This window comes from Vespula vulgaris, chromosome 5 (genome assembly GCF_905475345.1).
Source record: "Vespula vulgaris chromosome 5, iyVesVulg1.1, whole genome shotgun sequence".
Classification (NCBI taxonomy): Eukaryota; Metazoa; Arthropoda; class Insecta; order Hymenoptera; family Vespidae; genus Vespula; species Vespula vulgaris.
Genome location: NC_066590.1, coordinates 6,450,925 through 6,510,000, shown reverse-complemented (window position 1 = coordinate 6,510,000; position 59,076 = coordinate 6,450,925). Strand labels below are relative to the sequence as shown.

The 59,076-nt window shown below is 36.6% G+C and overlaps 4 protein-coding genes and 2 long non-coding RNA genes across 6 annotated transcripts; 3 read left to right on the top strand and 3 right to left on the bottom strand.

Annotated features, from left to right (window-relative positions):
• The first annotated feature begins 22,049 nt into the window (after positions 1-22,049).
• On the top strand, positions 22,050-27,927 carry LOC127063683 (uncharacterized). Its single transcript, XM_050993726.1, has 11 exons — positions 22,050-22,081; positions 22,149-22,236; positions 22,436-22,705; positions 25,230-25,835; positions 25,914-26,033; positions 26,121-26,296; positions 26,453-26,726; positions 26,818-26,899; positions 26,968-27,112; positions 27,237-27,426; positions 27,520-27,927. The coding sequence occupies exons 1-11, from the start codon at positions 22,073-22,075 to the stop codon at positions 27,669-27,671; spliced, it is 2,112 nt and encodes a 703-aa protein (XP_050849683.1). The 5' UTR covers positions 22,050-22,072; the 3' UTR covers positions 27,672-27,927.
• LOC127063697 (uncharacterized) lies at positions 26,297-27,312 on the bottom strand. The gene is made up of 4 exons (XR_007781455.1): positions 27,174-27,312; positions 26,821-27,122; positions 26,543-26,675; positions 26,297-26,460 (listed from the first exon to the last, which is right to left on the bottom strand). It is a non-coding gene; the product is annotated as an uncharacterized LOC127063697 (long non-coding RNA).
• A 3,739-nt stretch (positions 27,928-31,666) lies between the features above and the next one.
• Positions 31,667-49,941, top strand: LOC127063694 (uncharacterized). The gene is made up of 4 exons (XR_007781450.1): positions 31,667-31,887; positions 46,160-46,322; positions 48,974-49,064; positions 49,884-49,941. It is a non-coding gene; the product is annotated as an uncharacterized LOC127063694 (long non-coding RNA).
• LOC127063682 (ubiquitin carboxyl-terminal hydrolase 36-like) lies at positions 37,411-46,123 on the top strand. Its single transcript, XM_050993725.1, has one exon. The coding sequence runs from the start codon at positions 38,136-38,138 to the stop codon at positions 40,944-40,946; it is 2,811 nt and encodes a 936-aa protein (XP_050849682.1). The 5' UTR covers positions 37,411-38,135; the 3' UTR covers positions 40,947-46,123.
• Positions 49,942-50,076: 135 nt separating the features above from the next.
• LOC127063688 (autophagy protein 5) lies at positions 50,077-52,246 on the bottom strand. The gene is made up of 4 exons (XM_050993735.1): positions 51,748-52,246; positions 51,459-51,664; positions 51,062-51,387; positions 50,077-50,992 (listed from the first exon to the last, which is right to left on the bottom strand). The coding sequence occupies exons 1-4, from the start codon at positions 51,901-51,903 to the stop codon at positions 50,880-50,882; spliced, it is 801 nt and encodes a 266-aa protein (XP_050849692.1). The 5' UTR covers positions 51,904-52,246; the 3' UTR covers positions 50,077-50,879.
• A 1,304-nt stretch (positions 52,247-53,550) lies between these two features.
• LOC127063684 (tudor domain-containing protein 3-like) lies at positions 53,551-57,534 on the bottom strand. Its single transcript, XM_050993728.1, has 12 exons — positions 57,391-57,534; positions 56,780-57,284; positions 56,532-56,616; positions 56,235-56,434; positions 56,014-56,161; positions 55,702-55,935; positions 55,489-55,622; positions 55,193-55,417; positions 54,467-55,121; positions 54,270-54,392; positions 54,103-54,181; positions 53,551-54,037 (listed from the first exon to the last, which is right to left on the bottom strand). The coding sequence occupies exons 2-12, from the start codon at positions 56,803-56,805 to the stop codon at positions 53,874-53,876; spliced, it is 2,073 nt and encodes a 690-aa protein (XP_050849685.1). The 5' UTR covers positions 56,806-57,284; positions 57,391-57,534; the 3' UTR covers positions 53,551-53,873.
• Between the last annotated feature and the right edge of the window lie 1,542 nt (positions 57,535-59,076).

The following is a 59,076-nucleotide window of genomic DNA, read 5'->3' as shown; positions in this document are numbered from 1 at the left end:
TAGGGATTGAAAAAATTGAGAATTCAGTGGGCAATTACAAGCGAGGAACTTGCTAGCTAAACGTTGTAATCTGCTATCGAACACGAAGACACAGAGGAAGAGAGAAAAAGGAAGAGAAAAAGAGAGAGAGAGAGAGAGAAAAGTGTATGTATTCCTTGTATGTAAAGGCATGTATGCATGTATTCATGCATATATAGAAAGGTATATATGTGGATATGTACATCCTAGTGTTCAGTGTACTCTAATCTCAGATGCTCGTTGGAAGCGGATATCAGATCGGTCTGACGTTCGAGTACCCTTCGTCTTAGGTAGTAGCTCTGTGTAAAGGATAAGAGTAATGATAGAAAGGAGATAGAATAGAGAACCCACACGTTTGACTTCGTGTTACTGTTTCATCAGAACACCAGGATGTCTACTTCTCTTTCTCTCTTTCTCTCTCTCTCTCTCTCTCTCTCTCTCTCTCTCTCTCTCTCTCTGTCTCTCTCTTTCTCTCTCTTTCTCTTTCTCAATGCACGCTTCTATTAGTTTATTGATCATCTCAATGAAAATCATTGAAATATCATTTTAATTTCTAAATCTTGGTTTAAATTACATACCAACGATTGGTATGTTCAAACTACGTATATGTATGTACTAAAAATAAGTCGATCTACAAGGACGACGATAAATGTTAAGTAATCTTAAACTTATACATATACCATAATTTATATTGAAATAGCATACTGCTTCTAATATAATAAATATTGTTTCTCCTCCTTCTCTTCTTCATATTATCGAACGGTATTTTCGCATATTTGAACGTTTCAAAAGAAAGAGAAAAGACTCACGTAACAATAAATTTAAATTGATCTTAAACTTATCTGGTATATCTACCATAATTTATGTTGAGATAGCATACTGCTCCTAATATAATAAATATTGCTTCTCCTTATTTTCCTCATATTATCCTAGGGTATTTTCGCATATTTGAACGTTTCAAAAGAAAGAGAAAAGGCTCACGCAACAATAAATGTAAATTGATCTTAAACTTATCTGGTATACCTACCATAATTTATATTGAAATAGCATACTGCTCTAATATAATAAACATTGCTTCATATTTCTCTTCCTCGTACTATCCAACGGTACAATCAAATTATTTGCAAATTCCAAAAGAAGTGGAAAAGTATCACATAATACTGATAACGGTACTCTCTTCGATCTCGCTAAAATCGATACGCGGAAAGTTCAAACGATATGGTGACATTAGGTACTTTCGTCCAACTGACCCCTGCACGTACCACGTTCGCGTGCATTTCTTCATTATACGTATTTACGAAGGATAACGGTAAAAGCGATTTCATCGTGCTACAGATGTTGAACCGACACAGTTTGCAATAATTTTCACCATCGTTCTATGACGATTCGATAATTCCTTTCAATTATTATTTACAAGAACGATATTATATATACCGATGGCCATTTGGCTTGAATTGAAAATGATTTATTGCTTCCGACGATAATCATAAAATTAGAGAGATGACATAAGTAGGATAAAAAAGGACGAAGTTAGAGGCAAGAGATAGAGGAAAATAAAAGAGAGATAGAAGAAAATAAAAGAGAGAAAGAGAAAGAGAGAGATATTGCGATGTACTCGATTCACTAAAAGAGGATATCGGCTAGTCGGAGTTTGTGGACCGCGCAACGGTAACCGTACCTCTTTGGCTCTCACCATTGCGTTCGAACACCGTTACACTTATGGCCGTCCATGTTGTGGAATCCATAAAACGCTCGAGTTTATACCGTCGGTGGTCTTGCTCTTGAGCAAGCGCTAACGATGGACCTCCACCTTCAAGAGTTACTTAAGGCCTTGGGCAATTTTCCGGTTACTGTAGATCTTCCTACCATTCTCTTTTCTTCTTTTTAAATGATAAGAAACGAATGAATATATAAGTATCGATAAAACATTCTTATTGATAATTTTTCAAAAAAAGAAGAAAACGAATATACTATCGTAACGAAATTTTCAACTACGTTTCCTTCCAAGCCGACTTCGCGTGAAAACGATTTCGATCTCCTCGAGTTCGTTCGAAACGATTTGCTTAGAAAAGGATGAAAAAAGAGTCACGAAATACGACGTAGGTACGAACGTTGACCGTATGTGGATGAAAGAGAGAAGCTTATCGCTCTTAATCCGATTCAATTATTGCCGAGAAGCTAGAAATACACACGGAGATTTAGAATGCCATTTACCGGCTCAACGTTCTCGACCAATACGATTCTCTCTCTTTCTCTCTTTTTCTCTCTAATATCGGTCCTGTGAATTCCACGAGATCGTTCCTAGCACGCGATCCACCTTATCCGGAATGGCATCATTTCCTTTGGTTGGCAATTTAACGCGAATCTGTCGTTAAAAGAAAAAAAAAGAAAAAGAAATCCTATTTAGTAGCTAGTCTTTAATGATCCGTTAAAATGGGAAACTCAGCTTGGAAGGATGTTTGCATGTCTCTTTGTCCTGCTTATCGTACATTAGATCGTCGAACGAAAAGATAAATGCAGCATCCGTCGGGTGGTCCATTCGAGATTAATTCCATTCGAGACGTTGCACGAACGAGAGATAAAATACGATCGAGAAGATACGAATCTTTTAGTACATACATGTACACGTTTGTGTATGCGCCTGTGTATAAAATATTTTTTACGTAAAGTGTTATAAACAGTTCTTACTAACAAGTAAGAAAAAATTTGTATTTTATTTTATCGAATATATATCAAACAAGATTATTCTTCATTAATCATTATACATTTTAATTATTATATTATTAATTATATTTTATTAATATATTATTAACTTATACTTGAAAACTATCAAATTTTATATAATTCTATTTTCTATTTATTCTTTTCTTCTTTTTTTATTTTACATTGAACATTGATCGATTTTTATTATTACCTATTTATATCTAGACAAATGAGATTTTTATGAGAACTATTTGTAACACTTCACTTAAGATACCCATATAGAAATAAGCATACATTTTCTACTAAACGTTTCCTTAATGCCTCGTAAAGATAATCGTAAAGCCAGAGTCATCTCTTACGAGATTAAATCGTAAAATTAATGCGCCATCTTCGAGCTCGCATTCTTTCTACATAAAAAAGGAAAAAAAGGAAAAAGAAGAAAGAATATCTAAAGGATAAGAGAATAAACGGAGAAAAAGATCGTTGATTTAATAGTCTGTACGCGTTGACGGTCCGCTGATTGTCAACGGGAAATCTCCCTCAAGATCCGTGATTATTTACCGCTGACATTCGCGTGTACGATCTTCCTGGCGCGCGCTCTTTTAACGGAAACTTAACTTCCTATTTTATCATACAATATGCAGATATATACTTAAATAACGTCCCTTTATGTTCCTTCTTCTTCCTCTTCTTCTGTTGTTCGATGGCTATGCGACGAACCATACGATTATTATTATTATTATTATTATTATTATTATTATTATTATTATTATTATTATTATTATTATTAAAATTATTACTAATCATAATGAATTATTTATCTTATTTTATTAGCTTTCTCTCTTTTGTATAATCTTATTCCTTTTTATTCGAACGATTTGTTTCCTCTAAAACGAGTTTGTAAAAAATTTCAAATCATTTCTTATTGTTCCTGTTTGTGGAGTGAACAGATTATACTACATGTCTTTAAAATGATATTTTTAAATGTGTTCGCTTATATTCGTACCGAGCCGAGGGCAGTTGTTTAATATGCTTTATGAACGATTTAGATGTAATACCGGTTGTGAAGATAATCAGTAGAATTATTACAGTTTGTTTTTCTTTCCATATCCTTTCTATTTCTCTTGCTAATGGTATGTATTTGTATAATCTTTTCACTCTACTTTGATATTATATTTGCATCTAATGGTACATCTAATGTCTCTATGATGTATGTGAGCCTTTTCTTTTTTTATCTTCTAATGTTACATCTGATTTATTGTATGATACGGTTTTTATTTGCACGTATTGTTATATCTCAATATAATTTGTATCGATCATTTTCAAGTACTATCATCGGTCTATTATCTTCAATTTAGTTCGTAATTATTTGTCATTGTTTAATGCGTATTATTTTTACGACATAATTGTGTCTAATAATATTATTCAATACTTATACTCATTATTATTATTATTATTAATATCATTATAATCGCTATCATTATACTATTCGATTACTAAAATTTTATTCCCTCGAAATAATGTCCTCAAAAGAAAAAATCGATTCCATTAACACTAATGAGTTTATTATAACTCAATATGATCGATCATGATTTAAAAGGTTGACGATCTTTTTGCTATATCTTTCTCTCTCGCGCTCGTTCGCTCGTTGTACGCGTTAGCGCCGTTTCCGGGACGAATAACAGACACGTAATCTATGATTTAAGGCTTGGATTAGACGAATCATTCCCGTGAATTTCGCACAATGTAAAATCACCGTAATCATGACGTAAGTATATCTGGATCGTTACCATCGTTCTCGTTGGTGTGATTTTAACTGCCAACGGGGAGATGCACCGTTATAACTGCAGATGCGAGACGAGATAGGTAACTTCCTCTTGAAATCACTATAATATATCATGCATCTCCCTCAACTCGATCAAATAATTTCTATTCGAATGTTTTATTATTATATTTACCTTTTCTCTTTCGCGCGATATTCCGCTCGACTTCGTACGAATTTTTGACAAATTTCTATTTGCATAAAAAAAAAAATTGAACGAAAAAGAAAGAGAAAGAGAGAGAGAGAAGAAAACACATTATCGTATATTCATTCTGTGGATATTATCGAAGAATTTATTACACTCTGATGAGTTCATTCATCCCATGATACGTGTCACGCCGCGAGATATTTACAAAGACGATCTACACATAATCGAGTCGTTAGAATAAAAATCTAACTCGAGCAAAGAAATTCTAGCCTGGAAATTATGCAGCTGATAAATTCTATGGGAAGAATACATGTGTAAGTATCGCACACGTGCGGTATGAATTTCTTTCAGAATGCACGATAAACGTGACGTATTGTGAAGGGTGCTATTGAAAAATGAAAAAAGAAAAAAACAAAACGAAAGAAAAGAATAATCTTGGGAAGAAGGAAACGAAAAAAGAAAATAATAATTACTAAAAAATGTGTCAAGAAGAGCGTCGTTTAATAATGAAAAGAAAAAAAAGAAAAAAAAAACTAAAAAAGAAGAATAAAAAAAGAAACAGAATTCCATTAAAACAGTGTCACGAAAGGATGTCATTTAAAAATAACAAAGGGAAGAAGGAATTTTCTGAAGAAGAAAAATAAATTGAAAAGAGGAAAGAAGAATATGTGCTACGAAAGGTGGAATGAAACAATAAAGAAGAAAAAATAATTTTCGTAAAAAAGAAAACAAAAAATATACAAGGAGAAACGAGGGAACGGGTTAACGCTGGGAGTCGTTAATAAATTGCGTGTGATCGTTACAACGACAGAAACGAGTCGACGACGAATGACGAAGTTTAATCCCGTTATAAGATTAGGTTCGAAACAATGCGTTGTCCTCGATATCTCGTACTCTTTCTATTCGACGATGACCGATTTTTTGTTCCTTTTCTCTCTCTCTCTCTTTCTTTCTTTCTTTCTTTCTTACGAAGACTCCTAAGTCATTCTCCTACTAACCAGTATTTTATTCAACTCTTGTACTCAATTTTTTTTCTATTTCTTTTTTCTCTTTCTATCTTTCAATTTCTTTACCCTTTCGGAATACGATTAAAAGTTCCTTTTTAAAACGAGACGAGTTCCCTTTTCATTTAACTTATTCCTTTTCTTTTTTTCCATTTTTCTTTCTTTTTCCATTTTTTCTCCCCTATCTTTTCTTTTTTTCCTTTCTCTCTCTTTCTCATTACATCGATTAAAATTACTCGGAATATAGCGACACGCTAATTGCATCCGTATAATTTAGCACGATTATCGATGTTGCTAAGGCCTTGCTATAAATTGGCGAGACTCTTGAATTACTTCGTTGTTATACGTTCAATGTATTCTCGCGTGCTAGATTTATTCCACATTAAAAATAACAATTTAAATCGTGATACCTTCCCGCACGCAAATCCCAATTCTTTACGATCTTCATTCATGACTTCGTTCTTTCTTACCCTCGTGTTACGTCTCGTTCGCGAACCGGCTGTTTCTTATTCGAACGGAAAAAAGAAAAGAACATAAAAGAAGGAATTTAGAACGAAGAGATATAATCGACCTCCTTAGAAATCACTTGAAACTCACTCGACATTCTCAATTTTTGTTTTTTTCGACGTTAATCCTCTTGGTGCTTTTTTAACTTCGAGGTCATTGAAAACGTGATCTTCAAAATTTGGGTTGGGCCTAATTTCGTGAATAGGATACAAATCGTATTTTAAAAAAAATGTTTGAGACCTTGAAAAATTATTTTTTAATCTCTTTTTCTTTCTTACCGATGTATCTTAATAATAATAATGTTTTATTGATATCGATTTATTATTCTCATCGTCATTAAATCTTTTTTACTGTAATATCACTACTTGAGTAATAATATTATTTATTTATATAACTGTTTAATCGTTTCTGATGTGACATTTCATTCAGATCATAAAATAAATAGTTCTATTGAAAAATTTGATTGATCGTGAAAGTAATTAGAAAAATAACTATAACGCAATAAATGAAATCGTCGTCGTTAAGTAAAAAGCAATATCGATAAAAAACATTATTTAATCGATATCAATTTACACTGTCATTCTTAAAAAAAAAAAAAACAAATAGATAAACAGATACGCAAGAATTTATAACTTTACATGCTTGAAGTGATACATCGAAACCAGTTTCGGATGACCGAACAAAGAGTTACATATTATTCATCTAATCTATTACAATCGATCTCTTAACAATCGTTACACGAAAAAAAGAATCACTTTTCGATTGTTGACCTCGCTATTTTATCTCGTTATTATTGTTTTTATTATTTTATTATTATTATTATTGTTGTTGTTGCTATTACTATTATTATTTTAACAAATATAAAAATCCTGGTAATCGATGATCACAATACAAGAGGGAACGTGTTAAATCCAACGTTAAATCGAGAGTAAACGATTACGAAGAGAACGATACCGTTCGGTGACTCAATAAAAAGCTCAATGCCAAGAGTAACTTCCTGCTTCCATCTTCCTGCGAGAGATCAAAGGTGCACGCGCTCTTACGAGCTTCTCTTCTCCCCACTTCTCTTTTCTTTCAACGTGATCTCCTTCACGAGAAAGAAGATTTCTATCGCGGTTGAGAGCGCGATACATTCGCCGTTCACGTTATTGCTTTTTCTCGCAGTACGGGATGCCTTCGGACTAACGTGACTCGTTAGAACGGTACACTGGTTGATGTTTCGAACGTTAGAATTTCTTTTTTTTTTCTATCACCTAACATGTGATATCTACGAAGGATCACACAGCATCCGCGTTAATTCGATTAAAAGACGATCCTATAATTATCTTCGAAACTCTCATTAAATCCCTAATGAATTCGTGCTAATATTCAAGTCATTTATAAAATTATTATTATTATTATTATTATTATTACTATTACTATCATTATTATTAAAATGAAATGAGTGATGAAATTATCATACTATTACAAATTATTATACATATTTATCTTGTTAATAGTATAAGAGTACCAACCGACATAGTTCAATTTTTCTTTTACACTTGTCACTTTCTATGTTTTATCACAATGAGAAATAATAGTCACGATGTAAAAATTATTTAATTCTCTAAAGAGTCAATAATTTTTTCACATTTGAGAACAAAATTGTACAAATATAATATAAAACTTATGATAGATATAACTTATATTAAACTATAATATGTATAACTTATATTTAAAGAATATTAATCTTTTTAAATATAAACTAATTATTAATTTTGTAGGGAGAAAAAAGAATGAAATAAGACTTAACTTAAAACTATAAGATATTATAAGTTATAAACGTTTGACAAAAAAATCAAGATAAAAAAGCAAACTGCATCGATATCATTTAAGATCAAGATTAATATTACTAATAGATCTCATAGGTTTTTTTCTCATACTAAAGATAATCGATATTATTAGGTGTTAAATCCGGCTAAAAATAAAATTTATGATTATTCGGAAAGAAGAATTATTTAATTGGTATTCAATTTTTTACAGATAGTTCTTTTTCGAATTCTTCAGTATGAGAATACCGTTAGACAGTAGATATCCATAAAAATCAGACGGAGGTGGAAGTTCTAAAAGAAAAAATAGTACGTCGGTTGGAACGGGTCTCTTTTTCTATTTTTTTCCATTTTCTTTATATATTCCATTTTACTTTACCTTTTTATACTGTTTTTCTGTATTCGCGGTTACGGAAAACGGTTATCGCTGGACGATTTTTAATGCCTACCGTTCGATATTCCATAGCTTCTAAGAAAAAGAGAGAGAGAGAGAGAGAGAGAGAGAGAGAGAAAGAACGAAAAAACAATTTGACCACCAGCAGAGTTATCCCTCTAACCATAGATTGTGGCAGCTACGAAACCACTTCTTTTTTCCCTTCTTCTTCTTCTTCATCTTCACCTTTTTCTTCTTCTCTTTCTTCTTCCGTCTCCTAAGTAATAGCATTTTCAAATTCAATTGTGATTGATAACGTTCTTGAGAATTATAAGAAAAAATATTTCAATCGTTTTCATTACATTTTTCTCAAGACATTGAAACAATGAAATAGTTTTCTTAAAGGATGATTATTAAGTCGGTGTCAAACAATTTTTTAATAAAACGTAATTTTTTAACTTTGAACATCTCCAAAGAATCAAATTGTATTTAGAAAATATAAAGTATCTAGAAAATGAACAAGAAAAAGATATAAAAAGATAGATAGATAGAGAGAGAGAAAGAAAGAGAATAAGATACAATGACCAATCATCATCGGTCAATCAACAACGACAGCGTATCATTAGTCGTCCTTGAGAGCGACTACGAATAAAAAAAAAAGCGAAAGATCACGAAACGAGCGCCTGGAGATTGATTAACGGCTATGCAGGCGTGCAGGCGTGCCGCTGCACGCTGTACACTCCCTTCTGTGATCACTCGAAAGAAAATAAATGAGAAGAGAATCGTTCGAGAAGCTTGCGAAGAGAAAGAGCCATGCGATTGCTCTGCGGAATGTTTATTTAAAACTTTTTCATTGGCTAAATCCGGTCCTGCGGGTCTCTTATTGCAATATCTTTCTCTCTTCCTCTTTATCTTTTTCTCTTTCTCTCTTTCTCTCTTTCTCTCTCTTTCTTGTCTACATTTCTCATTCTCTACAGCGTGTAATTCCGCGGCTGATATCAAAGATTATGAACCATTAGTCCCTTTCAATTTTTTTTTCCAACCAACTAAAAGAACGAATAATCGTTTAGGGTCGACAGGGCAAACGTTAAATCGAGAAACTTATGCGAATGGAGTTCGTCGATATTGTGCAACAACGGTCGATTTTAATTAATTATTCGCTTCGTTAAAGATCACATAAATTAATTAATTAATTACCTTTTAGATAGACTATATCTTTAGATAAACTAATTTGATTCTTAAATTTAAATGAACGGTTTTACGTCCGATAAGAGAGAATCTTTCAAATGGAAATAAACGTGCACGTTTCTTTGCACCTTCTCACGGAGAGTATACAACTTTTATATCTTTTTCTCATCATCGTAATGGATTATCATAAATTTAATTTTACAACGAGTATTTCTCACTCTCATATCGTATGTATGTATTTGTGTGCACGCGTGTTTTTATTTATTTTCATCTTAAATTACTAACCACTACGAAATCGATTTTCATCGAGATCTCAACAACGATCGTCTTAGTCGATCATCGATCTGTGGTTTCAATATTACATAAATCCAACATGGATTACCTCAAAGCGAAGAAAGCGGTGAAAGTTCCTTTACCTTTCTCGACACTGACCCTCTTTTTTACGCGACCGTGAAAATAAAACACGAGAGTTTACACAAGAAATACAAGCATTCTCTTATGCAATCGTTCCCTACGATAATCTTGAAAGCGATCGTATTATTTCTTTAGCTTCAAATGTTACATTGACTCTAAATCGATTTTGAATAAATCCCGATATCCATCTAATTTAAAATTAATACATAATTCATGTCGTATTTCTACATAAAATTCAAATCGAGATAATTACGAAAAAGGATTTACGCATTTAACGATGCTTATATCGATTATTATTATTATTTCTTCACTTAATAGGCAACTTGATAATTCCCATTCACGGAAATTGTCATCTCCGTGACGTTCGAACAAAAATTATGATGTAATTTAACGAAATACGACATATTATATATGCAGAAATTAAAACTCTACATTAGTAAAACTAATACTTATTTTATACGATAATATTAATACTTATACTTATTTTATTACAAAATTATTGATACTTATTTAATGATAATATTTTTTTATCGAATCTTACTTTTAATATTGATGTGATCGTGCTAAAAAGATATGATAAAAATAAAACAAGAGGTGTATTTCATTTATCGAAGAAATGGTCCATTTACATAAATGCAAATGGCGGACACGAAACTTAAGCGATTCGGGATGTCGTAGACACAGAAAAGGAAAACGAGGATACTCGTGCTCCAGGAATATGGCGACGTTAAATCTATAATTATCCTCGTGTATGTGCGTATCCGAAGAGGGTTGGAATTTGAATAGGAAGGAAAGCTGGTACTGCTGTTGCCGCTGTTGCTAACATAAGTCTTCTTGATAGTTGCCTAGAGGCGCATAAACGCAAAAGCTGAAAAGCAATTACCGATAATCATCCCAGCACCTTAACGTTACATCGCATTCCTAGAAACGAAAACATTGTACGCGTTACCCATAATTTCGTAGAATATACGAACGAAGTAATACAATAACGACGACAACTACGAACCGACAAAGGAAAAAAAAAGAAAAAAAAAGAAAGAAAAGAAATATGAAGAACGAGAGGAGCAACAATAAAACGATATTATCATAATATTTTCTAATCTCTGAAATGAAAGGACACACGTTGAATTCTTATAAAACGTGACACGAATCTTTCTTTCACGTGATTACAAGATGCAAACTTGAACGCCATTTTTCCTCTTGTAACCATTATAATGTTAAAATACCATGGATCGTAATATATGTAAAGTGATGTTTCTTAAGAATACAAAAAATTGGAAAGTTTAAACGATTCCCGTTGTTAAATATAGTCCCATGGTAAAGGATCGAACTAACGAATAGAAAGACTAAGAGTATTAATGGTGAAATTAGCATATACTCAAGTTTTCCATGCGGATTACGTCTTTCCAAGTCCTTAATTTATCGAGCACGTAGCAAAGAGACAAAGGAATCTTCGTCGTCGTCGTCGTCGTCGTCGTCGTCTTCTTCTTCTTCTTCTTCTTCCTCTTCTTCAGCCATCCCTTCTTTCGATATCCCACGACGTTTCTTCAGCACGATCGTTGGATTCAAAAGTACCACGATATCGTCGAGATCAACGTAAAAAGAGATCGCGAGCGTTGGTTTAATGTAAACACGAACTCGCGCCAGGATCCAATCCCTTCGTCTTCTTCTTCGTCTTCGTCTTCCTCTGCTGCTGCTGCCGTAGCTGTGGCTTCTTTTTTGACTTCTTTTTCGATTATTTCTTCTTCTTTTCCTTTTTTTTCTTCTTTTTCGTTCCTCGTCCGGCCACTTCTACCCTCCTTCTTCTCTCTCGGTATACATCCTCGTCACAAGACTGGCCGTTGAGGTAGATCGTGTCCTTGAGCGGTACATCCAGTTCCTCTTCGATGTTTTTTTCTTTTTCTTTTTCTTCTTCTTCTTCTTCTTCTTCTTCTTCATCTTTCCTTCTCCTCCGCCTCCTGCCGTTAACTCTCCCTATCTCCTCCTCTCCTCTTTCTCCTCCTCCTCTTTCTTCTCTTCCTCCTCTCTATTCCTGGCCACTCCATTTGCATCGACCGACAAGAAGCGAGAGGAGAAAAAGAGGACTCCTCCTCTTCGACGGAGGAGGAGGAGGAGGAGGAGGAAAGAGAACTGAGATCCGCTTAGAACGAGTCTTGGAAAAATTGCGAACACGGAGGAAGAGGCAGCCACTCGTGGCAGAAGAGGGCAATAGCGAGAAGGCAAAATGTCGTGTAAGATAATTTTACGTGCTGTTACGGCTATAACGTAACATCCATGCTGCGAGAAGTGCGTTCTCTATGGTGAATTAACAACGACTGCCGAGTTACACCTTTGATCTCTTCGAATGTAAACACTCCCGCTGTGAAGACGTTACTTCAAATATCTCGAATTATTTACAAAATTTCCTTACCTCTTAGTATATAAATATTACGAAGAGATTCTTATTTCTTATATCTATTACGCTTAATCGATAAGAATTATATATATATATATATATATATACATACATACATACATATATATATATGTATGTATACGGAAAGATAACGCAGTAGTTTCTCCTAAAAAATTTAATAACGAAATGATAAAGTATCGCATTAACTTATTTTACGTATTATTACTCCTATAACGCAATATCGTAGCTGTAAGAATCCTAACAGTGCGTTCACTATGGTAGATTAACAACGTATACTGCGTCATTCCTTTGATCTCTTCGAATGTAAACACTCCCGCTGTGGAGACGTTAGTTCAAGTACCTAGAATTATTTACAAAATTTCTTTCACTTCTTAGAACCTAAATACTTCGGAGAAAATCTTATTCAATGTCTATTATATTTATTCGACAAAATTATATATACGAGGAGAGAACGCAATAACTTGTCGTAAAAGATATAATAACGAAATGACGAAGTGTCGTGTTAACTTATTTTACGTGTTACTGCTCATATAACGTAATATTCTCGCAGCGAGAATCCTAATAGTGCGTTCACTACGGTAAATTAACAATGACTGCCGCCGAGTTACACCTTTGATCTCGTCGAATGTAAACATTCACACTGTGAAGACATTAGTTCAAGTACATCTTTACAATATTTACAAAAGTTTCTTTACTTCTTAGAATCTAAATACTAAGAATTTAAATTCTAATATTATGTCTATCTACTATTATATTTATTCGTTTATATTATGCGTTGAGAGAATAGAATAGCTTCGTGTAAGAGATGTAAAAGAAATGATAAAGTATCGAGTAAAGATTTAATATCGTCTCTAAGAGAATACAAACGATACGTTCGCTACGGCGAACTAACAACGACTGCCGTGTTAAATCTCCGTTCTCGTACGATGTAAACATTCACGATATGTTTATGTGTATTCACCTTCTACAGTGTTTACAAATTTTCATTTCATCTGAAAATCAATATAAAAATCAATACATCGAGCTTTAACTACTTCCTAATTGCGATGATAACAAATAAAACGAAATGTAATTACGTTGATAACGTGATACGAAAAATACAATTATGCAAAATGCAAGAGTAAAGCTATGCAACGGACAGCTGCATAGATACATATTTAATTAATGGTTCTCATGCGAAATAAAAAAGGAAAAAAGGTAAAATAAATTGAATTAATTGTGTTACCTTCTCTCGTTTTTATCTCGATTATCGAGTGTAACACGTTTACCGCTAAGATGCGATAAACGAGAAATCGTACATCGATGTAACTGTAAACGACAGGATTCCTCTGTTCTTTCTTCGTGAACTTTTTTTCTTTCTTGATTTTCGAACTAAACGTTTCACATCATTATAATATAAAATAACGGAATCTTCGTCGATTGTTAGAACGAATTACGATATACTATTTATCGATATATACATCGTCTATCGATCTTGAGTTTTTAATAAAAAAAAGAAACTGTCATCAAGATATAATATTAATTCTTAAGAATTATATCACAGAAATCAATGATATTATCAGTCGTCAAGTTTTTAAACATTAGAATAAAATTTCAATTAATACAAAATAATATTTTTCTTATTACTACTCTCGATCGACTTCTTCCTTTTTATTAAAGATTATTATTAATAAATTTTCTACGTGATATATTATCATTTATTTTAGAAAACAATAAGAAAAAGAAACTCGATTAAAAGAATATCCATTATTTATCCAATATTAAATGAAAATAATGAAAAATTCATTTTTGCGATGATTCATTCAGCTCCATGTTTTTCATCTTCCTAGAACAAGATAGTTCTCTTAATGATTGATCCAAATTTGGAATTTCAAGGATTAATCCAAAACGTCAGAATAATTAACGATCGTTCGTTCCAATGAATGAACACACATCATCTTCTTTCTTCCTCGATCTATTTAACATACCTAATCATTTCTCGTTCGAACGAGCCTACGTTTTTCTTTTGGATCATTTCACATAGCTCATCTCGAAAAATATCATCTTCGTTCCGATCGCTGAACTTCTTCCTTTAACGTTCTCTCCCAATGTTCTTATCAAGGGTTCTTTTTATTTTTCAAAAAAATAAAAAAATAATAAAAAAAGAAACGAGGGAAAGAAAAGAAAAGAAATGATCTTCGTTCCTATGGACTTCTCACGGACTTTCTTGTCACCTGCTAGAAAGGAATCGATTTGACGATTCACGACGCTCCTGTTACACAGAATTCGTAACGCTTCAGCAACTTGAACGGTTATCGTTCGTCGAAGAAGCGCACATTTCGCCTCGGTAAATTCCTTCGCATTAGCATTCGTACGTTCATATATACATACATACATATATATATATAAATATATGTATATATAAATGTACATATACACTCATGTTTATATAGATAGTAGATACATACGCCCGGAGCCACGCGTCGTCTATGCATCCAATTTCCGGTATATCCTCCAACGTAAGTTTCTTCTTCGCCTTCATCCATTATCGTTCGCTTATCGTTTCACGGATGCCTCCTCTTCGCTCGAAGTAAGAAGAGAAAGAGGAGAAGGACTACGGCGACTATCTCACGCGAATCAAGAGACGGGAGTGGCCGCGAGCCACTTTGCTTTACCCCAACGAATAACCACTGGCTCGTTGAGCAAGGTGCAACTATTCTTCTTCTTCTTCTTCTTCTTCTTTTTCTTTTTCTTCTTCTTCTCCTTCTTCTTTTTCTTCTTCTTCTTCTTCTTCTTCTTCTTCTTCTTCTTCTTCTTCTTCTTCTTCTTCTTCTTCTTCTTCTTCTTCTTCTCTCTTTTGCTTTTTTGTTTTCTATTGTTATTTTTTTTGGTTTTATTGCGTTTTTTCCCTCGTTTCGTTTTCCTTTTTAACTTAACTCGTTCTATCTCAATTTTTGTCTTTTTTTTCTACCTCTTCATCCTTCTTTGGATTGTTATCTTTTTTCTCCATTTTATCTGTTAAATAAATGATGCAATTCTCTTTTGACGTAATATCGATGTTCTTTTTGGATCATCGATAACGAATATTTATACATACGCATGTGTATATATATGTACTTATCTATTTAAAGTGGAATTATATGTATATATAAAAGCGAATATTATATATACATACATATATCTATATATAACAACTCGTTTATAACTCTTCTTTTTTCCTTCCCTTCCGGTATTTTTTTCTCTCTTCATCATCCTTGACTTTTATTTTATTCCTTTTATTATCTCTCTTTTAAAATAACACCGACGCGTTTTTCCTACATCGTATCTACATATATACATATATACGTAGGCTAAATAGCGCGTTATATGAATAAGCGATGAGATAATTAAAGCACGAAGGAAGATCGTCCTTCGATAATACTTTTCGCGAAATAAAGCGGAAAATATAATTGGAGAGAATTTCCGATCTCAATAACTCTATTCGTGACCGATGTAATTCAAGAGATTTTTTCTCTTTTTGTCTCTTCCCTTCTCTCTCTCTCTCCCTCTGGATATCTTATCTCATTGTCAGATTTTATAGTTTTCCTTCGCACGCGAGTCTTTCTTTCCTTTCCGTTTGTTCTTCCTTCTCTCACGAGTACCGGACAAAACTGCCACTTTGTCGAACTACCTGACAACTTCCTTGCATTATCCGGTGTTTGATCTCTTGCTGGGTTAAAGTACTACGATTCGAGACTCGAGCATTCTCTCTAGTGATGATGACGATTATCAGGTTGATGATGAAGGATGAGAAGGAAAAGAATATGAAAAAGAATAAGTAGAAAAAGAAGCAGAAGAAGAAGAAGAAGTAGAACGGCGGATGAAGTTGTTTTCTCTTGCGAAACTTAGCGAATCCTTATCGTCGTCATCATCGGGAAGGCCTTAATCATCGTAAAAAAAGTGAATTATCTTTCGCACGCTAGCGCGAAGAAAAGATGTTGTTGCCTTCTTCTCGAATAGCAACTTCTTCGAATAGACGTTTATCAAAAGGCAATAGGTCTCCGTTGGTTCATTCGTTGGTTCGTTGGCAGCACGTCTTCGTTGCCAGTTCGCCCTTTAATCCAAGCTAATAACACAGAGGAAGACGAGACGTTGTGTCGGGTAAGAAAACGAAGTCGAAGGATACACCAGTGGATTATAATTCTTCTTGTGCCGGCGTGGGTATATTGCGAGAAGGGAAGTCAAGGGCTTGGAGAGGTCGTTGTACCACGTAAGATCGCGAGAGAGAGAGAGAGAGAGTCTACGAACATAATCATATTTCTTACTTTACCTCCCCCGTTCCTACGACTACTTCCCAGTGAGCTCTTTTAATTCCTCGTCGTCGAATACTCACGATCCAAGCTGCTAATTACTACTAGCAATTTATCGGGATCGTTTGGCATTGGATCGATCGATCGATCGATGCACAGTAAATCCTTATCATTGAGAACGACGAGAGAGAGAGAGAGAGAAAGCAGCATATCCATCTATTGGACTCTATCTTCTCACGCTATATTTACACGGCCAACTTCCTCTTGTAAATTCCAACGGTGATCTAGTGATTTATAGGATCGACGAAACCAGCCGGAAAAATGATCCACGAGGTGGTAGTTGAAAGAGTGGCTAGTCGGTTGTTGGCCAACGACTGCCGTCGTAGGAAAGAGAGATCCAAGAGTTGGATATACCTTAGCTATGCTCTCCTATATATATACATGGAAGAGAGCACCTATCCAACAGGAAGCTCCAGACCGATTTACGTTCCTTCATTGTTTATGAATCCCTCGCTTTAAACGAGAACCACCTGGCCACGTTCGCCTTTCTCTTTGCTCCTTTCCCTTCTTCCCTTCTTCCTTATTCTTCTTTTTCTTCTTCTTCTTCTACTTCTTCTTCTTCTTCTTCTTCTTCTTCTTCTTCTTCTTCTTCTTGTCGTCGCAACCAACCGGCGTTCTTCTCGCTTGTCTCGCTCCCTCGATCTCATTGTTTATGAATCCGCGCGAGCCGAGAGTGCTACCGTCTAACGCCATGAGCTTTGCCCGTAGATCGAGTTCATCGAGTTCATCGCGGTTCCTCTTGACCCGAGTATCTACGTAAGTAACTACGTACGACAACGTTTTAATATTTCAATGGAAAAGAGAGAACGATAAACTCTCTCTCTTTCCCTTTCTCTGTTTCTTTTTCTTTCTTGAAATAAATAAAATAAAGCAACTTAGAAAATCTCTCGAGTAAAACGATCGAGAAGCTCGAGTGACTGAAATGGGATAAAAAAGGAATGAACTATGAGAAAGAGATAAAGAAGTTTGAAACATTCTCCTTCTTCTGTTAGAGACTCCACGATTCAGCGATTTCCTTATCGATCTTTGGCTACACACCGACTGTTGGACAACGCGATTTCTCAAGAAGCCGGACGCCTGTTGGTTGGTCATAGAAGCTAACTTATTTCATAGCCCTTCCCTATCTTCGAGTCGATGTTCCTGACTATGTTTATGTGTGCATGTGTTAAAGCTAAGAAAAAAAGAGAAAGAAACAGTATTTATTTCTCTTCTTCTTCTTCTTCTTCTTCTTCTTCCTTCTATGCTTCTTTCTACCCCACGCAAATTCCACCTACAAGCAGCCCGATCCATTACGATAACCCCCACGTTATCCTGACGCGAATCGGACGTTTCCTAGCGAAAGGAGTTAAGGAAATTATCCAAACTCCAACACCAACTCCAATTTACCGTCTACTAACCTATGGAAAATCGTGCGAACTTGGCTCAGAGCCAATTAATTATAGAAAATATAGTGGAGAGAATAATTTTCATTAATCTCTTCTACCACCCTCCCAGTATCTTTGTTTAACAACAGAGCTAATTAACGTAATACACCGAGCATTGCATATAAGCATAGTGATTTTCCCAAACAAAAGGTAGTTTTCCATAAATCTTGGATTAGTTCCGGAAGGCGATCGTCGAAGCTGAAAGTCACGATCGCATATTACCTTTTCGATGGGCTCCCGATGATTCTTCGTCCTAAGAGGAAAGAATTCTGATGGGATACGAGTAACGAATAATAGTATCTATCTACTAGCAAACTCCTTTGGTTTACCGAGTTGGATAGAATATAAAGCACGGTACCATCTTAGGAGCAGACGATTCGAAAGGGAAGCCATTAATCCCCTTGCCGGTGACGTTCGAGGGAGCATAAATCTGCATGTTCCAGTAGTCGGTCCAAGCTAGGAAGCATCCAGCATCCTTGCTACTTACCGCAAGAGCACGATCATGATCGCGATCATACACAAACTGGAATTTATCTCGATCGTTGCCAATAGCCGTAGGATGACCGAAGACATGGGAAGATGGCCTTGAAAAGGTGCGATTCCGGAAGGAAACGATCGATGCCGTTTTTATATATTTTTTTTTCATCGGTCAACAGGCCATTGCTCTCATGTCAGAGAATGCTAATTTTGAAGCATCAAGGAAATCGTTGGTAATCTTTGTGAACGAATGTCGCAGTTCATTAAACACGCCCCGTAAGGGTGGTTAGACCTTGAATTACGTTACGATCATGCTCAACGCTCTCGGTAAAGTATCGTTTTACGGCGTTACACGGTTTCACCGTAAACGGATAAACGCTTCGGAGATTTCACGATCTGCCGTCATGGTCGTGATCTTCCATATAATCACCGATGAAAGATAATATCTGTCTACCTCTCTCTGGCATCTATCGATTGGCAGCTTTCGTGAATAACTTGAAATTATTCAATTATGTTACTTACGACGTAGGTAATTAACGTAACGATTTAAATGCCGAATGAAGAGATTGTAAGATGATAAAATAATTTATTCAAACGAACCTCGATCCTGATCGATACAATCGTAACAACTTGTCATTTTTATGACGATACTTGCAAAAAAAACAAATCCATTTTCTTCCAAGAGATCAACGAATTTCTTGCTAACAAAAATCTCTCTCGATCGTCGATCAATTTCATTAGGTACATACATATCTCTTCGATCTCTGTAGTTACGGAACGACGGAATCACGAAGAAGCGTAGCGTAACGAAGAAGATGATCTTGCACGGCAGAGTTTCGAGAGAGAGAGAGCGAGAAAGAGAGAGAGAGAGAGAGAGAGAGAGAGAGAGAGAGAGAGAGAGAGCGAGAGAGAGACTTTCCAAGAGGTAGAACATCTCGAGTGAACTCGTCGACCAGGTTTCCTCCGACCACCGTAGACCGGTTGTGACGTAAAGGTCAGGCTACGACTACCGTAGATAGTGCGACATTAAAGTTTGCACTCTTGCTATCTTGTACTTGACTCGTTCTCTATCTTCTTCTTTTTCACTCGCTAGACAAAATTATCGAAGTCATTAGAAGCTCATAAAAACCGCACTCGAAGTTTCCCATAAGAATCCGAAACATTCTCGATGTTGCTATCAACAAGTGGCACCGTTAGTCCAAAGAAGTGACCATAATTACATACTTAATTTAGATTCTGCGGCATTCTTAAAAAAAACTCTCTCTCTCTCTCTCTCTCTCTCTCTCTCTCTCTTCTCTCTATGTTAATAATATTCTTTGAAAGTGCCACTACGACCTTATGCAAGACCACGAGTGAAATCTATGCTTTTTTCTTTTAAGAGAAAGAGAGAGAGAGAGAAGTAAGAGCATTAATCTTCGTAACAGTGCATCAACCCGCCCGCTCGTGAACCTAAGCACATTCCTCATTGTTAGCGCCGACTTTGCCACGATGGTGGAGGTCATGGCAAGGAAGAGAAGAAGAAGAAGAAGAAGAAGAAGGGGAAGGTATGAACCTTTGACCTCGGAACCAGCCACGACAAAGCTTGCTATCTCTTTCTTTCTTTCCTCTTTCTCTCTTTCGCATCGTCGTCTTACTATGACCTCGAATGCAATCTGACGAAGAATTGTGCTGAATCTTTCTAATTTCCTCGGTCGTTCAGGCAAAATCTTTATTAACGAATCGAAATATGCCGATTGCTTAATGTCGAATTAACGTTAACGTTCCATTGGAATTCACGAGGACGTTAATATACCTATATAGACGTAGTAGAAAACTACAAGAAAACGACCATAAGGATACTACGAGTTCATGGGATAGCCTTAGGAGGAACGAACGAAGAAATCCAGGAAGCGAATCGTAAATGAGCCGAAGGACGACTCTAGCGAACTTTACAGCTTATCCTTGGTTAAAATTACCGAGTGAAACTCGCCATTTCGTAATCGTAAAATACTTTGGTACGTAGGAAGAACATACATGCAAGAGAGAGAGAAAAAGAGAGAAAGAAAGAGATAACGATGTACGATTTAAAGAGCTTATCTTAATCTCAACTTCCACTTCGATACGTGTGAACTCTCGCGAGGATGATCGCTTAATCTGTCGCTTAAAAGGAGGAATAAGAAAAGAGAGAAAAAAGATAGATGGATAGATAGATAGATAGAGAGATAAATAGATAGATAGATAGATAGATAGATAGATAGATAGATAGATAGATAGATAGATAGATAGATAAAGAAGGACAGAAAATAGAAAAAAGTTTTCTATCCAGATACGCCGGTTAGCCGAGTGGAAGATGAGTAGCGAGCAAAGCAAAAAAGCAACTGGATAAGCGGTTGGTACTTTCTCAAGGACAAATAAAAACTAGTAAGAAGAAGTAATCCAGGAAGCGAGGAGGAGTTCGTAAAACGCGAACAAAACGCAAAAGAAGGGAAGTCGACGGCTCCACATGTTTCCAACTGGCGCACGTACATACATGAAAATTGCTCCTACGGCGTTGAGGAACATCCACTGACTTCCTTTTCTCTTCGATCACCGGATCGTATTTAAAGAATTTTTATAAACCAACCCGTTCTCAGCGGGCGCCGATGAAGCATGAACCTACTCTTGCCACTCGTTCAAGTACTCGATGGGTGAACCGGCCCCGATGATTAATACAGGATCGTATCTACTTGTCGAAGTGCCCTCTTTATCGAACCAGCCTATTTCTTCGTGTATTTATTTTTTTGTCCAACAAATATTTGATATATCAATTCTGTAGACGTAATATAAATTAAAGTGTCTGCGTTGATCGATAAGTAATGTCAGAATTTTTTAACTGGATTTTCAATATTTACAATAGAGAATTTCTTCCTTTAGATATTTACTATATCTACTATTTGTTTGTAAGTAATATCGAAATTGTCAATAAAAGAATTAAACATTTCTTTAAATATAAAATACTAAAAAACAAATTATAAATATCTAATGTATAGACAACTATGTATATGTAAGGAATCATATTTATGCAAATAAATGTTGATATTCCAAAAAAATAATTACACTTATTTCTACATTTTCCTAAGAAGACATATCCCACTAATCTCACCTTCTACGAATTAATTTAATAAATACGACAGAGAGAAATAGAAAGAGAAAAAGCAATGAGTACTTCGAGTACTATTTGCAAAATAATTATCTAGAATCATTAACAAAAGCTTGAGTATTATCTCTATGAGTTTTTACTTCTCGCATTCTCGAATACTTGCACGCAATATGATCAGGAATGCTGCGTGGAAACGCAAACGTTGCGTCACTCGAGGGTGATCGAGTTCGCTTTGATATCCAAGAGAATCCGCGTAGAAATATGAGACAATGATCATGATGATGGCGGTGGTTGTTGTTGTTGTTGTTGTTTTTGGTGGTGGTGATGATGGTGGTGAGGACTCGTACCACGACAGATTTTAATCAAGATCTTACAAGGTAATTTCTCTCTTCTCTTACAGATGGGCTCGTTCGGGATCGGCACAGCCGCAGCTGCAACTGCGGGACTGATAGTCATGGCGATGTTAAGCGGTGGTCACGCTGCATTGGGTAAGTATTCCAACTGGAATACAGATTAAGCATACCTGCTATTCTCTGAACAATCTCGACCCAAGTTCCTTTTACCAGTCTGGAATACAATCGATCGAAAAGAAAATTTCTTTATCGATCGAGAAAGAAATGATTTATTTATTCTCTCATGTCGAATGAATCAACTTGATGTTATCATATTCTTCTTTTTTTCTTTCAGCAAGAACAGCGTTCGAGAAATTAACTGATTACGATTACCGAGGAACGACTTATTACAGCGTTAGAAATTTATCGCTTTACGAGTGTCAAGGTTGGTGCCGAGAGGAAGCTGAATGCCAAGCTGCAGCTTTCTCCTTCGTAGTAAATCCTTTAGCACCGATGCAGGACACTCTGTGCCAATTACAAAACGAAACAGCAGCTACCAATCCAGCAGCTCAACCTCAACGTGCTGTGAACATGTATTATATGACGAAATTGCAGATCAGATCAGGTTAGTCTTTCGTCATCAATTAAATACATAGAAAATTTTAAAAAGTGATACGTCTTGTAAAGAATTATCGTAAAATGAAAAATGATCGACCAATCTACTCGAAGTTCCTTCCTAAATATCTACCTAAATCTTTTAAAGAACAATCAGACTTTACTAGCGAATTTTTCAAATTTTCCCTGGTCTATTAATAGGATTTAGTAAATAGGATCTTAAGTAAATTGCTTGGGATTAGAAAGAAAGGGAATAGGCAAGAAAGCTATTAAAGTCTAAGGAAAAGAGAGGACGAGAGAAAGAAAGAGAAAAGGCAAAAGAGAAAAAAAGATGAAGGGAAAGTTAACGACTAGAAAATATCGGTCTTTAAAGATACGAAAAGAAATTTTGTGAGTGGCCACGACAATCAGTAATAATTTTTGTACGTACAAAGGGTCCACCAATTTAAGTGAACAAATAATAGAGACCCTGCAGGTACCTGGATGTTAGTACGAAGGATACAGTCGAGAGATAAAAGTAGACTATAAATAGCTGCCAAGCATGGCCTATGTTCTTTGAGGTAGCGAAATGTACCTAAGGGATTTAAAAAAAAATCCTTAATATTGGTTTAACGAATCTGCTGGTACCAAACCTTCGAAGATTTATATACGCTTTAAAACCCTCGTAAAATGTACCCTCTATCATCTTACGGATAGAAAGTACAGAGAGAGAGAGAGAGAAAAAAAGAGAGAGTGAGAAAGAAAGAGCTGAGTCCTTACAATCGTCGAGTCACGTTCGAAAGGACAATCAAAGAGACTTCAAAGAAGTTTCTTTTACTGCTTCGTGCTTCTTTGAATTCCTTAAGAAAACCCTTGGATAAGAGCCTCTTCTTGCAACTTTAGCTAAGGATTCAACGATCATTAAGAACCGCAATCAATTTTAAATTATCCTACTTTCTGGTCAAATTTCACGAAAAAAAATCCTTGAACTATTCTTTTTTCATAATTTTTACGCCAAAATTCTGTCTTCCATGATTATTCGCAAATTATCTTTACACGTAAACCCAGAATTAATTAGTTCTTTTTTTTATAGGTAACGTTATGATAAAGTAACGCTATGATGATAATATAATAAAATTTTTAACTTTAATTTCTCCGATATACAAAATTTCTGATGTGTAAGATCCTTATCCGTTTTTATTTTCGCCAAAAAGAGGTCAATTGTAAAAAATCCTTCGGAAGAAAATTTCTATGAACTAATAAGACTTTTATTTTGAAATAAATTCTACACGATCAATACCTAAAGAAGGCATAATGAAAGAGGAGATAATAAAATATCTCAGAAACTAATTCTACACAATAATAAATAATTTATATATCCCTTACAACAAATATATAGATAGTTATACGTATATCTGCTTCTATTAATAACTAAAAGAGAAAGTAAAGTTCGAAGACACCCTCTTTAAACGTATTAAAAGCAAAATAAATTCTAAATATAAATAACGAGCGAAAGAAGAAAAGCTTTTTTAACGGGTCGCTAAGTTTAAAAATAGTTAAGAATGTTTGTCTCTTTCTCTCTCTTTCTTTCTCTCTCTTTCTCTGTCTATCTCTGTATTTCTATCTCTCTCTCTCTCTCTCTATCTCTCCATTTTATATATGCTAGTCCATCACGGTACAATCAAGTACTCGAATTTCTCGCGGTCGTACGTGCGATTTGTCATGCACGATCTTGGATTCATACGACACGGTGAATCATCCGTGAAGAAGTCACGCATCGGTTCGTTGGCACCAAGTAACAATTTGAGAAGCGCCGCTTTTCGCGGCAGGCTTCCTCGAAGGAAAAGAAATTGGAACGGGTGAGCACCGACATCATCATCATCTCTCTCTCTCTCTCTCTCTCTCTCTCTCTCTCTCTCTCTTTATCACTCTCTCTGTTCCTCTCTCTCTCTTTCTCTCTTTCTTAATTCGCGTGCCAAAAAGTCGTAAAGAAGAGTAGCGTGCGTCATCGTCGGCATGGTCGACTTGCCAAGTCACATGTGTCTTCGACTTGTGATTTCAAAACGGACGTGCCTTTTCTGGTCTCGCCTGTTTTTAAATCGCGTGATCGATGAACCACGAGATCCTTTGTTTTTTCTGATCCACTCTTCATCCTCCTCCATCCTGCTTCGCCAACAGCAACGAAGATAACTGTACTACGAACATTGATTTCTTTCACACGATATTACTGTTCCACTTTGTCGTTATGAAACGATCATAAACCTTGAGGATATATATTGAGTGCAGTTCGATAAAAGTTTCCCCAGGTATCTTGCAAATAATCCGAGAAATTATCGTCGAATCAAGAAGTTTAACGTGACGACCGAATTCAAGCAAACGTATGAGAGAATCTTTCTGTTCTTTTTCTGTCTCTTTTAATTGTCCGAGTAAATATCTTCGTTTCTTTTTATATATGGTTAAGTATCGTATACAAATTTGTTCGAATCAGAAGAAAGACAATTTATTCTAAATGTAGGTATCTATATCTAACCAATAGTCTTTCTTGACAATTACAGAAAACGTATGTCTCCGACCATGGTCCTTTGAACGTATCCCAAACAAAATGATTCGTGGATTGGATAATGCACTCATTTATACATCGACGAAGGAAGCCTGTCTCGCTGCCTGTTTGAACGAACACAGATTTACCTGTCGATCTCTCGAATACAACTACGTTACTCTTCAATGTCATCTCAGTGACTCCGATCGACGAACCACCGGACAATACGTTCAATTCGTCGATGCTCAGGGGGTCGATTATTTCGAAAATCTTTGCTTGAAGGGAAAAGAAGCTTGCAAGTCTCAAAGGATCTTCCAAATTCCTAGAATCGGAGTCGCCGATGACAAAGTCGCTCAATACGCTGGTCTTCATTATTATACCGATAAAGAGCTTCAAGTTCAAAGCGAATCTGCATGCAGATTGGCCTGCGAAATTGAGAACGAGTTCCTTTGCAGATCGTTCCTTTATCGTGGTGCACCTCAAGGATCGGCCTACAACTGTCATCTATTTCATTTGGATCATTGGACTTTACCCGATGGACCTTCGACCTATCTCAACGCTGAAAGACCACTGATCGATAACGGTGAACGAGTTGGAACCTATTTCGAAAACTTTTGCGAGAGTAAGTAACGAATCTTTTCTCAAATATTTATCTAACCCTAAATCTTTAATACATAATTTTATTTTTTGATTCATCCAGAAGGTACCGGACCACTCGCAGATCCGCTTCCGGTCGTCTTCGAAACTACAGAAGATCCTACAGTGAATAATCTGACAAGGAACGATATAAACTGCGATAAAACTGGCACCTGTTACGATGGTAATTCTCAAGAGTGATTTCTCTTCGTCGATAAATATAAGATTAAACGATAAAGTCCCTCACATCGTAATCACTTCACATTTACAGTATCCGTCGATTGTAAGGACACACGTATCGCCGTACAAGTTCGTACAAACAAGCCATTCAATGGTCGTATCTACGCCCTCGGACGTTCTGAAACTTGCAATATCGACGTTATCAATAGCGATCTCTTCAGACTCGACTTAACGATGAGTGGACAGGACTGTAATACACAGAGCGTGGTAAGTATCTTTCATGTATGGCAAAAGATTAAAAAAAAAGAAAAGGAAAAAGAACGAAAAAGAAGAAAAAAATAATAAATCTCACGGAAATTTAATTTCGTATCCCAAAATTTTCCTCAAACTCTCTGTTCATCATGGCAGCGTGACGGTTTTCAGACTGGCATCTACTCGAATACAGTGGTACTCCAACATCATTCGGTGGTCATGACAAAGGCTGATAAAATCTACAAGGTGAAGTGTACTTACGATATGTCATCGAAGAACATCACTTTCGGGATGATGCCTATCAGAGATCCGGAAATGATTAGCATCACTAGTGCGCCCGAGGCACCACCACCAAGGATACGTATTCTCGATAGCAGATCAAGAGAAGTGGAAACTGTAAGAATCGGAGACAAATTGACGTTTAGGATCGAAATACCCGAAGACAGTAAGTATCGTAGACCGTAAAAACCCAATTGAAATATTGCGTTAATACTATCACGATGATAAACGTTAATTTTCTTTTATTTTGATGACAGCACCTTACGGAATCTTTGCTCGCAGCTGCGTTGCTATGGCCAAGGACTCTAAGAGCACCTTCCAAATAATCGACGACGAAGGGTTAGTATTTTTTGCTCGATCGAAACTGATCTATCTAAAAGGGATCTCACGGAACGATGTAATTTTAGATGTCCAGTGGATCCCTCCATATTCCCGAGCTTCACGCCAGACGGTAACGCCCTTCAATCGGTCTACGAAGCCTTCAGGTTCACGGAATCTTATGGTGTCATCTTCCAATGTAACGTCAAGTACTGTCTCGGACCATGCGAACCGGTAATAAAAACTTTATTAACGTCTCCTCGAGTTCCAGAATAAAGAGATATTTTTGTCATACCTTGCGTGCCGAAACTCGAAAGGGGGAAAAAGTTTAACAGCGTTTCGTGTTGCTCGTTGACAGGCTGTTTGCGAGTGGGGACGTGAATCCGTTGAATCGTGGGGCAAAAGACGTCGAAGGAATGTCATGAATAATACCGAAGAGAAAGCTGAGGATATGACTCTTTCTCAGGAGATCTTAGTCTTGGATTTCGGTGATGAAAAACAATCGGACTTCCTCAAAAGTGATGCCAGCATAGACTTCAATGAAGCAGGTAAAAGCCATAAAAGAGATTTACAATCTATTTGTACGTCGGATTAATGTTCACTGACACCATTTTTCATTCTTCCTTTTCCTTTTTGTAAAGACAAAACCGTAACCATCGTAGAACCATGCCCGACAAAGACGTCGGTACTTGCATTGGGAGTCACGTGTGCTCTTCTGGTTCTTATCTACATCTCCACGATCTTTTGCTACTACATGAAGAAATGGTTATCACCGCGGAAGATGATGCCTTGAAAAACTCGTTTCGCTCCTGCAAAAACGAATAGAACAAAAGACGAGTAGAGGAAGTGTTTTTATACGATATACACATATACACAATACACAAGTACACTTTACCTGCGACATTAATATCATACACTAATACGAATATGTCGCACACGTGAGAAATATCATTGATGCAAAATCAACGATATTTGTCAAACGAGACAACAAAAAAAAAAGAAAAAAAATGAAAAAAAAAAGTGGAAAAAAAAAGAAGAAAAAGGAGGAATCCTCGAACCTAATCGCTCTACCTTAAAATGAATCTACATATCATTGTTTCACAGGCGATTTTGAGACTTGCAAACGACATGTAGGAGATCCATACAAAATGTCACGAGATCGTAGCACTAACACGCGCCGACCTCTTTCATCAATAATATTCAGTGACACTAATTATAGAATAATTTCGAAGTAACGTTCAACATATCGACCACCATTTTGCTCGCACGGGAGAGTCACAAGACGGAACATTGTGCAACGTATTAACGACTTTCGATCCTGTTGATGTGTTACTCAAGTACACTAATTTAAGAATCTATCTTTCCACATTCACATTCACGCTCGCGCATAAACATAGTGTCGTATACGTTCATATGTATTTATCGATTTTAATTGACGAGCGATTAGGTTCGATAAGAAAGAAATAAGTATACTACTTATTTAAGAAGATTTTCTAAACAGAACTATCTCATACTTCTCTCTCTTTCTTTCTCTCTCTCTCTCTCTCTCTCTCTCTCTCTCTCTCTCTCTCTCTCTCTCTCTCTCTTTCTCTCTCTCTCTCTCTCTCTCTCTCGTGGCTACTTCTGATCGGGTTGCAAGAAGATAATCTCGATCGACGTAAATTCGAAGAAGTTTTATGAGATAAACGACGAATAACGATCGAATTTTTATTATTTTCCACAAGTGTCGACTTATAACCCGTATCAAGACTAGCGATATTTAAAGGTTCACGCTTCACTAACGTTTCTAACGATACAGATAGAATTAAGGTAGCGATTAAGCAAAGTATGCGAGCATAGGAGAAAAATAAGAAAGAAAGAAAGAAAGAGAGAAAGCACTGGTACATATATACGCGATCGATATTCTCGATCTCGTTCTTGACGCTCGTACGTTAGCAAACAGGACGACGATAATATCGTATACATGCGTTCTCAAAGTCGAAAGAAATACTCTTCGTACAGTTTCATAGTTTTTGGTGGTGCGCATGGAAATTGCATTCCATTAATCGTATAAGATTTAACAACGTAACGTAAAGTTTATCTCAATTAATAACGAACTACAGTCTATTCACGATCATGCGAATTTCGAAGAATATTTCCTCGCAAAGCGTCGATGATTCTTCGATACTTCCGGTGCGATTATTTAATCTAAATATCGCGCTGAAAAAGGAAAGATTTACTAACGTATGCTTGTGAATCGACTGAAGTGCAGCAAGACTTTCGGTTAAGGTGCTTACTCTTTAGAGTTCGAGTTCTTTACGCGTTGCCCGTAAGATTAAATTTATTTGAATTATAAAAGTCAACGAGAAAGGCTACACTAATCGTCGAAACGATTATTCTTATTTATTAATCGATATCGGATATCTCTTTTTCTTTCTATGGTTTTGTTTATCGTTAGTGTAGCAAAACGAATCAAGTGTTTATACAAAGCATTCAAATTCAAGTGATTGATAATGAATGAGAAAAGAAAAGTTACGAAAGGGCTATCGTACGAGAGCTAAAACAAATACAAAATGTATATATTACGACGTTATTGTATTAAGCGTTCAGAGAACAAAACACATTACTATCAATATCATATGCATTTGTACTCTATTTATAAATATAAATATATAAATATATATATGTGTATACACAATACGAAAATAGAATGAATGTCTTTTTATTATTAATTACAAGCGAGGATCAATGTCGGCTAGAATTTTTTCCACGCGAGTCCGTCAACAATACCGGTTCGGTAGCAACCTTTTTTCTCCTCTCTCTTTCTCTCTCCCTCTTCTCGCCTCCGTACTTTTTCCACCTACTTAAAATATCCTTCGTTTCTGTTCGATCGTTCGGTGCATACTCGCTGAAAATAATTTATCGCACGTTCGTACGTTACTCGTTGCTAAGAGCCAATTAGGAACGAAAAAAAGAACAAAATACATTGGAATTATTGAAACTTATTACTCGCTAATATACCTACTTCTCGAAAAGATTCACGTGAGAAATGTGAAAATTTAACAGGAAGATAAAATTAAATTCTTTTTTTTTCTTGCTTTTTTTTTCGTTCATCGTTCTTATGCAAAGCCGGTAAAATTTGTCGAAAATTCGAAATGTCAAGGAGTCGTTCTCTACCAGTCAAGACACTTCCAATTTAAAATATGGAAACGAAAGAGAAATATAAATATATACAAGGTGGTCCAATAATCATCGTCTCAAATATCTCCGTTATTTTAGATTTTATAGACAAGATGCTCAAGACGATGTTACATTATTTCAATGAACACATTTGACGGTGAATAGAAGATTGCGAAAAAACTTTGATTACGAATATGTAATCCACTTTGAACCATTTATCTTTTGAACCATTCATCATGATTCATCATATAAAATCATGAAACTTTTCTTGATACATTTTTTTTCTATTGCTCCTAACACACGAGATATTCAATTGACCCTTAATTTATAATCAATCTATATGTACATATACATACACATATATATATATGTGTGTGTACACATGTTAGAATAAAATCGGCGATCAGCCAATGATGAGTTCGAACTTAAAGATCGGACCTGCTAGTTTAGTGTTTGCCATATGGCGGCTTACCGTAGACGAGTAACGCTTGGCGTTACACGACAATAATAGCAAACATCACTTGACACATCGTGCGGTAAGAAAACATCACTTGACATTCTTTCGTCCTTTAAAAATAACACCGTTGACGTATGAAATGGAAATGAAATCAAATTCCATGCTATCTTATACATATATCCCACTTAAGTATGTATAGATCTTATTGATCCACGAAAGCGAAAAAACAAAAAATTGATCGTACTAGCAATTATAAAAATAATAACGATATTTCCCTCGCTTACCTAAGCGTACGATATTTTTTTATTTCTTTTTATCTTTTTTTTTCCGTATATAATCACCGAGTGATATACTCGATAGGAATATTCAATTAAATTCAATTTCTTCATTCGCTCGGCATTAATCCAATTCGATACAGCAGGATAAATCTTAAATCAGACATAAATCGCGTTATAATAACGACAGAGCAAACTTTGAGATCAATCGGATAACGAGGTTAATGAGCTTGACAGCGCTCGGAGTCATGGCAAATGCCGAGATTATTTCAAAGATATATGTAAGTATATAAGTATGAATGTACGTATGTGTGTATTTAAATACATACGTAAGTATTCGATCGTCGATACGAAAATATTTTGCAATATTAACGGAAGAAATGCATCATTTTAATGATATTCCGTTATTATCTCGTTATAATATATATGTAAATCATGTCTGTTACATTCAAAATGATGATTTTGCTTGTACGGAGAATCAAAAAAAACATCGTAATTTATGGTGTCTAAATTCGATAAAAAAAAAGAAATAAATAAATAAATAAATAAATAAAAAAAGTTCAATGCGTATTATCGTTCCTTTTCCTTCGAAGAAAGTCCGATTGAAGTATCGACGTGTGGACGAAGTTGATGACCTCATTGATAACCTCGTTAAACCTCTGCGCCAGATTAATTAACGAGAATAGAAGAGATTATTACGTGACGATCGAATTCAAATACGTATATATGTAAGATGATCCTTTTAGAGGTTTTATATCTATGGATAAAACAGAGAGAACGAGAGTAACTTATACGTGTATAGGATACGTACGTTCATTTTTATCGGCCGGTCGGTAACGTCGGTAAAATCGAAGCGCGCGCCACACTAACGTTAACGTCGACATTTTGTTAGAAAATAAAACAAAAGGGAGGAACGCTGCTTCGTTCGTAGAGACAGAACGTCGTTTCTCTAACGTGTGTTGTCTTTCCGTATCGTGGAATTCTCCGTTCGTATTCGGAAGAAATCGAGGGAAGAGATGAAAGGTCCGGGATACGAAGTCTTCGCATCCTCATCGAAAACGTTCGCAAAACGCATGGCGGTCAGCCTCGATACGCCTTCGCCAATGATAAGATAAAAGGTTAGCTTGTATATGCATGAAATGTAGAAAAAGAATGATAGAGATAGAAAGAGAGAAAGAGAGAAAAAGAAAGAGTGAGAGAGAGAGAGAGGAGGGAGAATCGAACGTAGGCGTAGTCGCGCGCACACTGTTCGTAAAGCTGTATTTCACCATGATAAGACGTTTATTATTATTAGTATTATTATTTTATTATTATTAATAGTATTAGTATTATATTATTATTATTTTTATTATTACTATTATTATTATTATTATCATTATCATTATCATTATCATTATATTATTTCCACTGGTCTTCCACGTGTTATCGCGGAAGAAGATGAAAGAGGAGAAGAAGAAGAGCCGAACACACGTACGAGATCGTGCGTGAGTAATAAAAGGAGAGAAACGTTCTCTTAACGGAGAGGTTTCTTAAGCTCTCTTTTTCTCTCTCTCTCTCTCTCTCTCTCTCTCTCTCTCACACACACTCTCACTCTTTTACTCTGTTTCTCTCACTCGCTCGGTGTGTTCAGGTATGCGCGAGTAGGCGCCATCGTGCGACCGCCCACGGAGAAGGTGTATTTCTGTGTTCGTACGTAGGCAAACGAGCGGTGCGGCCAAGTGTGACGCTTAACCTACGCGAACCACCCGATCAGGGACGCATCAAGGCTCTCTACGAAATTACGTATCGGTAATATAGGAATGTTGAACGGTAGACTATATGACGTTCTCTCCTTTTCTTTCTCTCTCTTCCTCTTTCTTTCTCTTTCTCTCTCCCTCTCTCCCTATCTAAACGAATTCTAAATGTACTTTGCATTCCTCGTCTCTTTCTTGTGCTACTCGTTACGAGACGAGATCTTAAAAGAGAAAGCAAGTCGACACGATAGAGAAGTTAGTTCGATCTTAACTGACCTTATGAAAGTTTTATTATGCCTATAAATAATATTACTGATACGTACAAAATAAAAATTGTATTTGAATTTCACGGCCAAACTAATGGTTATCGATCGATATAGAGCCTCGTAACACGTTCTTTTCTTATTTGCATACGAACATAGGTTAGTTTCTTTTCAGAGAAAGTCATCAGAGCACCGTAGAACTGCCAGCTATGTACGTCACGTGGACATTTCTCTTTCTTCGCGTCCATTGTGATTTGCAAACTCTCTTAAGTTTTTTTTTCTCTTTTTTTTTTCCCCTATTACATTCTTTCTACATAAAACGAAGAGATTTTCTTTAACGAAGCTATATACTATGAGCTTGTTATATCATGGTATATAAATTTTCGTGAGAATGTAATATGGCCGATGCGTCCCTGGGTATAAGCGCGATTAGGTTCGACACCATACGCGCACATACTTACTTGATTCATGAATGTGTGGGGAAATACGCACTACTACGCACGAAGTCGTAAACGCGCACACCGATAAACGAATACAAGACGCATATGTGTACGTGGTTGCACGTGTGGCGCTCTCCCAGTCGGCGGCGTGCACATAAATAAACTAAAGTATAAACTCGAGTTCGCGATTTGAAAGAGCAGCCAGCGAAAACTCACTTTTCACCCTATCGGAAAGAAAATACGCGTAAGATGCGTATTATCTCCTTTCGCAACTATCATATCTAATTATTGGATAAGTAAATGGAAACATTTAAGGAGAACATTCGAACGATCTACCATGTCGTTAACGAGAACATTGACTCTCTCTCTTTCTCTCTTTCTCTTTATTGAACGAATGGATTATTATTATTCTTATTAGTTTTATTAACTAGTTATCGAGCTAACAAGCTACTGATGTAATCTACCGAACGACATACGTACATTACGTACGTACGTGCGGTTACGAAGGACAGACTCATCGTTTCTCGAGCAGTGATTTTTTTTCAAAGGAAACTTGAGATAAGAAGTCTCGTATAAGCTGATAGCGGAGTCTTTTCAAAGTCCGGCACAAAGAACAACGCGAAGTTCGAGACTTGGGAAGATACGTTAGAAAATTCATTTCAACTGAAAGCAAGAAGAAAGCAAAAGCGGAGGGCTGACTAAATAAGCTCGTAAAATCCAGAAAGAACTACGATCAGACGAAATTCAATTCGTTGCCGTCGACCTCTCTTATGTTAACAAAGCGTTCATCTCTTTCTGGCGACCAATCGGTTTCCTCTCCTCAACAACTTTTACGAACCTTGACTATGTACCCTGCCCTTTCTCGTACAATGTGTTACGGGACAGCCGAAACACCAACGTGTTCTCTGTTCTCTTTCAAAGGACTTCGACTTTGGTACCATAAAAGAAGATTCCTGCATTGAAGGTGCCAAAAAGTTAAACAATGTGCGTTCGGTTCTTTGGACTTCATTGGAAGGTTTATAGGTATCGTACGTATACTGAAAGAAAAAGGAAAGCAATGGGAACGAGACGAATAGAACGAGTAGGAGGAAGAAAGAAAAAGAGAGAGAGAGAGAGGGAATGGTCGGCGTACATCATTTGGGCGCCGAGAAGTCTGGCGCGACCAGGGCAGGCCAGAGGCGCGTCTCTGGTTACGCGACCATTTGGGGCGCCAACTCTTGTATGGAGGGGAAAGCAAAAGGCATCGGAAGATCGTCGACGGAGCCGTAGAATGGCGAAGGAAGGAAAAAGAGAGAGGGGAAGGGGCCCCCTTAGGCACATTCCAGCGGGACGCGAGTTTTCAAACATGGCTACCCGCGTGAATGTAGGTCCACGACCGATCCTACGATACGCAGAGAGCGGAGTCGTATCTTTCTCTCTCTGTATTTTTTCTCTCTCTCTTTCCTTCTCATCCATCCCCGGACTCTCTTCTCCGTTCTACGAGCACGATTCGCTTTGCCCTCCCCGCGACTAGCAGCACACATACCGGAACCCCCCTCCCCCCGCCACGTCCTCCTCCTCCTCCTCCTCCTCCACCTCCTGCTGCCTCAGCCCGTACCCCTGCCCCTTTCCTCCTTTCACCCGTCGATCTCCTCTCTCCCTCGCGTAAACCCGGCCGACCGGGCCGACCGAGCTGGCGACACCCTGTCTGGCAAGACCGGCCGACGACGGACAAAGGAGGGGGAGCTCTGCCTGCTGCCTGCCACGTTGCCACATCTCTTTCCTTGGGCTGTGCCTACCTTCTCGATCCCAAGGACAAATTCGACGAGCCGTGCCAGCCGTCGTGGCGCGCTAGGCGACTGCCGGTCTGACTTAGCTGCTGCTGCCGTTGCTGCTGCTGCTGTCGCTGCCGTTGCTGCCGTTGCTGCTGCGCCACGTCCGTCGCATCAATCTACTCTTTCTCTCTCGCTCTCTATCTCCTTCCTTTCTCTATCTATCCTTTCCTTTCATTCAACAACTCTATTATTTAACAGGATTTAGATTGCGATTTACACGAGAACGAAAAATTATCAAGCAAAAATAAGAAAGCATTCTTTTCCGCGATATCTATCCGATTATCCGAAATGATGATGAAATTCTCCGTGGCGCGTGAAAAGATCATAATCATCACTCGAGAATCCGATCGCCGAATACCAAAACGATGAGTCGTTGCGGTACGAAGGTCGGATCGAACGACGAAGCAGGTGTGTTCCTCTCTCGTCGTGGCCGTCGATCGGCGCCGGAAGCCTTCGCAAAGCCTGACTCCGATCCAACCGTCGAAATTCTTGGAAGACGGCAAGGCTACTTTTCTGTTGGGAATTACCTAGAGGATACCGACAATTCTATACTCAAAGGCTGGTGACGCGAATCGTGGAAATTTACGACACCCGTCTCTTTTCTTTATCTCTTTTGTTTCTCTCTTTCTCTATCTCTGTCTACCTTTCTCTCTCTGCTCTATCTATCCATCTATCTATCTATCTATCTACCTACCTACCTACCTATCTACCTACCTACCTACCTACCTACCTCTACCTCTACCTCTACCTCTAGCTCTACCTCCCGCTCTCTTCTCTCGGTTCTTTCCAAGTCACGTCGATCGCTAGCTAGCTCGTTCGTTCGTTCGTTCGTTCGTCCGTCGTGTCCTCTTGTCGCTTCTCTCTTTCGTCGAAGAAGTATGTATACGTGCCAACGCGCAGCTTGCGTCATCGCCTCGCGAGTTGGCCTACGCGCAAGACGTAGAGAAGCATGGCAACCGCGCGGACGCGTAGCTAAACGTATTAACCGTCGACTCCATGCCACAAAAACAACATGATCTCATTTCGCGGCACATACGCCGAGAAATCCGTGTTTCATGCGAGCATTTCGTGTTCTCTCTCTTTCTCTCTCTTTCCCTCTGATATCCTGATTTCCAAGAAGTCCCGCAATTTCCACCGACGAAAGGTTACCTCTCTATTGTAAAGAGAATGAAACAACGAAAGAAACTCGTCTTTCGTGCCATCATAAAATTGGCAAACCTAACGGTAAGACGAAAAGATGACGGTAACACCAATAAAAGGACAATACGGATTCCATTGACCTACCAACTTAATAACAGGGACAACTTTTACCCTAATGACTCTACCATTGCTCGGTAAGCCTAGACGGTCATGGGCATTTTCCTGGAAGGCAAAATCCCCTTACTTCTCTTTGACCATTACCTCTCTTCACTGACACTTCTCTTCCACTCCTCTTTACCACCACCTCTTTTATGTACGTAAAGCAAAGCTTTCCCATTCCACTCTCGTAGCGCTGAGATCGATGCATGTTCTTTATTACCATTTTCCCAATATCCATCCCTATCCCAGTCCGTAGATCTCGCGACGGAAGTTGAACTTAAAGAAAGAAAAAAGAGGAAGTACGGTACGTGAAGAAGAATCAATCTGAACCTTTTCTATCCAATGCACGTATACTATTTTCTTTCGACTCTTCTTGTCACGATACCTCTGCATCATCGTTATATCATCCAACTAAGAAACGAAAGAACGAATTTGCGTTTGCCTAGATGCATCTCTTATTCTCAGGAGTCCAAAGAGACTCAATAATCTTATTAGGTTTTCTTGCGAATCCAATCCCAGGATAGATGGTTGACTTAGAAACGGGAAGAGTATACATACGGCGATGCAAGTGCGCTAATTTTATCCAAAACGCATCGTTTCTTGAAACGGTTCCCTTTGGTCCGTCTCTGAAGGAGGGCGAAAATTCATGCAGTGTGGTAAACGAAAAAAGACGGAAAGATGGAGACAGAAGAAAAAGAGAAGAACAAGGGAAGAGAGAGAGAGAGATCAGAGCGTGAAACGTATGAAAACGTAGACTGGTAGTTCGCTTGTAGAAGGACGGAGGTTGAAAGGAGAGAAAGGCCCGCAAAAATGAAGGCTCCGCGCTGGCTGCCGTGCACCGGGAGGGCGACGACGGTGACGGTGACGGTGGCGGCGGCGGACGGCGGACGGCTGGACGAGAGCGCGGCAGACAACATGGCGCCGGGTAAGCGTCGTCACGCCGCTGTGACGTTTCCCGCGCGCGTCATCGACGGAAGCGGGCCTGCAATATGGCGGAGCTTTACTGAGCGAGGTGCGAACGGCCGAGACGGTGGAGGGGGCGGCGGGTGGGGCGCCTACGCTCCTGCTGGTCCGGAGAGCGAGAAAGAGAAAGAAGGGGTGAGGGAGGGAGTGAGAGAGAGAGACAGGCAGGCGGACAGTGTTTATGTATGAGTGGGATGTGTGTATGTATGTGTAAGAGGGAGAGAGAGAGAGAGAAGGAGGATCGGTAGCACACATACAACTACGATGCACAGAGAAGAGAAAGAAGAACGGACGGTGGACGTTGTCGGTGGACCAGCCAGCCGGCCGCGCTCGTTCGAGAAGAACCGAGTTAAGCTCCAGACGAAGAGAGGGGGTACAGCTAAGAGAAGAGGCGAAGAGAGGAGGAGAGACAAAGCGAAACGGAGAGAGCGCCGGTGTCGCATTCTGACCAACAGCGGTGGGGATACCGTCGAAGTGAGAAAGAGAGAGATAGTTAGAGGGAGATCAAAGGGAAGGGGAAAAGAGCGTTTCGGTGGGAAGCGGCTACGGTTCTCGGACGTGTGAGAGGGGATGAAAATTAGTTACGGCATCTACCAAGACCTAAAAGGAACTCCGTACTCCGTGCGGTCAGACCACTTCGTGCGATGTTACGCGTCGAGGTACCCCCGTGCATCGTCGTCATCGTTGTCGTTTTTGTTACCGTCGTTGATAGTGCCTGTAGTGTTTCACCCTCGTGAACGTACCACATCCTATCGTTGTGTTAAAAAAGAAACGTGTGATTATTCGTCGACACGCCGTCGACTCGTCGTGAACGACGTGCGAGATAGTTGTCCGTTACGTGCCTGTCTCGCGTCATGGCTCGTGGCACTAGTGAGTTACTTCCAGAAGGAACTACAGTGAATATGGTGCATCGCAAACATCAGCGATCGCTTCATCATCAGCAGCAGCAACAGCAACAGCAACAGCAACAGCAACCGCAGCAATCGCCGCAACAGAACGTACGGAAGTCCGTAAGCGCGATGGGCAGCAGGCGCATATTCGCGCCGTCCTTCAAGCTCAAGGTCCTCGATTCTTATAGAAATGACATCGATTGTCGTGGTAATCAACGTGCGACAGCTAGAAAGTATGGAATACATCGTCGACAAATACAAAAATGGCTGCAGTGCGAGGACAATCTGAGGAACAGTTGCGCCGAAACAAGTAATTCGAACTCGATAGTTTCGACGTCGTCACCGTCGTTATCCTCCTCTTCTTCCTCGTCGTCGTCGCCGTTGTCATCGTCATCGTCATCGTCGTCGTCATCATCATTATCGTCATTATCGTCATCGTCGTCGGCGTCATCATCGTCGTCATCGGCATCGCCAACTTCGACGACAACAGTGATCTCGAAGCACGAGGTGACGTTGTCGACGTCGGAAGGGGTTACGATGCCCGGCGTGACTCCAGCGGTGCCGGCGCCGGCCTTGAACCTCGGTCTCGCCAGACTGCACGGCGACGAGTCGGCCGTCCGGCCCGCCCCACCTCCTCTTCCGCCACGTTCTTCTCTGACTCGAGATTCGCCCTCGTCACCGCGGTACGCGCATCCAAACTCTGAAATCGTTTTGCCAGTTACGACGAACACGACGACGATGACAATCGTCAGTGGGTACGTTCCACGTGATCAACATCAACATCCACGATATCACGTTGAAATCGAGAACGGAGCAATGCAGCAAGTTTCCGCTTTGATCGAACGTGAAAGGAGCTATTATGATTGGAATAACGCCGAGGAACAACGTAAGCGCGATCTCGAAAGTACTCATTACGATGTCGATAGCGAGACGAAGATATACGAAACGTTGACGACGTGTTTCCGACCGTCTCGTCGAGATCTCCCATACCCACCGATCGAGGTCGGTGCGTTAACGATTACTACTACTACTACTACTACTATTACTACTCTTGGTAACGCCGACTCATCCTCGATGGACGGAAATGCTTACGGCAGAGCGTTAACGCCGTCAATGATAAAGACAGAACGAGCTAGTCCAGACTCCGTGGCGACGTGCACGCGAAGTCTACCTCTCTCTCCTCAACAGGTTACGCGAGGAAGTGTTAACGATTGCTACGCTGGAAATTCCACGTCTGCCATTCTCTTTAGTGCTCGAGAATCTTTGAATTCGGACAAGTGTCCCGATCCAATTGGAAGAAATGTATCGGCTGTTCTCGAAGAAGAAAAGGACGAAGAGGAGAGACGAAGAAGACTCTTCTGCGGCGTAAGGGTCAAAAAGGAAGAGATAGACGAAGAGGAAGAAGAATCAAGATTGAACGAGGACGAAGAGATCCGCGAAGATGGCGTATCCTCCTGCGTGGATTCTCATCCCGCTCGGCGTAGTTCATTTCACGTCGACTCCAGAAGCCCCGAGGACGATCAAGAGGGAACCTATTCCGAGCCTGGAAGTAGCTCGGCAAGATCCAGCAGCGGAAGTTGCTCGGATAGTGAGATGGACAGTCTCGTCGAATGTTGCCCTTCGAACGAGGCCAGAACTTCCTCGAACGATCTAGGCCGCAGGAGATCTTTCTCTTTGCGCTTCAAACTCGACGTACTCGATGCTTTCCATCGGGACATTGGGGTAGCGGGAAATCAACGTGCCACTGCGAGGAAGTTTGGTATAAATCGTCGCCAGGTACAAAAGTGGCTTGGCCAGGAAAGCGAATTAAGGGGCGAAATTGCGTTGAGAGGTAATGCTCGACAACGACTCGGCCCGAGCCAAGATCAAATGATCATTTCCGTGGACACACCAATCGATCTAAGAACTACCAACTACCTCGCTTCGCCTGTCGCCGAGGAGGAATGCGTCGACGTTGAGTACATCGAACGATCTCCACCGCCGCAAGTTCCGCAGAGTCAACAGTTCTATTGCTGCGAGTTGGCATCTTCTCCAACGCAACTCTTTTCTTATTATAACAATCGCATAGCTGATTTATCGCCTGAACCCACATTCGAATCCTCAAGGATCTGCGGATATCCCTGTTGCGTGGATACATCAAATTCCTCTTGTTATCAAGAATTACGCTTCTCCAGAGGATCCTCCTACGCGGACTCTTTAACCGGACCATCATCTTACTGCTACTCATCTCCAAGCGAAACGTCGACCGAGGAATCGCCAACGAAACGACGACGATGTACGGCTACGTTATCCTGCTGCTACGATGAGTTTTCTTCCTCGCCGAAGCGACTTCGTCTGGATGCAGACGAAACACCACCGCAGGAGACGCCACTCTGTCTGGTCAAGCCGAAAAGATTCCGCGATGTCTCTCCGTCGCTTGTAGAACCAGTTACGAGTACTGTTCCAACTCCTCCGGCCCCACAACCGCCACCACCGACATCCAACAGTAAAGATGCCATACTCTTCAAGCCTTACTTAGACAATCCCATAAGTAAACCTAGTAAGGAGAACGGCGCTTATCGCGATCTCTCGCCTCAGAATCTTCTTAACCACGACAATAACAACTGCCAGAGTATATGCAATTTGAATGAGGACCGAGGTGGGCACGATTACGCTCTCGAACTAAATCTTAAAGTACCGTTGTCTTGGAGGAATCAGCCTAGTACATTGTACACCGACTTCCAACCGATTAGGAGCGCATTCGTTAGGTATCCGGCTAGTTCGCACTACATCTAGCCCCTTGTAGCTGTTCGCATCTTTATCTTCGTTTATTTTTTTTTTATTTTTTTCTTTTCTTTTCCCTTTGACGAATTTTTCCAATATAAATTTTATCTATTTACGAAGAATAGAAGAGGTGTATGGGACGTGCAACGACTTCGTAATAATAGTCATTATAGACGCATATATACCATAATGCACATATAACAGAGGAAAGTTCAATCTTCGATAGGGCTATAATATTTTTTCGATCAAAGAATAACACGAGGTAAAAAGGGAAAGAGGTCCATTAAATAATGAAGGATCGATCCGTACGTGATCTACGACACGTAGACGACACCGAACGAACGTTCTTATCTTTTCCGCGGATCGACGGCCACCTCGTAGTCGCGATAAGAATGTAATCGGCCATTGGTCGAGAGTAAGGATCGAGTCTTTTGAGTTCTTCTTCTTAATATCTTCCTCTTTCCCTCCACTATCACCTCCGACTTTTTCAACGCCGATCAACGCCGGCTAACTTTTCCGAGATTAAAACCTGGTGATTATCAGCTAGGCCGTTTAGAGGTCGAGTACTCATGCTATAATTATGGAATTATGTCAGCTACCCACGTGATCGTTACAAGATAAGGAGAAATTTTGGAGAGGAAATATGTGCGAGAAACAGAGAGAGAGATAGAGATAGAGAGATAGAGATAGATAGAGACGATTCTCGGCTTTAGCGAAGATATTTTTGTACGAGAGAGTGAAAGGAAAAAACTTAAAAAAAAAAAAAACAAACAAACAAAAAGAAGAAAGGAATAAAAAGGAAAAAGAAAATAGAAAGAATGGTTGACGTGCGAAGAAAATGGCCGAGAATTAGGATTTGTCGCAGCAGCAGTAGCAGCCATCGCTTCCGTTCGAGAAAGATCACTCTGCGTGCCTTTCCTTTTCTTTTTTTTTTTTTTATTCTTTTTCTTTTTCCTTTTCTCTTTTTTAGTTATCAATTTAACGAAGATCACAGAAAACGTTTTTCGATGTATATTGTATCGCGTGCGGGTGTGTGCGTGTGTATATATGTAAGTTTAATGCACACACACGTGCGCGAAGAAAATTATATGTACCTATGTTATATGTATATTAGATTGAAGAGGATATATAAACATATATATTTTATACTATGAATCTGTAAAAAAGGAAGAAACGTATATATATATATATATGTATACATAGAAGAAATTTTATTCATCGTGCGCGCGCGCTCGTGTCATTTTCTTTTTCTTTTTTTTCTACTTGGTTTATAGGTATCTCGTCGCGAATTACCTATAAAAGCAAAAGACAAAACGAGTTAATCGCAACGATGATTTACATATGTAAATATATATAATATAATATAAAAAAAAAAAACAAAAATGAAAAAATCCCAGAAAAAAATGTAAAAATCGCGTGCCTTAAATAGTAGTCAATCGTTAAGGAAGAATTAAACTTTGTCGACGTATATGTACCTCACATACGAAATCGCGCGTAAAACTGAAAAACGCTATGGATAAAGAAAGGAGTCGTTTCGAAATAAGGCGAGACTATAAATTATTATACGAAATATTCCCGATTTGATAGTACGACGAGGAAATCTCTTATAGATTTACGTACAGAAAGAAAGTTGAAAATGTCAACGTTTTCTCGCATTAGACTTCATTTCCGAATAAATCGATGCCGAAGATTCGTCGAGTACGCACGCGTACTCAATTATATTTTTATGAATTAGTAAACAACGATAACAAAATTATTGTCATCCCTAATAATTTTTTAAGCTAATAAAAACAAATTTTTATTGGCAGAAAAAGCCAAATTTATTTCATTTTTCATTTCTCCTTTACTATCTAATGTTAATAATCCGAAAATCAATATGCAGATAGATAAGAAAATGATATCTGTTAAATGTATGTAAATACAAACGAGATCGTGTATAAGCATAAAAAGATCTTTAACACTCATTTTCGGAATTATGCGGAGTACAAATATAATATATTATATTGTATTCGGAAATGAGTCCTCGTATGAAAAAATGTCATTCTACATTTTCGATTTATTTCTTCATATAGATTCTCTCATTCTTCAGTTGTATTATCAGATCGAAAATGTACTATGCATATTTTGTGTGTATAATTGCTTATGTTACACGATATATTATATCCGTGTTATGATGAGCAAGGAGAACTCTTTGAAATTTTCTATGCGAATAAGCGAACGATACTATAATTAGAAAAGAACTATTATCGACATTAAAGACAATTGGTAAAGAGTGAGAGAAATACAGAAGAAGATACGTCATTAAGTTATACATATATACATATGTAAGGAAGTCTATTTAAAACGATATTATGAAGTTAATTTTTCTTCCTCTCTCTCTCTCTTTTTTTTGTCTTCTTTTTTTGTTAACAACTATTACAAGTGTCCTTGCAATACGGAAATCGATAGCTCGACGTCTCCACGATCCAACAATCAAATCGATAAGCATATTTTTCTTTTCTTTTCTTTTTTTTTTTTGTTTTCTTTGTTCTTAATCTTTGCATGGTTTCGATCAAATCTTTATTGTCATCGGCCGAAGAAAGTAATAAATATGACTCACGTTTTGATGCAATTGAAAAACTTGCGGCTTTTTAAAACAAATCACTGAACGCACTTGTTTATCAATACCTTTGCGATATTGTAACTGAGTAGAGATAACCTTTTTCTTTTTGTAGTACATAATTCTCTCCAATTTAAAAGGTCGAGTTAATAAAAATGTCTAGATATGTACATACATGCATATACGAGACTCTGTTATATATCTCTTTTCTTGTCAATGGAATTTAAAATAAAAAAAAATGATAAAACAAAATTTTTGGGATCATGAGAATATCGTTCGACTATTCGTCGCGACACGATGCTATTAATAATAACAACAGCAATAATAACAATAATAATAATAAGAGAAAAGTCTCGCCTTAGCTCTTCTAAAGAAAGATGAAAAACAATATATAGGTGCCGACGAAGGGCGGCAACGTACAATAAAGTCTTAGAATAATCGTGAGCCATAATGAATTACATAATGCCATAACGTTTTACATAATAAAAAAATATATATATATATATATATATAAAGTTCAACGAGATCGATCGGAAAGGTACGTGTGCCTGCCTGATAGAACGAACGAAATAGATATAGGAGTTTAAAAAGAATGAGAGACAGAGAAAGAAATCCGTTAACTCTCTTACATATGTATATGTGCGTGTGTGTTTGTGTGTTTCTAGAGCGAATATATGCGTTTATGCGTCTGAGTGTGTGTCGAGCAGCCCACAAGAGTCTATTAACGAGGCATAAAGCGTATATAAGCAATATTTTTAAGTGCATAAACGGAGGTTCCGTGGGCGAGCCCCCGCTCTTTAGGGTCGTACGTCGTCGCGAGGATTCCGCTCCTGTCTTGAACGCACAAAAAATCGTACGATTGTATGCTCGATCGGTAGCAACGAGTGAGATAATAGCGAAAGTAGTATCTATTTCTTTTTTTTTTGTCTCTCTTCCCTATACATATATATATATAAATGTGTGTATGTATATATGTATACGCGCAATTAAAATGAACACAAAATCTATTTTAATAAAACGTAAAAAACGTATCAATCGTTCAAAAGGGGTGTCTCGATCATCAGTGCCTTATCGCTTTTAACTCGCCTTGAGAAAGAATCGAACGAAAGTTGCTACAGGAAATTGTCGGAATTTACGTATATTTATAATGTTATATATATATATATAATTATTTCTGTTAGAGGAAATAAAGCAAAAGTACATTAGACGGAAAAGTTTCCCCTATTCCTTTGTCTCGTGTCGTATTCCACGTATTTATGTTCGCTCGATAATTTCGAAGAACGTCGATCGATCATGCCACGACGAAGTCCGTCTTCCTGTCTTCGTTTCATTACTTACTACCCTTACATATAGTGTCCTGATTTTTCCTGACTTCTCTAATGTGTAAACAAAAGAAAAAGAGAGAAGAAAATTCGATTCTTTCGATGCGAGAAGCGAACGACTCTTTTCAATGTGTGATTTATAATATAATAATCAAAAACTTATCGCCTTATCTTTATAAAACAATCGAGACTATCCAAGACGAGATAGAGAAAAATGAAAGTATGCGAAGCGTTTGAGAATATATATGTGTATATGAGCAAGGAAGAGAGAAAAGAAACAACGATAAATTTATAACGTTTATGTGTGTGTATATATATATGTTTATATATATATATATTAGGTTACATTTCTATCCACGTCCTCGTGAACGCGATCGTATCCTTCTCCATTGGAGGGATTCGCCCGAAACGACCATATCCGTCATTGTGATTCATCGAGAGGAAGAGGAAGAATGTGAGAGAGGAAGAGAGAGAGAGAGAAAGAGAGAAATAGAGAATGAAAGAGAAAATTACGATCTTATTGTCTGTCTGATCTGGTGCAAGAAAGAAAGCCACTGATAACGTTTTCCTTCTCTTAGATTGAAACGTAACGCAAGATCATTGTATTAAAAATATTGTATTATGTATATGTACGTACGTATGAATGTATGTATGTATATATATATATATATATTATATATTATATAGATACATACACATAAACGCGGAAAATAACGCATAGATCTCATACGAGATGTTAGAAGGTTTACCGAATTTAAAAGAAAATATAAGAGATTATTTTAAAAGAATCTGTGTTTACCCCATCAATTATTTTACCTTTCCCCTATAATCCTAAAACGATTCGATACATGTTGTTTAAAAAACTAATCTTAACAATTAACGAGAAAAAATTTACAAGCGAATCAAAACGTTCTCTTTTAGTATATCTACTTGGAAGATCTCGATCAAAGCAAATTCATTTCTCCGTTTCAAGAGTCTACGAGGGTTCTTACAATAAATCGTTTAGAATATAATTATACAAGGAGAAAAGAAAGAGGAAATAAGAGAGAAAAAAAAGTCCAACAAATTAATTATTTTCTAAATCCTATTTTCTCTCTTTTTACATTCCGAATGAATACTCGATCGAAGAGCGAAATTACTTTCGCTGTTTCGAACATCTGTCCTAGAAATGAACCTCAGAACAACAAACAAAACTATTTCGAATCTAATCGCTAAGGAGATGTACTGAAAGAATCGGAAAGTAAAGAAAATTTTTGTCTTTCTCGTTATCTAGATGCTATCTATCGTTTCTTTTTAAATTCCAGAAGAACTCGACGTTCCGATGGTTCCTCCCTCCTCCCATTGAAAAAACAAGAAACGCAGAGAAGGAGAAAGAGAGAGGATATTTCAAAGTAGTAACAGAGAGCTTCTCGAATTCCTCGATCTCGTGCCGATCGATCTACGAGTACACATTAGAACTACAGATAAGTAAGAGTCAACCGGCTGCAAGTTGCACGAGCGATGCACCAGCGATGCATTATTTCCGTTATCGCGGACGATTGGCAGCGTGAACGAGCGACGGTCATACACGTACTCGTTAAACTTTCTAAGCACGCCACGCTAAGCACTTAGATACCTACGTATACGTATATGTATAACATATACGTAGGTAATGTATATACATACATACATAGAGAAAAGTACATACACATACGCATCTAAGCGTGAAGTAGTAAGTATCGACGCACAATGAAATCCCAACGTATCCAAGCGCGTTCTTCTTCACGTTGACGCACATGATAAACTGTTGGTATATTCGATAAATGCAAGATGCATTTTAAAAGTTCCTTGCTAAATTCTAAGTATCGTATAAAGATATACATAATGCCAAGCTCGTACAATTTCTCATTGAACGAAGGACGGACGTACGTTATGGACGTCATCATCGTACTCGAGTTTATTTAGTTATTAACGAAAATTTCTTTTCTAAACATGCAAGGACGTTTTAAATACTAATCTGATAATTAGAATTTCGCGTAGTTCCAAATTTTACTCAGTCGATCTTTGTCTTTGTCTTTTGTTGCTTTTTTTACTTGTTTGTTTCTTACGAGCGTGACGTTAGACGAAGGTAAAGGTAAAGACTTCTGGAAAAATGAGTAAACACCAATGAAGATTACGCAATCGGTATCTGTAAAAAAGAAAATGGGCTGTCAGTTTCTAGGAAAGAGTCACGCTTATGCTCGGCTCTTCGGTGGAAAATGATGTGACTACGTTACGAGATAAGAACGATTGGTGATCGTTGTGTATGTACATCATACGTACGTACATACGACGTAAGTATATATGTGCACATGTATATGTGTATATATTCGCGTATGTGTATGTACGTATATAGATAAGTTCGTATGTATCAGAATGAAGCTTTGCTCGCTCATGGTCTCGCCTTAGCACTTGGCGCTTTCACCGTGACGATGCACACTTACTAACTACACTACGTCGATTTTAATTGACGCGATGCTTTTTTGTAGAATTCGCTAAGGGCATCCTTTGATCCTGTTTCTCTTTTTACATATGTACTATCAACACGATTCCTTTTGCTCACTATTATATTATGTATACTAACTGTATATTTTGTATAAGAAAATAATGACGAGGGATAATATATTTTTGTACAATTTTCTAAGCGTGATCTTTTTTTCTTTTTTCTTTTTTTTTTCGCTTCCTCTTTTATTTTACGGACATTGGAAATTACCTGGAACGAATTCGAGTTAACCGCGATCAAACGAATACCAAATAAAACTTAATTTATTTCGATCGACATCTGTTCGGCGGCCTGTTCACTAGTTTCAAATAAGTTAAATACGCACGTGTCGAATGATCGTCTTGAAAACAAACGGACAAAGCTGCTGCTAGGAAGAGAAGTCCGTAGATCGCTTCTTTGCTCTCGAAGATAAAGCAGAATCGTGAGTTTATCGATATCGCGTTTGATTCCACAAACATGATTTAAGTCCCCGTTTATGATAAATTTCTACGAACGACAAAATGTAAAAATTCTTAGTATAATTAATTATTATTACGTTTGAACTTCGACAGTCGTAATCAATACGTTAATGTGATTAAAATTACTATATTCGCGTGATACGATTCATTCTTATACATTTTATATATTTCTTTATATTCATACATTTTTATTGCGATTTCTAGAAGAAATATAAAACACGTATGAAATAGAATTTTAAGATTTCCGAGTCAACAAGTTCATTAAATCGTAAATGAAAAATTCGGAATAAAGGTAAGAAAATTCGTCTTTGAATAAATTGACTCGTAAATTCCAGCCGATTATTTTCACGTTCAGAGTTTGTTTTCTTTCTATCTACATTCGTCTACGAGGACGACGACCAAGCAAAAACCGATTGCCAAAAGCTACGACGTTATACATATATCGCGATGATAAATAACACCACTCGTTTTTATTGAGGCCACTGTATATGAACGCGGGTGTATGCAGCTCGCGCGCACGCGCACAAGTCGAACCTTGAATCGTAGAGCAAGACTGATGCAACGCGTCAATCAACGCCAATAAATGTCACAGACTGGTGCAATGCAATTAGGAAGGGTGCACTGGCACGTAGAAAAATATTCCATAGGATCGAGCGAACTCTCAATGACGAGTCACGGAGAGAATATAATTAATAAGAAAATCCTATTCGCTCGAAGAAATGTATAGAATCCTTTCGCGACCCTTTTTTCATTTTTTCAATGCAGTTAGAAAGGATGTAACGGCGCGTAGAAAAATATTCCATAAGATCGAACGAACTCCTAATGACGAGTCTCGCGAAATATAATCATAATAAAAAATCAAATTCAATGAAAGAAATTAGAATTATTTCTGGATTCTTTTTCACTATTCAAAGATTTCTTTTTTGTCGATTACAAAATCACCTTGGCTATGGAGACGGTAGGAGGGAGGATACTCTACCTATCAAATAGAAAAAAAAAGAATTAAATATAAAAAGAAAAGAAAGTCTTCCTGATAAATCTAGAAATGTTGTTTGTCTAGCGGAAATTCGAAAGGGATATACAAAATGTTTCCTGGCTCGATTCCAAAGCTCAAGTAACGTGACTGATTTTGTTCGCAGCAAAGCGAGGGGTGATCGGTAGTACAACGAAAGATCCGCTCTCCTGTAATTATTCTTCTAGTCTTCTTCGAGTCGATCCTTCTTTCTACGGGTAAGAAAAAAAGAAAAAATAAAAAATCTCGAAATAAAAGCAATTCGTTGTTAATTTCCGAGACGTTTCTACATATTGTTACCGCGCAAACTATACTCTTTCTCTTTGTCTCTCCTTCTCTCTTAATCTCTTAATTTCTGTAAAATCTAGAAAAGAAAAAAAGAAAAAAAGAAAAAAAAAGGAAAGGAAGAAAAGTCGTTTTTCTCAATTTTTCCTTGAAAAAGTCGACAAAAAGTAACGCAACCAAGCGAATACATACCAAAGGATAGCCGAGGAAGAACCGCGATTAGAGTGGAATAATTTAAGTCGTGACATCAAAACGACCGTCACATTCGAGCAGCAATTTGACTGGGAAAACCTTCAGCGAACGCTCCTGCCGCTCTCGAGAGTCATTTTCACGATGGCGGCTAATTATAAAGCGCACTTGCACTCAAAGAGATAGGGACAAGCGAGAACACGCGTTCTTGAAGGCGCATAACGACAGAGATAGAGAGATAGAGAGAGAGAGAGAGAAAGAGAGAGAGAGAGAAAGATGGAGACAAAGGCACGCATCGTGATCCTTCCCTCGGTATAGTAGAAAAAGCGTCGTTTGTCTCGTTTCTGTCGTTGCGAAAGGCAACGCGAAGTTGTACGTATATATTTTTATCCTATGCTCGTGCCTTTCTTAACTTCTTTCTACCCTTTTTCTTCTCTCTTCCGTTCGTTTCTTCTTCACTTTAATCCTTTTCTTCTGGATACATCGATCAAAAGATATGGCTATCGAAACTAATAATATTTCGATTAGTTTTCTTATAAAATCTTTTAACAATCTTTTTTCAGTTCGCAAAAGAAAAATCAAAGGGTATCTATCGTTCTACGATTAACATCTGGAATTAAAATCGTATAGTTAATGGATACGATATACAAATAACGATATACAAAGACAGTACATTCGAAGATCGTAAATGACTACACGATATGAACCACCTGAACACGATCTTGTATTGACGAAAGAGGATATACGGAAAAGATATCAGGATACGGCATTAGTTATATTTAAAGTAATTCATAAGCTTGGCGTGATGAGTCATTTCGTATCTTACATTATTTCGATACTAAATAAACGAATTCTAGCTGCTTACCTTTACTTTTTATTACAGGAACAACAGAACAAGAAAGAGGTGAACTATTTGAGTTTTGGACCAAGTCGTAGGACTATGGAGTATAGCAATTATGGAAATCAACCGGTAATAATACGTAGACCTCTCGAAGTTTCGGACGTAAATGATCCCTTGCCGTTGCGGATATTGAGAATGTATCGTAAGCCTCATGAGAATTGTACTATAGCTTAAATCATGTTAAAAATAATTCAATAAATATATTCGTAAATATTATATGACACTTCCTTTATACGTACATAATAAATTAATATATATTCAGTTTTTCAAATTTCAATGTCAAACATTTTTTAAATTATTTACAAACAATTTTACGTATTACATAATGCACGGACATTTTTATACTCGAAACACGATCGATTTAATCGACAGGAGCAGTTGATCCATATTAAAATCTATTTTATTATTAGCGGCTAATTTCCATAAATATTTTTTCCTTGCTTTTCTTATACAGACATGTACAAAACCAAAGCGGTACACTTGTATTACTTATAATAAGAAACAAAATGTGCCATCTGACATCATTGGAAAATAAATAAAAAATAAAATATAATTTGTATACAGATGATCCATGATACAAGAATCTCTCATAAATAATCACTAGCAACATTAAATAATAACACTAAAATTAAAGTTTATCACATCCCCTCAATGTAGGTTATGAGGAAGTCACAACTAAATGAAGAAAATTATCAGGATAGCTTAAATGTTCTGACATCCATTGCAATGGTGTCTCTGGTGGTGGTATAATTCCATGAGTACGCACTTCAACTACGAGATATAAAATCTAATTAAGAGGTTATTTTCTTTTAAGTAATTAAACATAGTCTTTGCACGTACCATTTTCTTGATCTGGAAATACTTCGTTCAATAAATGCTTCAATGTTTTCCTTTGGCCTTCTTCATTCACCGGTTTAACAAGTTTTTGAATATATTTATCTTCGCTTGTGTAACATCGGAAAGGAATATACTTGAATCCTTCTTCGCTATTAGCTGCTTCCATTAATCTTCGATTAATAGACCAAAATTGATCGAATTTGTCCGTAATTAATCCATTCCATAAACTGCTATGTTCCTTTTTTTGCATAGCCGATACAATCTGTCCTCTATGTTTTAAAACGTCTGCCTCTTTAACGCAAGCAAGAAAATGTGATTCTACTACTTCTCTGCAATCCAATTTTTACAAATTGACATACTTTCAAAAATAACATATCCTACTTTAAGAAGATTTACATACTTGTTCTGACAATGCATTAAAACGTTTTCTGGGAATTTATCAAAGTGAACAACGATATTCCATGGTAATTGAATATCATTAGAATATATATCTAATAATACACCAATAGGATAGTGCCACTTTAATGGAATTCCATTAAATTCTAACCACATTTCGTGATCCTGTTTGCTATCGCTTTCTATATGTTTTATAAAATGTTTTCTCACCTGTATAGCGCAAATAATGTTGACAATAACATCGGTAAATGAGAATATTTAAAAAACGCAGGTAAGATAACAAATTTTACTACCTTTTCTGTGCACACTGGAAAATAACTTAATTTAGGTACCATAAGATAAAACGGATCAGGACCTTGTAATTCGCACGTTTCCTCGGTATCGAGCGTAAAACAAACGGGAATTTTACCATCCCAAATTTCCCTTAAAACTTCTCGATCATTCGCCATTGTGTAGAAAAAATGGTTTTGTTTGTTTCTTATCAATATAACGACGTAACGACACCTCGATAGTATACTAAACGTATATTTTTCGTCTACTACGATATCGCATTATCTTTTAACGCTAACGAGTCGTATCATAGATTTAACAACTATTAAATACTTTTCGTCCATGTTGCTTACCATTTTTGTTACGAAGAATGTTATCAGGAACTTAACGGAATGAAATTGTAGCGCCAGTAATAACACAGGAAGCAGAACTAAAGATTTGTGAACGACAACGCTATCTAACGATAAAATACTTAATTAATTCGTAAAGTACGTCTCCGATGGTAATAATCTAATAATTTAAATAATATATATAAATGTACAAAGTAATATTACTAATTATATATATATATATTATTTAAATAATAATTATTACGAAAACTACGATGCTTATACGACGAAGTACACTGATAGACTAAAGTGCTCTCGTCCTTAAAGGTAGGTTAAACCACCGAACGTTTGATGTTTATATTTTGTAGTAGGTAAAAGTTATGTACGTATATATGAGTCATATGTAAATAAGAAAGAAACAAAGAAAGAAAGAAAGAAAGAAAGAAAGACAGAGAGAGAGAATTACTTAGAAATATGACGCATATTGAATTTAATAAATAAATAGTTTTGTGCGGAGACGTACTTTAAGACTGTTCATCACATTTGTTTCCATAATGAATACAAGCATAATTTTTGACCGATTTTGATGAATAAGATCCCATTTTAAAGACGAAGATTTAAGCGAGAAAATGGCTTTCTCGAATTTTTAAAAAAGTTTTATTCGCTTTGGTAAAAATCATGTCAAAAAATGGTGTTTGTTCGAAAATTATTCATGTATAAAAATAGTTTTTTTTTTTTCTTAATTCTAAAAAGCCATAAAACAGGGACTGTCGTGTCCAATAATGATGATTGGAGCTTCCGATGTTGTGAGTCCTACTATCCATAAGCGGGGACTGACCCTCCTCCAGTGAGCATATAAATAGTATCTCCTGTAGTAGTTCTCTTTATATTGTATTATTACTATTATTAACGTAGTAATGATATATAATATAATAATATAATAATGAAAGTAATGACGAGAAGTACAAAAAGAAATACATTTATACTTATATAAAATAATATTTGATATATAAATTCACTGATTTTCGTATCAATTATATTTATTATTTTATACTCGTTTTACGATTTATATCATAAAACAAATGCATACCTGTGCTGTGTCGTATTTATCGTGGATTACTGCAAAAGGTACGCTATCATTAAAGAAGGATATAAATATGAGAGAATAAAAACTATAAATTCAAAACCTACAAGCACTACTATTCTAACCTAACCTAACTCGATCGTTACGCGCGAAAGGTACAACCTATACAATCTTATAAACTGATATGACAGCGTTTCTATATTGCGCTTGTAGTTCATATTTTGTCCACGCGTGTCGCTGTAGTCGCACGCGCTACGAGAAAAAGGTGATGAACAGTCTTTAAAAAAAAATGTTTATTCAGCCTTTCTATGACTTTTTTTGACGATGTATTTCCATTTTTTTTTTTTTTTTATATAAAGGATAACATTAATTATCTCAACTCAATTATGTGTTATGTGATTAGGAATATGGAATAATATTTTAATATCGATATATATTTTTGAAGTGTTAGCTTCCATTTTCTTCACATACCACATAAAGAAACAATTTGTATCATAATTATACAGTTATTACATATTGAATTTTAACGTTGAGTACAAATCATTTGCCACACAAAAAATTCATTTAATTATCCCTTAAATAATCTACGGACTTGCACATGTAGAATTTATCTCTGCACGTATGGAAAGTATGTGGTGCTCCATAGAGTCAGTCTTGAACCAGCAGCAAAACTATGACTGAATATTCAGTAGAGCTTCCGTTACTTTTCTAAAGAAAATTATTGGTACTACACACATTAGAGTAGAGAATTATTTTGTATATTAGTTGGCATGGAATAATGATTTCGTTGTGCCGGTGGCTGATAGATTGGCTGAGTACTACGTACTGGACCTCTCTTCTTATTATATCCTTTATTACCAGAACTAGGTCCATTGCCACTTCTACGGAATTCCATACCCGCTAAAAAATTATTTTAATTAAGTATATGTACAGTAAGTTTGATTCAAATCAATACTATCACTAACCCGCAATATTATTTTGACTTTGCTCATTTCGAGTTTGTCTATTATTCGCTCTTTGATCCCTTCCCCGATCATTCTTTTCCTAAGACATATTTTAGTTTAATAATGCATTAATATTAAGATATTTCAAATATATAGGTAAAGTTATTGCAATATTACAACTACAATACCATATGAATGTCTTCCGTTATAGGTATACAATCTACTTGAAGCACCTCTTCGTAATTTTCGAAACCTTTAAATTGTACAACGCATGTTCTCTCAGATACGGCAGTCACTTCAGCATTATAATACTGTAATAATAAGAGCATAAAAATAGTTATTTTGTTAGACAAGAATATAAATAAATAATAAAATAAATACATACTCTGTTATCTTCCCAATACTTAGCCATACACTTGTCACCTATTTGCCATCCCCATGGAGTACTGGCAGGAACATTAGTACTTTGATTATTCAAATTATGATTTTCATTTTTGTGAGCAGTAGATCCAATGTTTTCCCTATTACTCGCATTATCATGTAATTGATATTTATTTAACTGATTTCTATAATTTCTATCAGGTATATTAGCTCCATAAATTCTAGTCCCTGTCTCCTGTACTCGATTATGTCTATTATAGGAATTGTCAGCAAGATGTCTATTCCTAGTTTCTGATTCATAATGATTATAATTCCTATTACTAGAAGGATTTTTTCCTTGTTGTTCATGTTGACCTTTATGACAACCTCCATTATCATCAGTGTATCCGATACCAGAATGAGATTGAGGAAGAGAATTTTTATATTCATTATGACTCTTTTGAGGACCACTTCTATTTGCATTGTCTTGATGATAATAACCATGAGTATCCTGATTTCGTTGAAATCTTGGTGGTTTGCTTTGTTGAGTATTACTATTTCCATTGTACTGAGAATATTGTGGAGCAACAGAATTATTATTATTACTTAATCTTTTATTTGCTTTATTTTCTTCACTATGTCTTGGTGGAGCTTGATACCCACGACCTCCTCTTTGAGATCTATAATGCAACAGAAAATATAGAATCTAATTTTCTTTCTAAACTATTTTATCATTCTATAATACGCATACCGTCCTCCTCTAGTATTATGTGTATCCGCTTTTGATTCGAGACGTTCAACGTTATTTTCATTATTTTGTACATAATTATTTTGAGTAGTTTCTACTGGCTCTGGTTGAATTGGCAACTTATCCTCAAGAAAATCAAATAAAGATATCTTTCCACTGCTTGGTTTACTTTCTTCAGATTTTTTATCAAAACGTTTACTTCTTGGTTCTCTTGGTTCTCTTGACTCTCTATAATAAATATAAAATAATTATAAAATACTTAAGAATTAACTATTTATTATAAAAAGAATAAAATTTACTTGTGTTTATTATTAGTCCTTTGTAAACTTTTGATTGCTTTATCAACATTATTTCTGTTCACACGCAAAGCATATTCAGCTTGTTCTATGGAAAATCCTTGTTCTACTATCCTTTGTACACTATGATCTAATAGCTGTGAAATAAAATGATAATAATATAATCAATAAAGAAATAAATTAGTGTAAGAAAAAGAATTGTATTCTAAAACTAACCTGCTTATTTCCACCACCAAAAACTTTTTTGCTACCTTGCTTAGCAGCCTCAGCTATTGCATCTTTACGTTGTGCTTCAAATTCTGCATTTTCTTTACTAGTTTTATCCTTTTCTACCAATGCTTTGAAATTTTTGTCCCGATCAGAAATTTTGATAATCTTTTTTCCAAACGGTATCCATGGTGGAGGACCACCTTCCTCTGCAGATCTTACCCTTGAGTGATGTGCTAATTTCTATAACGCATAATCAATGAATATTTTATTAGAAGTAAATATAAATATAATTAATATAATTAAAAAGTTTTTATTTACTTTATTTAATTCCCATTTCTCTACAAGACTTGACACTCTTCCTCCTAATAGTTGACTTATGTTTGAGGGTCTTAATAAGATAATTCCATGTGACATGGGTATACTCCCTGACTTGAGCAATAGTTTTGTACCAGGAGGTGTGTTTAAACTATAAAAGAATACACAAGCCTCATTAAATAACATTTAAATTCAGGCTTGAATACCTTTACATTATCGGTTACCTTATGGAAGAAAGTGGTTCAATTTCTACAGCTTGGTAATTATTTTTACCATCGGTTAAAGATAACTTTAACATGCGTGGTGCACCACGAGATTCTTCATTACCTTTAGGGGCAGCAACATTACGTAATTTTTGTATTTGTAATATAATATTTCCTTGATGAATATCTCCTTGACCACTACTAATTTCCTTTAGATCAAGCTATAAAATAATGATATAAAGATTTACAGAGGGAAGAAAAAAAGAGAGAGAGAATTGATGTAGACTATATCAGTTAGATTTCATTTCAAAAACTTACATCTAGACAACGTCTCAATATTTTCTCTAAGTCATTGATATTTCCAGAATCGCTGACAAGATTAAATCCATGGTTAGAAAGGTACCTAATATAAATATTTAGTTAAACTTTACGATGGTTCACAAAGCACTGTTACTTTAATGCTAATATATATCACATATTTATATATACACATGATACTTCAACAAAATATTTATATATATAAAAGACCTTGAGACAGCAAAGTAATAATCAACTATGCAACTTACCAGCCATGCTCTTTTAACTTTTCCATAGTAGCCACAGTCACTTTTCTTACATAAAGAAATTCTTTGATTTAAAGGATTGTACTTTCGTCGTTATTTTTTTGCAAATCTTTTAGTACAAATATCTAGACTACAAAATATCTCGTGTAAGAGATATATGCAATGCATTTGCAGAAACGTAGGTAAACATTTTATCAGCTGACACAATAAATCAGAGTTAGAAATTTTGGATACTCCGTTAAGATATTACAACAAAGTAATATTTTTAGAATGTTTTTCTTCGATCCTTATATGTCTTGCTACTGTGCAATTTTAAAGAATGATCGAACGAAAGAACCGCGCCTACTAAAATCTAACTCGTCTGCCACCATCTTGAAAACGTTACATCGATCATCAAGATCCAACGACAGATGTCGCGCTAAACAATTTCCAATCGAATGGAATTCATTTTGAAATTATTTTCTCGTACTGCACTATAGACGGCTCACTGCTTTTGATGCACTTTTTTCTATATACGATAAATGCTTTCTTTAAAATGAAAGATTATTTCAAAATTTGTACGACATAGCATGTAATGTTTAATCAAGAATTACTGATAAAATTATAACTCATACCTCCTTGCAATTGATGAAACTTTTGTAGACTCATAGAACGATGTTGATTAATTGGTTATTTACTAACGTGGTTACACATCAAAGTTTAAACTCTGATAGATTAGATATTCAAATTCTTATGAATAATTGATTATTTTCTTTCATGTTTTTAAATAGATATCTAAAAAAGAAAAAGAACCTGATTTAATTTCTACACGAATTTACGAAGAACAAGTATCGATGCATACATATGCATATATGTAACTCATTAAGCTCGATTGATCGAAGAGAATATGACATATGATCGATGAGAATATACATACATGCTCCATCCAAAAATAATTCTCCTCGCAATACTAAGATCATAAACGTTTTCAAAAGTAGGTCATACAGATACTATGAAAACCAGAGAGACTTGTATTTTATATTCCGAAGAAGACCGTCTAGATTTTTTATAGTAAACATGAAACACAATGCCGACTATATAAATTTCTTTTTTACAAAAAAATGTCGCTAAGCAAATAATATTTTGTCAAAGTTAAAACAAAATTTATTTATCGTAAAACATGCGAGAATCCAATAATCGATAGTAACGTAATAATTCGATTGATCGCAAATTAACATAACCTCTTATAATCGATTATTAAGGCTATCGTTTTTATAACAGTTTATGCCAACAATGAAAACAGGCGTAATTCTTTTGATGAATAAACTCTCTTTTTAAGGACGAAAATTTAAAAAACCTTGCTCGGACAAATGATTTTATGGCAAAAATAAGAAAATACGTGCGCGACTATTCGTGTCGATGAATCTAAGTTTCTAGAGATATTGTTAAAATTTTGATAAAAATTTATAATTCCTTTTATATCTTATATATTAGAAAGACAGATTTTGTAAAGAATATATAACAAATTACGTCGCAGTGACTATATTAAAACGGACACAGCAATGATATAATTTTGTTTAATGATAAATGCATATAAAGTACAATACATATGTTGATTATTTTATCAAAAATAATAAGTAGAGAATATATACTTACATATTATATATTATATTTTTGTAAAAGTAAACATTATATCTACGAGATTTTTCTCCAAGCACTATTTCCTCTATAGGAATAGTCTCCACTTTATATTATTCCTATTACTACTGCTATTATATGTAATATGATAATGTATAATAAAAGAAGAAAGAATGTGTCATCTTACGCGATCGTTTTTCGCGCAAACTATCAACACATCATGAACACACATCGAACTTATATTAAAATGATATAATATATAAGTATACATGTAACACTACCTATATTACCTATCGAACCCGATTATTATATATATGCGAGATATATACGTAAGAGTATAACCTCTTATATCAAACTTAACACCGACACGACAGGCACATGGTGGGACAGGTTCAGCTTGCACTTGTAGTTCATTTTTTGTCCATAGTTGTCGCTGAAGTTACACACGTTTTGAGTGAAAGATGAACATCCTTAATATAACCTATATTTCTATTTAAATTACCCTTGCATTTTAAAGCATCATATTCAATGCAAATAATTGACAAAACGTTATACCTTTTCTACGTAAAAGCAAAATAATTTTATCCAATCGATCGATGGCTAATTAATCTTACAAAATTCGTGTTTGCATATTTCACGCGAATAATACAAATATTACAACGAATTAATTTGGTCAAAGCTGT

Bases quoted from the DNA above. Each gene is read 5' to 3' on its own strand.
- LOC127063684 (XM_050993728.1), bottom strand. From the start codon at position 56,805: ATGGAAAAGTTAAAAGAGCATGGCTG. The intron at 56,435-56,531 runs GTAAGTTTTTGA...ATTATTTTATAG, and splicing joins TATTGAGACGTTGTCTAGAT to CTTGATCTAAAGGAAATTAG. The intron at 55,418-55,488 runs GTAAATTTTATT...TATTTATTATAG, and splicing joins AGGACTAATAATAAACACAA to AGAGTCAAGAGAACCAAGAG.
- LOC127063682 (XM_050993725.1), top strand. From the start codon at position 38,136: ATGGCTCGTGGCACTAGTGAGTTACTTCCAGAAGGAACTACAGTGAAT.
- LOC127063688 (XM_050993735.1), bottom strand. From the start codon at position 51,903: ATGGCGAATGATCGAGAAGTTTTAAGGGAAATTTGGGATGGTAAAATT. The intron at 51,665-51,747 runs GTAGTAAAATTT...TGCGCTATACAG, and splicing joins TTCCAGTGTGCACAGAAAAG to GTGAGAAAACATTTTATAAA. The intron at 50,993-51,061 runs GTACGTGCAAAG...TATATCTCGTAG, and splicing joins ATTTCCAGATCAAGAAAATG to TTGAAGTGCGTACTCATGGA.
- LOC127063683 (XM_050993726.1), top strand. The intron at 26,900-26,967 runs GTTAGTATTTTT...ATGTAATTTTAG, and splicing joins CAAATAATCGACGACGAAGG to ATGTCCAGTGGATCCCTCCA. The intron at 27,427-27,519 runs GTAAAAGCCATA...CTTTTTGTAAAG, and splicing joins CATAGACTTCAATGAAGCAG to ACAAAACCGTAACCATCGTA.